This window comes from Vespa crabro, chromosome 2 (genome assembly GCF_910589235.1).
Source record: "Vespa crabro chromosome 2, iyVesCrab1.2, whole genome shotgun sequence".
In the NCBI taxonomy this organism is placed as follows: domain Eukaryota; kingdom Metazoa; phylum Arthropoda; class Insecta; order Hymenoptera; family Vespidae; genus Vespa; species Vespa crabro.
Window position 1 is genome coordinate 22,214,604 of NC_060956.1, and position 72,089 is coordinate 22,286,692.

The 72,089-nt window shown below is 41.1% G+C and overlaps 2 protein-coding genes and 1 long non-coding RNA gene across 11 annotated transcripts in view; 2 read left to right on the forward strand and 1 right to left on the reverse strand.

Moving 5' to 3' along the window:
• Positions 1-11,935: 11,935 nt before the first annotated feature.
• On the forward strand, positions 11,936-34,877 carry LOC124433011. The gene is made up of 2 exons (XR_006944413.1): positions 11,936-14,370; positions 30,554-34,877. It is a non-coding gene; the product is annotated as an uncharacterized LOC124433011 (long non-coding RNA).
• LOC124433005 (unconventional myosin-IXa-like) lies at positions 30,432-50,384 on the reverse strand. Of its 9 annotated transcripts, none has more exons than XM_046982475.1 (17): positions 50,067-50,384; positions 49,653-49,867; positions 47,492-48,466; positions 47,089-47,391; positions 46,370-46,987; positions 45,931-46,229; positions 45,604-45,863; positions 45,221-45,528; positions 44,766-45,103; positions 44,614-44,674; positions 44,256-44,303; positions 42,998-43,324; positions 40,953-41,879; positions 40,796-40,885; positions 38,438-40,674; positions 37,295-38,305; positions 30,432-37,103 (listed from the first exon to the last, which is right to left on the reverse strand). In XM_046982475.1, the coding sequence occupies exons 4-17, from the start codon at positions 47,379-47,381 to the stop codon at positions 37,006-37,008; spliced, it is 6,915 nt and encodes a 2,304-aa protein (XP_046838431.1). In that variant the 5' UTR covers positions 47,382-47,391; positions 47,492-48,466; positions 49,653-49,867; positions 50,067-50,384; the 3' UTR covers positions 30,432-37,005. The 9 variants fall into 9 exon arrangements, with proteins under 9 accessions (XP_046838431.1, XP_046838432.1, XP_046838433.1 ...); XM_046982476.1 differs by having other exon boundaries at positions 49,653-49,884; XM_046982477.1 differs by having other exon boundaries at positions 47,492-47,750; positions 48,462-48,466; positions 49,653-50,384.
• A 6,726-nt stretch (positions 50,385-57,110) lies between these two features.
• The window catches only part of LOC124433006 (probable serine/threonine-protein kinase kinX), a 95,505-nt gene continuing 80,526 nt past the window's right edge, over positions 57,111-72,089 (forward strand). The window contains exon 1 of the mRNA XM_046982484.1: positions 57,111-60,172. Within this exon, the coding sequence (XP_046838440.1) occupies positions 60,151-60,172 (22 nt within the window). The 5' untranslated portion in view covers positions 57,111-60,150. The remainder of the gene's footprint in view (positions 60,173-72,089) is intronic.

Consider the following 72,089-nt stretch of genomic DNA (forward strand, 5'->3'; position numbering starts at 1 on the left):
AAAAAAAGATAGTAGCACGATATCGCTTTTACACAAGGTCTCCTTTTATTTTCCGATAATAAGATACGATAAGAGAAAGCATACGCGTAAACGCGCACCGTTGCAGGAATTATTACGCGATATAATGTATCGTTCTCCGTGGAACATGCGTTTCTCCATGAGCGAGCTCGTATGTCTCTACTCTATATTTCTGCGTGTATGTATCGTTATTCCTATAAATGTAAGTTATACGTTTACACATTAGATATACAAGCGAGATACGTTTATTGCACTTGGAATATACTGTATATTGCGGTCGCGACGTGAGAAATAAAAGAAGAGGTGATAAGTCGTTCTTATTTCCTTTCTTTCAAAATCTCTTTTTCCCTCCAACAAAACTTTGCCTTCTGTAAAATAGTTTTTGCTATTCTTACGTTATTAGCTCTCGAATAGGTGATATGGCAAGAGGCTTTTCCCTTAGCGAAAGAGGAAGATAATAATAAGGAAGGGGAGAAAGATTAAAGAGTGCGAAAAAGAGAAAAAATCGTATACAATATCAGGAAGGATCCTTTTTCCATTATCGTTAATGGATCTGAAGAAAATAACGCGGAAAACGAGGTTTCTCAATGGACACGAGAAATTCTCGTCTCCATTCCAGCGAATTTAACGATTTCGGGACGGCGTCGTGCGTTCGCGTTTCGCTTTAAAAAATAATATCGAAGGATTTTGGTGCACATCTATGGGCAACGATGCGCAAGAAACGTATGTGCCTTCTCTCTCGTCGGCTTGGCTGCCTCGTTTTTTAAATGATCCGCGACTTCTACGTGGACCCGCCGTTGCTTCCTTCCCGTGGCCGCCATCGCGGTGCCTGCTTACGCGAGCGTGTGCATTGTAGTCATTTTTTCAGTCTGGAAATGTCGCTAGCATGTCTTTTCTGCAAACAATCGGGTCACTGTTACGGTGCGATTGTTGACGAGGAAAGAGAAGTAGAAAGGGCGAAACGAACGATGAGGAGGACTGAGGAAAATGACAGAGAGAAAGTGTGAGAGTTAAGAGAGGGACGAAAAAGAAGAGATGGATAGAGAGAGAGAGAGAGAGAGAGAGAGAGAGAGAGAACGAAGAGAGTGGCGGGAGAGTCAGCCGACAAGACCTTCGTAGAGCCATTCTAATTGGGGCAGATGTTAATTAAGGCGCGCTTAGGCAAAGACGACGAGGCGACTACGATGGTTACGACTACGTTGACGACGACGAAGACGACGATTTTATTCGCGAAAATAATGATCTTCCCATTATCCGACACTGCCGTCCGTCCTTACTCCTTAACCATTGTACTCTTCATCGTTCGCGTTATCATCTTTATTGTTCTATTCGATGCGGATTACTTTCCTTTTTTCTTTTTTCCTACGAGTTGACGCTCACCGATAAGCAAAAGGATTAGCGTAGCGATAATTGAGATTGCCAAGGCACGATATAGGAAATTTCATTTTTAATCGAAACTACTGTCTCCAGCTATTAACTTTCATTTCTATCTTCTATTAGTTTTGTAATCTTCTTATGGATACATGATAATTAAGCGAGAAGAAAAACTAAAAACTTTCATGAGTGGATCGAAGAATGAATACGAATAGTATAAAGCTTTTTCTCTTGATTTGTATCGTATTTTTTAAGCGTTGCTCGCGACGCAACAATAGCAGCACAGTTAACTACGAGTGAAAAGTCGAGAGAAATTCTATAGAAAATCCCATAGAGCGGAGAAGTTGGAGCAAGCTTGATAGTAACGCTCGTCGAGAGGTTGCGTCTGACAGCATCGGTACATGGGTATAATAATCTCATGGAAAAAATGTGAGAGACCTCTTTATACCTTTGTCCCTATAGGACGATTTAATGCAATACACAACGAACCACCATCCTTTCTCTTCCTCTCTCCTCCCCCCCCCCTCTCTCTCTCTTTTTCTTTCTCTGCCACCCCTTTTTCTCTCATTTACACTACCTGTCTAGAATCGTCGTCATCATTATTATGATTCGCTCGTCCATAATTCAGCCGTGTAGCAACGCACGCACGCAAGCACGCACACTTGTGTAAAGACAGCGCGACGGTAGACGTCGCTAGAGTAACGTATGCCGTGTAATCAACGCGCGAGTTCGTGAGTTTACCACGTTAGCCGTCGGTCGCCCCTCGCGTCGTACTACCGTACTCCTTGACGTTTCCGTCACCTTTGGCCTTTTTACAAAATTATTTCTCTCTTTTCCTTTCGCGCGTATGCACGGATGCGTGCGTAAGCTTTTTTATCGCTTTCGAAAGAAAGGGAGAAAAAAAGACGAGGAAGGGTTGATAAATTCTATAGCACCGTCTACATTGTGATTAATCGCAAGATATTCAGATGTAAGCGTCGATAAGAGCATATTTTAAACTCGTACGACGTAGGAGATCATCTTCGGACGTACCTTGTGTGCGTTGACGTACTTTGTGCTCTACTCTTAAGTATTTTCTTACGCCTAATTTTATTTCTCCTTCGCTCGCGATAATAATTTACCTCGATGAGATCGATTCGCCGCTGCTTCCCCTTACCTCGAGGACTGCTGGCACCGTCGTTGATCGAGCTCTATGATAATACCTGCGATACTCGTAACTCCGAGAACACACTTATCCTCGAGGCTGAAGAAGCAAAGACGGGCAGCGACGGAACAACGTTGGAACGTTCTTGGATCTCTTGAATAATGTAAAACGGGTCTCGCGTTGTTAACGCTGCAATGAAACTAGTCCCGAGTGTGCTAGAATTACGATTATTATTCTTCAAGCTATTCGCCCTTCCTCCTAATGTAACTCGCTAGGACAGCTACCGTTTATATAAATCCCATCGTCGTTCTTTGAGCTATATAAGAAAATATCTAAGTAAATAAACTGAGTTCACGACATTGCGACTTCCGTTATATCGCTTCCACTAGAACCACTGATCCAAAATACAACTTGATTACCCGACGACACGCGAGTCTCTCGTATATTCATTCTCTCTCCCTTTTTTTCACACACATATACATACCTGACAGCAATTTCTCGAAGCGAATTCGCGACTTACGATTCTGCGACGACGAACTACCCTCCCTATAGTCGAATATGCATTGGAATCCGTTAGCACGGAATTAGCTTTACGATGAAATTGCTTGGTGAATATTTGAATCGATCGAAAGCGCTCATCGAAATAGTTTCGTCCATCTCGAATTACGGTGGTTAGCGATCGCGAAAAGCAGACCGATTCTCAATCGTTCGAGATCTATATTTGCACATTCCCATGACAATGCGTTAAATTCATCCCTATACCTTACCCATCGTTACGATTTTCAAAATTTTGTCATACTTGGTATTGGTGGAAAAATGCTGCCGTCGCGTAACGCTATCGTAGACAACGAAAAACAAGAAAAAGAAAAAGAAAAAACCACCAACAAAAACACTTTGGCCTTTTCAGAATCGTAGATGTTTTTTGTTGGCGGAATCTGCGCCAACAAAATTGGAAAGCATTTGGTTACGCTACGCTATAGTTTTTCTCTTGAGGGCAGAAATCCGATACTCGTTGAACATCATGATCCTGAAGGATACGCGAGTGGAAAGCATGCCTCACGATCTCTCGACCGCGTGTATAAAAGAAATCGATCACGGTAAAACGTTAGAATTCTCTTTCTTTCGAAATCTTCGTATCATCGTGATAAGTACGTTACCGGTTATTCGATTCTTCCGTATACTTTTGACGATTTAATCGCCTTACGGCATAGAAAAACTTGTCAATTTTATTTCCTCTCTTTGTCCGGATCAAATCTAAAAATGGATTAAGATACATCGTCGGAATCAATCGGAACGAATCGAATTGATTATCAAATTTACAAAAGGACAAAAGTTTTGTTCGCGATAGAAGCAAAGATTAGCGCTCGATCGAGCTTCGTAAATCAATAGAATTGATACCGCATAGTATCTCTCTTTACTGGATATATGTCGCATGTATACGTTGTTACTGTATACGCGCTTCTGTTTATGCGCGCGTGTCAACAGATCAGAGTACACGAGAGAGTATACGAGAGCTTACGTAGATAAGTACACATAGATACGCGTTACGTTTCTACTCGCACGATGCTTTACACTTACGAGCGTAAACCGAGCTTCATTTAGGATGCATCGGTATCGAAGTGCTACGGGAGATTTTGATTCTACGTTTTCGTCACAGATTATCGACGATATGTATCGAATAATAACGATCGCAAGATATTCTACCGTCATAGCGACATCTCTTAAGCCTTGGTCGCAATTTTGTTAAATAATTAGATAACGAAGCGTTTAGATTTAGATTCGATATTCCTTGAATTCGACATTTGCCGGACGTAGCGCAAACGATAAGTGGAATTTGCGATGGGACGTGATATTAGATAGTTCGATAAGAAATACGAAGGATTAGATTATTTCGAGCGTAAGCCGAGTCGTTTCGGGGCCAGCTGTTCGATTCGCACGGCCCAACCGTTAATCGCTCTTGCGGTAATAGCGGAAGGTACTTCGACCCTCGACTGTTCCCTTCCATCGCTCGCCATTGAAAGGAATCTAAAAGGGGCTTTCAAAGTGTACTTTCAGTATGTTTATAGAATACCGCTGATTGTGAGACTTTAGCAAATTACGTTGCTCCACTTACCGATCTTAATGGAATGATAAATCATCGAATCCGTTCGAATCTCTGGTTAGCGCTATATCCATATAATTCCGCTTTATATATGCTTAACGAACCGATTATTACGCTTCATTAAGAATTTCCATCGTCCACCGGAAGGAGAAAGGAAAAGAACAAACAAATTTGATCTCTACGAGATATCTATAATTCGCGCTGAATTAATAAGCGAGAAAAATAAATTTTGATGACGATAACGCGATGCTGATCGTACGATAATGCGCGCGAGATTCCCATGTGATGTCGCTGATGCATGATGCTACGCTACGTTAACAGGAAGCGTATAACCGCGTTTAAACCGCATTATAATTTACCGTCTCGTAATTTATGCGAATACCTTCTCGTCGTCCTTTAAAACCAACCGTATCATTAATTATCGTTTCATGGGAAAAGCTTTGGAAGTTCGGAGCAACGCTTTTAATCAAGGCGCAAACTTTCGCTTAACTTTCTTTCGAAGACTTCGTTCTCGAGGCAAAGAAAACAAAAAAATAAAGAAACGAAAAGAAAATAGGAAAAGCTAGCAAAACTGTCGTCCCGATCTTTTTTCAATCTATAAGGAATCATCGTTGCATCTCTCGGACAATGCTCGAGAGATCCAGAGGCACTTGCCTCATCATTCAGATCTTTATTCGAGCGACGTATGGTCACTCATTTTCTATCTATCGTACGTACACACGTAGACGAGAGTCACGCACTCGATAAGGACTTTGCAACAACGTTCATCCCGTCTTCGATAGTTCCGCGAATGATCGCTTGATAGAATTTATCCGGGATTGGAAATAGCTTTGAAACTTCCCTTTATACGTTTTTTCCTCGAAACAAGGCCAAAATCAATTCTCGAATCCACCCACTCTCGTCTTAGGGATCGTCCACGTGGACAACGGTCAAGAAATTTTGAGAGAGGACTTGTCGAACCACCACTTGCCCATTCGCATTCGTATTATAACTTTTCAAGAGCGCTACTCGATCGATCGTTCTTCCATCTTTCTACGAGAGCGCTCGAATTTCTTCCTCAAAATGATTACGATTGAACGATCGAGAGGATAATCGATGAGCTCTCGATTCGATTAATTTCGAGAAGGAAACAAAATGGTGTCGTCATGGTGTTGGGATACGCGGGTCAGCGTTTATTTCGAATCGTCGCGATTCCGTGCACGAACGATTCGTATATATATTCTTGGGCAAACGGTAAAGCCCGTATAAACGATTATCTCGCTAAAATCGTTCCTTATCGTTTCGCTAATAGACGCGTTATCGAATTTAGTCCGAGATTGAACTCAAAGGGGGACTTTCGGTAATCCATTTCCCCTTAAACCGAGATCTCTCCCTTGAGGCAGGATAAACGTTTAGCGATGAGGAAGCAGAGCTCCGGCTAAATTCTCCGAGGTACTCCGCGGATTAACTTTTTACAAAGATCGCTTCCTTCCCGTTCGCTTCGGTGATTATGCTTTTTCTTCGAGTCGAGTCACATCGTCGGGTTACATCGCCGGGTTACATCGTCCTGTCCCACGATCTATGGAGCTCTATTATTGCATGCTTATTCCATGATAATCTTGTAAATTCTCCTTTACAAGAACGGAGTTTATTTCCGTTCGATCGATACTACACCGTTTCCACTCGAATATTTTTAGTTAACGTTAATCATTCGTCTCGAAATTCGAATGAAAAGTCAACGTCGACGTCCATTAAATAACTCCAGGTATAGATGAGAACGTATGAAATTTTCAAGCGCGAAAATTTCAAGCTTTTCTATAATAAATGTTTTTTCTTTTTTTTTTTCTCTCTCTTTCTTTTTTCTTATCCTATTTCTCTTACTCGAATTTATTCTAAAACAACCGAAAGCGCTTTAGCAAGAAAAATGAATAAGTCGTACGTTCCTATTAAATACACGTTTAATGTGCTTACATTTAATGTGCTTACGTGTACTGCAAAACGATGCACGCGATTTCTAACTTAATACTCCGGATGAATCGTTTTGGGACAAAGAAAAACAGTCACCGCTATGCTCGTCTCGTTTTTACGTTTTACGTACGCTCTTTCATATTTTCTTTCGAAAAGAGGACGACAACTCGACTCGTGCAAAAGCGACAATACCTCCTACGATTCTAATCTATTGCACGTCGCCTTTAACTTCATCGATATTTTCTTATGAAATTATTACGCTGAAATATCGATCTTATTTAGCAAAGTAATCGAAAACGAGTCGCGAAGAAGTTTGTCCGGGCAATTAATCGTTCGTAGAACCGTCTGCTCGATTCTTTATGAAAATCTCTAAAAAGCGATCGCATCGATCCTCCAACGTTTCGGCTTTCCGTTTAGATAAAACGATGCGATTAAGATGCAAAGACGAGCGCGATGAAAATAAAAGATGGTTTGTTCCGTGTAAAACCTTTATCCTCCCTCGCTTCCGTGCTTAAGAGAAACCTATGGAAATATAAATCTCGTTTATATTCGAGCACCGTTCAACGACGAACGTTCTTCCTTAATGGTATACGATTCGATATTCGTCAGAAAAAATCGTACGTGTACGATGCAAAGCTTCCGATAAACGTGCCTTTTCTTTTTTCTTTTTTGTTGCGCTTTAAAGATGCACCAACCAACCAGTCTCTTCTCGATCCGAGAGTTTACGCGAATTTCGGTATATCTAAGCGTCGCAGACGTACAACTTAAAAATTATCCCATTACTTTTTTCCCCGCTTACTCCTTGCGCTCACGTGTTTAGCATTTAATTATTTTCCTCTCTCGGTTTGTTCGTCTGTCTCGTTGGATCGCTTGTCGCTGTGTACGCGACAAATGCAATAACGACGTCATAAGGCACGAAGGAACGATTTTTCGCCTCGTTAAAACAACACGTGTTCGTATTCGTTGAATTTCAATTCGTCCGTATCGTACGATCGTGTAATTCGAGCGTTCGTCCTTCGACATTTATCAATTCGTTCGTTCGTTCGTTCGTTCGTTCGTTCGTTCGTTCGTTCGCTTTTTCTAAAACGACGAGGAACGTATGAGCGAGACACTTTCATTTATCACTCGCCACGTTCCTTTGAGGCAGGTTGTAAAGAGATAAACCATTTCTAAAATAATTAACGTTATTGAGAGTTATCCGCTAGCGTAAATGATCGATGACTGATATTTCTATGCATTTGCTTGATTGGGATTTGCAAAATCCCAAAGCGAAAAGAAAAGGGAATAAAATCAATCGTAAATGGAGGACATCTACTTCGTACAGAAATCGTAGGAGAACGGTGAGAAATACGAGATGACACGTCGAATCTTACACTCGCTCGTTGCTAACTATCATTTTCCAGCCGACATAGCTATTTTATCTCGCTTGTTTACTGCTCGACTATCAAAACCGTATGTCGTCTGGCGATAATATGTCCGATGCACCGATCTGAGATATACATATCTCGTTAAATATTTGCCGCTTTACTCAAAGGAAGCAGCCTAATCGCGTATATGCAAGCCACGCGACGATAGTACTCTCTATCTACTGTATTCTTGTTTACGTCGTCGTTTCAATGAAGTTTCCTTTGAAATGTTGTCAAACGCAAGGCGCTCTCTTCGTTAATCGATCAAAAATATTGGCGAATATTCCATATTGTGCTACGTATAAGATAAAATAAATAAACCAAAGAGCTTTACTAAAACTCGAGAAAAATCTAGTAGCACTCCTTTATTCCATTTCAATCTAAAACTTGTCGGACGAGTCGCTTATGTGTATACGTTAGTTGGATCTCAATCTTATTTACGATCGGTAACGTGTGCGGCAGAAAGCCGGACAACATTGGCGAGTATGGTTTGAAACGAGCGTAGCTAGCTAAATGTAACATTAAATTGACAAATCGACGAAGGAGCGTCCATCGAAAGAACTATCGAGAATCCAAGCGACAATAAACATTAAATAATAGGTAAGATTGTGTGGGACTCGTCGGGATCGTTAGCGAGCGATAAAGAGATCTCCTTAAGCTTTCCTTACCGCGAGTAAATAATGCGGAGAGACGTACGACTCGCGAGAACTCGTTAAAACGTTGACATTTTTTACTCCATTCTCGATCTCTACAATTCGGACATCGCTTCGTGGACCATTTCCTTCTTATCTTCTTCTCGTGAGGCGAGGAATTACATCGGATGTAAATAAAGAGAAATAAAAGAGACGGACGATCGTCTGTATGATTTTCTTTTCACCTGGATGATACGTACATATAGCTTATCCGGGAAACTTTATAGAACGGATAAATATATTTTTATATTTCAGTATGCATCTCCAGCGACGTAATACAACCATCGATGTATTGATGATTGATTTATAATAATAAATGATGTAAAGGGATACTATTTATAAAGGTGTCTGCGGATCAAAAATGTAACATTTATCGGTCGAACGGAAATACATCGAGTATATAAAATACGTTTTCGTGGTAAAATACTGGAACGCGCATACTACTCCATCGTTACGTATGGAAGAAACGCGGAAGGTGAACGAGGCCATGTAGTCGTCTAAGGTAAATACTACGGTCCTGAAATTACTACTACGTGTGCATTCCGGGAAAGCGCATGCAAAAATTGTATTGTACGAAAGAATCGGCCGACCAAAGGTCCCAACTCGGTGGTACCTACCGAGAGGAAAAAAGAGAAGCGAACGTTCCGGAAAAGTACACAGGAAAGTCATAAAGTAGGACGCACGAACTAAACATAGAAAAGTACAATCATCGTACCAACAGACGTTGATGGCCGAGTGAAAAACTCGCGTTAAAAGCTCGAACAACGATTTGCCGGCAAACTGGCAAGAACCCGTCGCGCAAGAATCGTTTCAGATTAATCACAATAGTTTCGTATGATATATTTCAAGTATCTACGAATATTTCTATCTCCTTTAATATTTTCGCAGAAGATCGTTTACGATCAGGAATAGAATCGTTATACTTCTACAAGTGAGCAAGTTATTGTGAATAATTTAAACGTCCTGCCGTTAAAAGGGTAAAAAGAAAAAAGAAAAAAAGATAGAATAAAACGTACAATTGCGAGCCGCTAGATCGTATTTGGAAAGTCTCGCGATATAAACGAGCGATTAAGTTAATCCTCTTTTGCATCTCGTCGAACGACCATTATGCCAGTGTAAAGGCAGCTAATTTTCGAAAGAGAAGCGCGCGCAACATTCCCGACCGTAATCGTTTCGATTCCGGAGCTGAATAAGCCTCTCGACCGATTACGACGTCGCTCGTTTCGGAAGGGAAAACGCGAAAGGCCACGCCGCCAAGTGCCAGTATATTCAGCGATAGGGCGATTATAGAGAAAATCAGAAAAAATGTCTATTATGAAATGTCGATTATTATTATATCGCCGAAAAGAAGCCGAGAAGATTCAATCTTCTCTTTTTCGTATCACCTCGTTAAACTTCCTTTCGAAATCATTATCAGAACGAAGCAGGAAATATCATTTCATACGCGTTAACGTTAATAGCCCTATTTATTGTCGCAATAATTACGTACGAGAATCCTTGTTGCACGTCTACGGATACTCTTATCTACGAAGACCGTTTCAATTCACGATATCATCCAACGTTCAACTAACTTCTCGCGATTCCGTTCTTCGCGCGCTATAAAAAAAAAAAAAAAAAAAAAAAACAAATTTTCCGCTAAATTCGCGTCCGCGTCTGGTACGAAATGTCATGTATGTGCTTAGCCAGCTATGTACGTGTATACGTTCCAGCATATACGTCTTTTCATTCGAAGCGCGCAAGAATCGGTTCAATGAACCAGAAAATCGATCGACAGTCATTACGAAAGAGTAGAAACAATGCCGGGATCGCGATGCGAACGCAATACCGGCCGCGGCAAACGTTTGCCTATCCGTTCTAAATTCGTCGAGAATCGTTCGTCGAACGTATGTGCGTTGATTCTTTTTCTCGGTCTCTCTCTCTCTCTCTCTATCTCTCCCTCTCTTTTTCTTTCTTTTTCAAATGGATATAATCGAGCGCGATCGTTTGAAATAAAAGCATCGCGTAAAAACCCTTGAGTCAAGTCAAAATGATGAAAATCGAGTCTCGCGTAAACGAGTATATCTTTAATGAATTAAATTCGAGGATCGTTGGGTGAACGATCAATTTCTTTTTTTTTTCTCGAATATATTTTCTTTCGCATCGGTGCATCGGTGCATCGGTGCAGCGGTTGCACGTAGAGAAAAAGGAAAAGAGAAACGGACATCAAAATGCCAAACAAATTGAGGTATAGCGTATCGAGTTATTCTCGATTTAATGAAATAAAGAGGCGCAGAGGGCGGATTTTCCATGCGATAACGACAAAGGCGATGTGGGTGTTACGATCAAATTAATTATCAGGTTAGCAAAGTAATTACGCTTACGTTTAAATGTACGAGTGTCCACGAGATCACGCGAACCGTACGTTGTTTCGAGCTTATAGTTGCCGCGGCTATGTACTATTCTCTTTACCACATCCAGTCGTTCTCTCTCTTTCCGTCTTTCTTTCATTTTGCTCGCATCCATGCGCGCGAGTGAATCGCGGGACGGAATAAATTTCCGATGAATTCGTCCTTAACAATGGAAAGAGACAACGCATCTCTTTCTGATCGTCTCTCTGAAATATTTCCTAGGCGTTGCAAGATGGAAACTAGTCGATAAATAAATAAAGACGATAGTCGAGAGAATGGGAGAAAAATACGTATACACTCGAGAGGGAAGGAAAATGTAATAAAGGTCATTGGAATATTTAGAGATCTAGAAGCGGAGAGAGAATTATGAGATGAATACGATATTGTTATAAAGAATTTGAAAAATCGAATAAAAGATTTTCTTTCTCTCGTCCGTTAAACAATCGTACTTCTCTCGGAAACGATGGTACTCGGGCCGGCGCGCATGAATTATTTTCTCGCTCGGACTTGCCGCTATCCAAGTTCCATGTATCGACGCGCGAATTTCGACGGCAAAATTCCAGGAATTTTGTAGCTTCCTCGAATACAGGGTCGATTTTTATCCTCCCCACGATGAGGTATTATCGCCATCATTTCTTTGCGCGCACGGCTCATAAGCTCGGTCTGCGATATCACGTGACGTTTATTAAACCGTTACGGCATGCTTTATTTCACCTTTGCCCTCTCTCGTCGATCCTATTTTCTTTCGTGACGGTCGAACGGTGCGTGTCTACCAAGTGTACTGTAAAAGAAAAAAAGGAAAAAGGAAAAAGTAATATCTTACACATATTGAAATTAAAAATTTTCACTCCGCGAGTAATCGTCGATATTTTATTAATCGCTTTTTATCGATCGGCTGTAAACTTTACGATCATTATCCGCTAAACTACTATTAAAACTTTTTTATTTAGGACACATTTCATTATTCCTTTTTTATCCCCCGATATAATCGAATGAATCGATCAAAGGCAGTGCGACGTAACAACGATCGAAACGAATCCTTTTGTTACTTCCTTAACGTTTCCTTAACCACAATAAAATAACTTCTTCGTCGCGTTGTACAATATATTCTCGGTCATTTAAGTGGAATTCTTTCCGAAACGAAAGGAAATTCAAGTCCTATGGTACTACGACAAAGACTAGAAAAGTATAACGGAGAGTCTCGAAATCGAGCGAAATCTCGAAGGATCGAGGTAAAAGTACAATTTCATAAACCTACGTTCCAAACGACATTTCCACGAGCTCTCTTTCTCTTTATCCTTTCTTCTTACCTTTCCTAGCGAGGTAAAAGTTTCCGAGGAACGATTGTAAAATCGTAACTTCCTTCTCTCGTCATTAAGCTTCGTAGATTCTACCAAAGACGACGGTGACCTTCCGAGTAGCCCCTCGGAAAATCTCTCTCTCTCGCTGCCCACTCATCGATCCTTTGGAGAAATTAGGCCAACAACCGGTGACGTAATCCCATAGCTCTACGTTATTTCTCGCTTTGGACTAATTATTCGTTCGAAAAGACTTTTCGTCTTTTCAAGTCTCTCGAATCCTCACCCGCTTCCATCACCTTTCGTCCGTCACCTTTCTCTCCTTCGATTATGAACTTTCCGAATTATAAACGTTCCTTCGTCTCCTCCGTCATTCCGTGTTCCGACACGTCACGTGCGTGAAATTGTTAGTCCTGCCAATCTGCTTTGGATATTTTCATCGTCGACAAAGGACTAAAAAGAGTAAAGAAAGAAGTAGAGAGAGAGAGAGAGAGAGAGAGAGAGAGAGAGAGAGAGAGAGAGAGAGAGGATGGTCCTAGCTCCTGAGAGACGGACCTGAATTCCCGTCACGGAAACGAGGTCGACGTATTCCCGACACGGAAGCCAAAGGTAACGATGTCTTTGCGGAGAATGGGTATCGACGTGATATCACACGTGATTCCACGTATATTCCGTGCGCTAGGGTTCTTCGCATCTCCTACCATTTCTTCTTCATAACCGTAAAAAGTTGGAAAGTATCGATCGTTGCGATGTATTGACCATTGAGCGATCGAAGATGCCAGTTCTACTCTCGTTCTTAATAAAAAGGACACGTTTCACTTTGCTCGCGTGAACGAGCAAATTATTCTCCGTCCGTATCGGGCCAACACTCCGAATTATGCAAATAATAATCGGGAAGGTAGATAGGTAGGTAGGTAGGAAGGAAGGTGGGTAAGTAGTTAGGTAGGCTACGGGTTGGAATGAAGGAGTACGCGGTAATGGCTCGTAAGTAGCGAAATAACGGCTTCCTCTATCTGGATTGTCAAAAGTTACAGGCCGCCTACGTTCGCGAAGGCGCGCTTTCACGAGACACGACTTACATCGGTAATGAGCGCCGACTTAACGCGAAGAAACGGTCAAATTGTTCGATACTTCCCATTTCTGCTTCTTTTCCAGATCACATTCTCCCTGGATAATGATCGTATTTTTCATACGAAACGTTAACCGTTTCGATTTCAAACTATGTGAATCTTTCAAATCGTTTCATCGTGACCGATTTCTTTACTCTAGTGAAGAAATCATCTCCTATCTGTTTCCCGAATTATTTTCATTCGATAAAATCGCAAAAAGAACGTTCGATATACTCGTTTCCATGGAAACCTTCGCGAACATCTTTTTTACAGAATTTTTCAGCGGATTCGCATTTCAACGACAACCCCCTTTAAAAATTGATCACATTTATTGCCACTTTTTCCGCGCATGTTTTTCAAAGATGGCCATGCGAAGTTAGACGATGGAAGACGCCTTGTAAAAAAAACAACGTATCAATCCGTAGGATAACAATAGGTCAAAGGTCGAAATTATTTTCGTAAAGGAAAGGAGAGAGCAGCCCTCGCGAGGGTTGTGCTCACGGCGCAGTGCGTCAAAGGTACGGCAAAGATGATTGCGAGTTTGCGTTGACGTTCTTCTATCACCTCCCTATTTGCTATATATTTTTTCTTACAGTCTATAGTCGTTAAAAAGCCTCCTTCGTATAGGAATCATCTTAAGGGCTTTCCAAACTCTTTCACCCTTGTGATCTTTCTACCCTCGAAACATAAATTCCAAAGTGATCGAGAGATTTCGAGGAACGTTCGAGGAATCGTCGAACGTTGTAAGCCCTCGAAAGTCGTTTCGGTGCCGGAGTGATACATCGTGCGAAAAAGTTGGAACACAGAGGAAAGAAAGGGGAGAGAGAGAGAGTGAGTCGATCGAAGGGTTCATCATCGGGCTGGAATCATGGTCCGTTCGTGGACAGGAACAAGGTAACGTACTTATTGCAAAAGTGTTGCGATAATCCTTCGGCGATGTTCGACCCGGTCTGCATTTACCCTCGACCGCCGACCTCTTAATCCCTCGAAAAGCCATTTTTCTCTTTCCACTGTTCTCTCGCCCTTCGTATAAATGTACAAGGATATACCGACGTCTTTACGTTTCTGAGCTTAAGGCCAAGATTGCGAACATTACGCAACGTTTCTTTCATTCCCCAATGATTTCGCTAATGATGATCGCATATTTTTAATTTTTTCTTTTTCAATATTAAATTCAGGAAAATATTAGATTCGAAGAAAGGGGATACACGGAGAGAAAGTTGTAATTCTCTCGCATAATCGCAAAGATAGCGTTGTAACATATCTTTCGAATGAGATTTCCTTTTGTAGAAAACTCATTTGAATATTTTTCAAGTGAAATCGTAGCGTATCTTACGCGGTCGATAAGTAAGCTGGCCGGATTCATAAGAAAAAGTCCGCTTTGATCGAACGATACACATTTCTCTTCGGAAATAAATGCTTTCATCGTTTTCTCCAAAGAGATATCGCCTTCTCGATAACGTCGCACACGTTAAACGCGTTTTCTTGTGTTCTCAATACTCGAGAAAGCATTCTCTATACGTCGGGATCGATTAAACGCTTTTACGGACCCTCTATGAGAATAGCAGGACATTTTCTGCGAATGAATTGTGTCGCACATGTCGCTGATCATAGAATTATGTCAAAGACGTTACCTTCTTAAAACAGATTATCGAATAGAACGACCAAGAGAGTTTCCGAGAGACTGAGAAAGCTTTGGGTGTTTTAAATCTACATAATTGATCGTTTCTTATGTGAGCTTCGCGCCAAGAAATGCCGAATCTCTTATATCGTCGAACAAACCAATTAACCTTCTTGTTATTTATCTTGAAATAAGTTTGTCCTTTTTTTCTTCTTTCAATATTTTTCGTAATTTCTCTCTCTCTCTCTCTCTCTCTCTGTCTCTTTGACTAGTCGTTTGGCAGCATATCAAAGCATATACTCTCGTTTACATATTCTAAATCGTCTTAGCAATTACGTCATTAGATCTATACAGTTCAATTAAGCCGACCACCCTATCCTTCCCTTCATCCGCTCCTATTCCCTTCTCTTTCTCATCCACATTCTCTTGCTGCCACCGCCAACGCCAACGACGATAACGAGGAAAACGAGGAGGAGGCTCGAATTAGGAGCTCGAGGATTTAATTGCGTCGGCGCACACCAACTCGAACTCAGATAGCATCGGTACGATGAAGGCATTTTGCCGCGAATTACGGTGCATCGTCTCGCGCTATTCTCGTCTTTCGAGCGTACACTCGAGCATACGCTGGACGTACTCGAGCGACTCAACGATGCTTTTCAATAAAAACGGAAAAGTATAATTCACGCGGCATAAGGCTTTGAAAATATCTGAAAATGATGAAATCATTTTTCTCTTCCATAAATTATTCGGTAAAATTTATGATTTCGAAGATCGGTAGGTACTTAGGTAGAGAACGTGCGAGAGAGAGAGAGAGAGAGAGACAGGGAAAACTTGATAACAATGCGTTATCGCGTTATTCCGAGCTACGCAAATAGTTTGCCCGCGTTTAATACGTGAAGACACAAAGCACGAGAACGCTTTCTGCGTTGCGTCGACTAGCTGGCTTTCAGGGACTAGCCACTTGACTCTCGACACGCTCTAAGCACATTTTAGTTTAGCGGTCGAATATTAGAACGCTGCAGTAGAGAACACCTCGCTGGCAATGGAGGCTGCATTGCTCCGAGTGAAACGATCAAATAATAATGTCGGTTAGTAGACGTTGAATGTCACGCAACTGAGTTATAATGTAAATCGACGGAAACGAATGGAATTTTAAATAATATTACAGAGGAAACGGTTAATCATTAATTATTCGAATGATATTAACGAGAATATTTCGAAGGGATTCTTCGTGTGCGTTTTTCAACGAAAAAGTTCCGTTTAAAGCGGTTAATTGATCTCGCTATAAGCTGATCGAAAAAAAAGAAAAATAATTTATAAAATTCGTCGAAAGGTGAACATTTGAAGCGATCGACGTCTAACCGATCGTATAACAGACCATGTAGAAACGAAGAGTCAGTAAGAGTAACTCGTAGAAGTATCGACGGTAGAGTATATGTACATAGAACAGTGCAGAGTCCATTCCCCCGGTTCGGTGCTAACGACAGTGGTATTCTCCGTCGACCCTTTCCTTTCTCCCCGACTCTTCCTCTGACCCACCGTCAGTGGTGTGCAACCCTAGCGTGCGCCATCGGCGCCTCTACTCTCGACGGCGCCCCGGGTCGTAATTAGTTTGTGGCTTCAGACCGGTCTCTGTCAACCTTCTACTCATTCACGATAAAAGGAGAGACGATGCTGTCGGCCTGGCTGGCAGCCTAGCTACCCCACGTTAGTCTAGTATATCCCAGAATAGGACTCGGAGTCGACGATGCTGCCAATGACGTAGAAAACAAGACTCGTCGATGTCGAATGACGACTACCAGCTGAGACGAGTCGGTTAAGAGATAATATTAAGGAATATCAAATGAAGATTAATTTGATTAAAAGAATAACAAAATAGAGAAGAAATTAATAAATGACGACTGATAAGAATGACATAAGAATGTCAACTAAATTATATATCCACTTTCCGGTTATAAATATCCGTGGCAAAAATGAATTTGCCACGGTTATTGACATCTTTTAGAAGTTTATCGCCCCGACGAAGCTCCAGACCTTATGAAAATCTGATCAAACCGCATTTATATACCGGGATCGAACGAATCTCGAGTTCAGGCCGTATCCACATAGTCGACGTATGACGGTAATTATCGAGGTACGTTCCTTCCAGAGTAAAAATATATTTACGTCTTTTTTTCTTTCTTTTTCTTCTTTTTCTTTTCTACCGATAACTCTTTTCTCTTTTATCTCGAGCACTAGCTCGTCACGAATAAGAAAGAAATAAGACAAAGAAGAATAAGGTAATGGAACGTTAAAGGAACGTAGATCGAAGAGAAGTATCGTCGAATATCGGCCAGTGTCCCATGAGAGAGCGAATAAATTGATTCCGAAATGCAGCGTCTGTTATCCGAGAGCTCTTCCTTTAGTTTTCTTCCATTTGCTCTGCCACGAAAGAAGTTGGCAGGAAGGGAGTTCGCAAACGATTACCCTCCGCCTCCTTGAACTCTCTCTCTCTCTCTCTCTCTTCTAGAGGCAACAGAAACGACATGGAACGTTCTGACTGAATAGACCATACGACGCGGTTGCCTTCTTCGAAAGGGACTACGGTAGCTGGGGCTCGTCAAGCTCCGTATTCTCTCCTTTTCTCTTACTTTCCATCTCTCCTTCTCTTCGTACCTCCCACTGACACCGAGCATAGTGGCGAAACTTTCTCGAGAGTGGCTACTCAGAGGAGGAAGAGAAGGAGATGGAAAGAAAGATGTGTATGTGTATGTGTGTAAGAGGTATACGAAGATGAAGAGAGTACGGAGGAAGAACGAGATGCTGGAGATGGAGCTAGTTCTAGTGCTACCGGTGCCAGTGGTACGAGCTTATATTCATGGAGACAGCGCCAGATGTGCAGTAACGGTGCTTGGACGTTGAACGTCCCTCTCTCTGCTTCCAAAACGATATTTCTCCTACCTCGGACACGTTTATCGTTCCTCGTGTCGCGCTGCACCAGTAAAGAAGAACCACGTTCCGGCACGTAGTTTTCTCTCTCTCTCTCTCTTGAGTGCTCTTTCTATCCTCCTGTCTCTCTCCTCCCGATTCGTAACCTCGCAGAAATTCTTCGAATTTGACCGCGACGAAAGAATTCTTCGCCTTTGCAGCACGACTACAGATTGGATTTTAATTAATCAATTTCGTCGTTCAATAAAAAGCTAATAAAAGAAACAATGAAAAACAGTGTATCCACGTTCACTTTTTTGATCTCGTTGTACACATCTACGAGTCGTACGTTTCTTATATGGCCCGTCGTAAGAAAGATCACCTTTGCAAATATTCCCTTCGTATCTCGAAACGTTGAAAAGATTTTTCTTCTCAATTATGACCGTTTCTATTCAACAGGTAGCTCTATCCGTAAACTTATAATCTTTTTTGAAATATGATTTCAAGTTAGATCGATGCTAACTGATTCGAAGAATACAAGTTTCATAAGTAAATTTAGAAAAGCAGATTACATCTCATGCGTTATTAATATTAATGCTTCCATCACCCGGATCGCGTTCGTACAGAGAAGTTGTAATCAAAATTCATTTAAATGCAGGAGAAACGGCTAAGCTGAAATTATTAGCGAGTTTTAGTATTAAAGGACTCTGGATAAATTGTGAATGCGATCTAATGCGATAGAGATTAATTCTAGTTGAAATTAATTTTGCAAAAATCCGTTCTCCGCTTACAAAGCGGATCACAAATTTTGAAAGTTCGATTTTCGTTCGAGCAAATTCGTTTCGGATGTTCTCACCTCTCATCAAATACTACGTGTGTATGTATATATATATATATATATATATATATATACACGTATAATAGAGAAAAGCTCCCACGTTATGTTTCGTTTCGTAAAAGAAACTCTATATATTTTCGCAAAGGAAAATCTACCGGGGAGATTTTCGTACGTTCGCTTTGAAATCGAGCAAAATATAAATTCTCTTAGGGTGAATCGAATGCAGTTCATTGAAATGATTCACTTTCGTCGAACTGTTACTACACTCTTTATAGAATGCGTTCCCTCGAGAATGCGAACATATGAAACGCGAAATCTTCCCGAATCTCATTTCATTTTGCTATATAGCTTCTCGTATTCCCACTGTATCTATGTACCTACGTACGTACGTATTAAACGTGTCTCTTCCGTTTTCCTTATCAAGATTCTTCCCCGTGGATTTATTTCCAAATACAAAGAAAGCAGTGGAATAGGTTAGGTGCTTTTTCAAGAAAGAAAACTTCAAATCTTTTCTCCGAGATAGGAGAAATACGAAAGAAGGAGAAAAAATTTTCCTCGAAGAGTAAGGGACGCCGTAAAATTCATCATCTCGGACGTTGTCATAGATCAAGCGTTCTCGTACCGCATTGAGAAACCTAATCGATTAAACGTTATTAACATTATTGTCTACCAAGACGCATTTTGAATTTTATCAACTCGATGGACGTTAAGCCTAATGATGGCCATCGTCTTTCCTCATTTCCCAACTTTTATAGAAACAAGGAAGAATTTATGTTTGTCGATATCCAATTCCATTTACCAAATAGAAACGCGTAAAATGCTGTTTGCGTTTATTATGTCAGACACGTATCGAATATTCCTTTCGAATGATCATTTCTATCACGTACGTCGTATCAGGGATATGAGAGAGGTAAGATCGAAGAACACGTCGAAAGTAAGAAACACGTGTAAAGTGTCCTGCAAATATAATTTGTTTCTTCCCTCGATTCGAGGGTAGCTTTTTTATCTTCTTCTTCGAAAGATCTCTTTGAGAGTGCGGTAGTTACCTACCAGTTGCATTTACCCACGCATTTAATCGACATTTGAAAATCTATCGAAATAAATTACAACATTCTGTCCCATCGATTCATTGAACATTTATATCGAAGTAAGTAAATAATAAAGTGCTTTCTGAAAAATTGTCAAACCTTAAACGATCAATCGTCCTATATCCTTTGATCGTCGATCAAATGTCTTTCTAGAAGCAAACTATTTATTGACCTTTCCTGTAAAATTCTCGATGTTGTCAGGGAGATCGAAGTGGTGAATCAACCGTGGAGCTTGCAAACGAGAAAGTTAGCTCCTTGAACGAACGCAACGCAGCCCCCGTGGCAGTACTCTACGCTCGCTTTCCTAGTGCTCCTCCTTTCTCTCCCTCTCTCACTATCTTTCTTACTTTCTCTTCTTGTATTTCTCTTTGTACTTGTCTTCCTTTCAGGGAAAACGTGCCAGTCGTAGTTGTACGGCTCGAGTTAGATCGAGTTTATCGCCCTTCGTTGCGTTTGGTCGTAAACAAGCCGACCAAATTTTCCAAGTATATATTAGAAAAGGAGGAAGAGAGAAACGAAAAATGAGGAACGTTAACGATCACGAAGAAAAGCAACCTTTTTTCCTTGTAAAAAGCACTCTCTCTTTCTTATCTCTTATAACGCTGCTTTTGTAGACAAAGATGGAAAATTCATATTTTTCCTTCGATACATCGACCGTCGTCAAACTTGATTTTAAGTATGATGACTTCCATTTCCATCGGCATACCTGGAAAATCGACTAGTACTGTTCCGTATTTTCTACGCCGCTATTATTCATGCTGTCTGTAAAGTAAGCAAGGAGGATGGCGTGTTTTCACGCTTTGTTTGTTCGTCGTATCTCGACGAGCAATCGGATGGAACGAACAAACGTGCTTCTCCCGAATGAAAACAACTTAAATTTCCCTGGGGTATCCCGTCGCGTTTAATAATTTTGCTGTATATCGATATATCGCGTTGTATCGTTCTTTACCGTTCGATTTCTTTACCATTTCGAAAGAAAATCGGCGAGTCTTTACGCGTTAGTTACTATCACATTGGATTTCTGCAAATGACGCTTCTTACCGAAGTGAAATACTTGAAGTAATAATTATATAAAACGTTTTCTCTTTCTCTGCCTATCTCCCCCCTCCTCTCTCTCTCCCCTCGTTGCAATTTCCCTTTGTGGAAGTCGTTTCATGAATTTTCTTTGTACATTTTTCTCTCGTCAAAAGAATGCGCTTTAAAAACGTCAGCGTCACCGAATATAACAATGATACTTTGACAATATTTTTATTTACTCACCGTGACAGCTTTTTTATATTCTATCGTAAAAATTTCCAGCGTGCCAATAAAAGAAAAGAAGAAAACGAATACCTAAAGTGCGTCTCTCTGAAAAAGCCCAGCTGCCACGACAACTGCGGCAATCGAGGATTAAAAACGTGCCATTTTTAAAGCGGAATTCTTGTTATTACATCGGGCAGGATGACTTATTGTATCGTGCTAACATCGCGCGTTCGGTCGTCGGGCAAGTTTTAACGAGAATCGCGATGTATTTTCCGAAGTGCTGGCCGTAAAGCGGTGGAAGTGCCTGTAGCCAGGTGGGGGAAATTGCAGTACTAGCAATTTGCGAATATTATCCAGGAGAAAGACAGAGAGGGGGGGAGAGAGAGAGAGAGAGAGCAAAGACGTTTGGCAACGAAAAAGAGAAAACATTCTTTCGAATTACAGGCGACGAGGACTACGTTTGCCGGCCGGACGAAATTGTATTATCAGAAAATTGCTCGTACCTCCTTTTTCTCCTTGGCGAGGCGCAATGACTTTCCCTGTGCTAATAATGAATTTACGTTGATAGATCAAACCGTGTAACAATTTAACATATAAAGTGACTCTATTATCTATCGAATGCTTTTTATTATTTTATCCTGTACCTAGGTGCATTTGAACTAGAGAGACATTTATAATGTTTCTTTTATTTGTGAAAAACTTGTCGACGTAGAAATGCGCCTCATTTTCGACGCGTTCATTCTTCGTCGATTATCCTTGGACGTTCTCTCGTCCGACTCGGAGCCTCTTTTATGGGCGTACTTTCACGATTTAAATTCGCTAGAGAATTCCACGAAAAAATATTTTCTAAAGAGAAAAGGGCAATAGAGACTATTGCGAAACTTTAAATTTCCTGAAACGTATTCGAGAGAAAGCATGGAGAGAAAGCGACAAAGAAGCTGCGAGTCAAATTTCTTTAAAATTTCTCGGATTTTCCAAGAAGAAGGCAACTGTCAAAGTATAAAAGGCGAACGCATCTAAAGTCGATCTGGCTATCAGTCGGAGAGACATTTCTCTCCTTTGCGAAAATAAAAGTATCTTACGTAACAGAATCTTTGTCGCTCTTTCTTCTATTCCCTTCGTCTCTCTCGCTTACATTTCATTCGCACTCTGTCCCTTTGGACAATAAAGATTCGATGAATGAAACGCTGACGCGACTTCTTGATTAGATTAAACGAACTTCAAGTAGAAGAGTTTAAATATAGTCAGACGTAAATTTTCAAGAAGTAGGATTTGTTGAAATAAATCATTTTTATTCGATACCGATTATTCGAGCTTATTGTTTGCGACGATGCGAGAATTTGGACAAGGAAACACGAGAAACATCGAAGCTCGATTGTAATAAAATTCACCGCTTCTTTGAATGAATTTTTTATTAACTATATATCTTTCGCGTTCGTGGAACTTTATAATAAAAAATAGGAAAGAATAGAAAGAAAAAAAATCAAAGATGTCTGTCGAGCTTTAGTAATCGTTAAAAGATTTCTCTCTCTTTTTCTCTAGAGTATCGTGAAGGTCGCGCTTCGTCGATGAAATACTTGAAAACAACTCTGAGAAACACGCTTACGTGTCCGTAACAGTGTTGTTTGTACGACTTTTAATTTTCCGTTTCTCTTTTTCAAGACATACGGCGGGTATTCTCATGCCGTAGAAAATAAACCTCGAAAAGTTTTCTAATTTTCACGAGCACTTCCTTTGATTCCACGATTCGTGCTCGAAGGAATGAACGACCGAAACTGAAACTAAATTGTGTGAAAAGGAAGGGAGTAAAAAAGGGTCGGTAATATTCATTCGACGCAACATGCATTCTTCGATCTGCAACGCGTATATGGAATCCGTATGTAAATGCACATGTAGGAGTTCCGCTCGCGTATCTATGAATATGCATTGTAAAACGTTTCAAAGGTGGCTTTCGAGCGCGCGTTTCAACGCTTCTTATTAATTTTTCCCTTTCTTCTTTGCGATCGTTTACCATAAAAAGAAAAAGAAAAAAAATGCGAATATAGGTACCTATGTGATATGTCACGTATAATACGAGCTTAAGATAAAGGAGAGAGACAAGTCACGAAACGAATATTCGAGGATGATGCGAGCATTGAAAAATAATTTTATCCAGGACCCATCCAAGGCCCTGTTGAATTTATTTAATAACGTTCGTCACGTCAATCGATCTATCGTGGAGCTTAAGGCAAAGCCTCGGCCGAAGTGGAGTCGGTGCTCTTTGGGATTTATAGCATTATCGAGCATAGGTTTCGCGGCTTTCGAACGCACGCTAGATAAACGAGAGACGGAGATAGAGAGAAAGAGGGAACATAGGCGGTCTCCTTGAGGGAACGGAGCCTTATCCCGATTCTTCTTATACTCCACTTAACGATGCTCGTCGACTCTATTGGTTCTCTTTGAATTTCGATAACGTTCGAGAAATATGTCTAATAAATTCTAAGATGGTTTGAGAAGAATGTAAAAATCCGGAGCTATGTAGTCATCGCCTTTAAAACTGACTCTACTCTAAATCATTATTGCAAATTCTTAATGATTTTCAAATTAATTTTAAGAGGCACAAGCTCTCTCTCTCTCTCTCGCGTGCGCGCGCGGGAATGTAAGCGCGTGAAAATTTCAACGCATCACATGTTCCTCGTACTCAAGTGAATTTCTTTGGTGAATAGACCGGAAACAAGAAACCAGTGAAACTTTTTCTATGGATAATATTCCATCTCTTTTAAAGAAGACATCTATGTCCGGACCCATGGCTCCTTTTTATTAAACGAATGCCAATTTTATCGGAATATCGAGCGTCCGATGGTATGTCCTCGAAGAATCTTTGTACCTTTTCTCCAAGGATACGTGCGTTCCGGCATGATGCACTCCTTCCAGTGAAATTTCGCTTCTCTTTCTTTCCGTGATTTTCTGTCTTCGAGATAGGAATAGAACGGAAAAGGGAGCACCGTAAAGATGCGCGTCTTTTCTTTTCGTTGACTCTCTTTGGTGCAGTATCTCGCGATCATTTTATCGGCAACGCGAACGATTTTCAGCGAAACGCGATTCGTCCTTGTAATCAGCTGACAGGTGGATTCGAGAGCTCGGCAAACCGCAAAGAAAGAAAGAGAAAGAGAGGGAAAACGGCCTTTGTCCTCTTTTCCGCGACCAATTTGTCTTCCAGCAGGACACGCCTTTTAATTTAACGAGTGCCACTTTCATCGGAATATCGATGCTGAATCGCGTTTTATTGCTTCAACCCGAACGACGCCCACGTTCATTCGTTTCTCCTTCTCTCTCTTCGTTTGGAGCCTTTCACTCTCCCTCTCTCTCTCTCTCTCTCTCTCTCTATATATATATATATATATATATATATATATATATATATGTATGTATATATGTATGTATATATATATAGATATAGATAAATACATATATATGTATATTGACCCTTTTCCTTTAACGAGATTGCATTCGATCAACGATCGACCAAAAAGCGACCTTTTCCACTCGATAACAGGAAAAAACTGTAAAAGCGCGATCTCGAGAGCACGATCGCGTGCGTTTTTACGCTCGATATTTTTATCAATTGAACTACTTTGTCCTTTGAGCCGCGTCGCTCGAGTACTTTCTCTCTCTCTCTCTCTCTCTCTCTCTGTTTCTCCCCCTCTTCGTCGTTTCGAGTTAATCTCATGAACGGACGGACGAAGATCAATTTTTCTCCGAGTAGATAGCGGAACCAGGAAATGATTTACATACGAATGAAAGGATTCGTGTTACGCGTCGGTGTGTATATGAATAAATTTCTCCATGCTCGCGTTTGTCCTATTCCCTTCCATTCTACCGTGAAGAATCAATATTTATCGATAGGCGGATAAGGATAAGGACTCGCTTTACGTAAATCGCTTTTAAAAGGATGCCCTTTATCGGGCGCGCGAGCGCTTTATCTTTCCGTACCACGTGTAGAATAGTGTTCGCTCATCGAGCGCAATCTTACGGACAAGTCGACCGAGTCGAACGTCCAAGTTAATCCATGAAATTTATTTCTCGGCTCTTTTAGCGACAAATTCCTTTATTCTCTCTTTGTCCTTGATGGCATAGCCCCAAAGATCTACGATCGAAGATTTACGAGTTTTTCGATATTTCTTTTTCATATATAATCGATTGTAAATAAATAACTTTGGGTATTATTTTGGAAAAAAAATCGTACGTATTCTTTGAACGTAAGACGATCGCTTGAGATTTATCCTACGACCTATCGATAGAGTATCGGCTTGTCCGAGAGAAAAGGGATTGGGAATTTGCCCTTTGCTCTTTTACCCGGCAAATCGACTCTCTCCATAAGCGGATGGTAGATACTTGTGTGAGAGAGAGGTTCCTCTGCGACCTGGTTTCGAGGACGAGGAAGGCGTTATAAAGGGGACCTAAGGATCGGCCGTAATTAATTCGTCGACGCAATGATGTCCGTCTTTCGTAGGTAAAGCCGAGAGAGAACCGATCCGTCCCCTTTCTCATCCCTCGCACCCTCTTTCTATCTCATCCCTTCCAACTCCGTCCCTCTCCCTCTCTTGGTCCAACTCCTTCTCATCCACCTTCTTTTTCTCTCTTTCCCTCACGGACCATCGGCAAAGTTCGTTCGTAGAGTTTAAGCAGGGCTCGCTATCGACCTGACGAGCAACCTCGGCGTCTGCGTCGACGTGTGCGTCGCGCAGACGCCCCAACACGGTCCGGGTTCTCCAATCGATTTCAGATTTTACAGCATAACGAGGCCGACTGCTGCCCAAAAATTCCTCTACACGCATCCTCCCTTTCACCGTTCTTCTCTCACTCTCGCACCTCATCCGAATTACCCGATCGACGATAATATTCTTTTCGAGATACGAAATCGCGGTCGTTAGATTCCCTTCCTCCATCCCCCTTTCTCAGTTCCTCCGATATAAATCTACTTCATGAGAAGCTATCGTCGTATTTGGATTTACGTGCGATCGATGTTCGATCACGATCGTCAAAACCGATAAAAATGGCAGATATTTGAAGTCGTAGGACGTCCTATCCGTCGAGGATGTACATCTTATCTCTACGGAAGTATTACTCGTTTCTTATCTTGAAATCGAAAAATTGCTACTTTTATATGGCTTATGCGAAAGAAGATTCTTATTAGCATCCGATCGATTTCTCGGTCATAGACCGAGAATTCTTTAGGTTAACGAAGCCAGGCGTCTTGACAAAGAGATCTCTTTCTCCTCTTATCGTTTCTTTACAAAGATGAAATCTAGAGCTAGTTTTTCTTCGATCGAAACTAAGGTCGTAGAAATGTGAAACGTTTATTAAAACAAATCCTATATCCTTTATTATTCAACGTTCCTTCACAACGAACAAATCTTTGTCGTTTTCGTCGATGAAAAAAAGAAGGGAAATAGAGCAGGCCGATTTTTTCAAATAAAACGTTAATTTTTATTGGCTTCCTGGCGTAGGTGGTCGATCCCAAAGGATCGAATGCTCTGCCGAACGAGGGCCGAATGAAAATTCAATTCGATTCGATTAGTGGAAGCAAAGAGAACACTCGTAGCCGTGCCAGGAATTCTCAAACGAGTGATTCTTTTCTCCAAATTTTTAGCAAATCGTTAAAAATCTTTTTCCTTTTTTTTTCTTTTCTCGAATAAAGCGCGTACGTATGCACAAACGTACATGGATGAACGTACATGAAACGGGATTATAACGTGGACAGCCAATTTGAGATAAACGAACGATTTGCTAAAGACTTTTCTCGTGTCCATTTTGTCTCGTGTATCCAATGGAAACGCATCGAGATGGATGAAACGAAAGAGGTTTGAGTAGCGCCGAGGGTGGTGTCGGCTCGTGAAAAAGGAAGACGAGGAATTTTCGTGATCCGTCGTCCTTTTATACGGGCGTCGTCGCGCGAAGAAACCGATGCCGACGGTAAATAAATGGTCTGCCGTGTCGGTGAATTATCGTCCGTAAGCGTCTAAAGAAGAAGGTAAATAAAAACGAATAAGCGAGACTACGATCCGATGACAAAGCGGCCGATTCTGTCGTCGTCCTTCTTATGCTCCTCCTCCTCCTCCTCTTTCTCGTTTCGAGGATCTATGTGAAAAAGAAAAGAGGAAAAGGAGGAAGCAAGAAAAAAAGACGAAAAGAAAAAGAACGAGTAAAGTTCTACGAAAGGAGTGGAATTAAAAGTGGACTTTTACATGGCACTTAAATGCTTTTAAAATTGCAACTGTAAATATATTTGTAAGTTTCTTTGAAAGACCACAAACGACCAAAGGCCATCGGTCGTTTGCTCTTTTTCTTATCAAAACTTTCTTCCTCCTCTTTGAATTCTCGAACACGGACCGGGTTCTCCCGTCAAATTAAATCGTACTATTTTGGATAGGAAAACACGTAAAGCTCGTCGTATTTATATTTGGATTCCATTAGAGAGGAACGACCGACCATCGGATTACTTGGCTAGAAGCAAAGAGTTCCTCTAATGTATTCCACGAATCGCGTAATTATCTACCAATGTTCGAAAGAATAGGAATATTGAAGGGATTCCGTTAGTGTCGGTCTATTATTACCGTGTCGGATCTATCTAGGATTATCCAGGTCGGATGGACGTAACTCTCTTTACGACGTCATTAAGGTCGATAAACCGATACGTAATACCGTACTTTTCATCTTTCCTTCTACCGTTTAATTTACTACCTATCAACTTTGCGAAGAAGCCTTAAATTCGAAACCTCCTTTCTCTCCTGTCTGACCGTTTAAACGATACTCGATACCAAACTTTCAAAGTGGTCGCGGATCAAATTCCTCGATCGAAAAGTTCGATCGGTCAGAGAGAAAAGAGGTACGAGTCGTCGGCGAGAGAATGCATACGTCGTTAAATCGAAAAGGACGAACCGCAAACCGTCGATGCTACCGCATTATGCACGGTTGGCAATAAGCGTTGAGCGTTTACATATCGGATCGACTATAATTTACAAAGCCCACGTTCGCTTTGATCTGCGAGCGACGTCGACACTTCATCGAACCATTCGTATTAGTGTACGAACGAAAGAGAAAGAGCTAAATGGATGGATGGATGGATGGATGGATGGATGGATGGATGGATGGATGGATAGATACATAGTTAGATAGATAGATAGAGAGTGAGAGAGAGGGAGGGAGGGAGGGAGAACGAAGAGCCAATCCGGCGTAGCGACTCGTATTGCAAATTGGGTTAAATCTGAAATCTTGGTAGTCCTGTTCATCCTCTCCCTGCCTTCCAACCCGAACAGCGAATCGGTAGAACGAGCGAGAGCCATCGATTATTCGTGCGTGTGCGGTTCGCTCTTTGAAGCGTAGAGAAGCTGAACCGAGGTCAGGGCTGATTTGAAAAAAATATCGTCTACTCTGATACGAACACGAGAATCGAATTCCGCTTATCGTTCATTCCAGGAGAAAAGATCGTTTGCTTTCTACGTTGTTTGATTTGGGTAATAGCGAACACGTACGAGAAAGTGCACCCTATACTAGATTATTTATTATGTTTTCCACAGACGTACCTTAGCCGCTGAGAAACAGTCTCGTCCCTTCTGTTTACGAGAATACCCTCGTCCACCGTTTACGGTTAGCGTACGCTCACAGATACTATACTTATCGGCGTGTAAAGCGGTCGAAAAGGTCACTCCTTCTCGACTAACGAGAGTAACTATTACACGGACGCGAGTAGGTAATCGTCTATGAAACATTTTCTACTTTTTGTTGTCCGTCGAATGGAGTATAAAAGAAAAAGAAAGAGGAAAATAAACCGATTCGAAAGAGAATATTTCTACTTATATTCTACGTAGAAACGATCGTGAAAAATATAAGAGAAAAAGTAGAAAAGATGGCGCGTGTACTCGATAAAAAGAGAAATTTTTTGGATGGGATTTATCTTCCCCCGATTGTCCGTGAATTCGAACGACTAAATCACGCGAATTTCATTTCTGTCCGGCTCGAGAACATTACCGTTCGTTTCTACGGTTCTGTGAGCGAGAAACGTTTCCCGGTCCCTTCGTCTCCGGTCATCGCCACTGATATCGGCCGTTTTTCTTCTCGGCAAACTGCCTTCTCTTCGTTCCAGTGGGACGATGGCGTAAACCTGGCGGACACCCTTAATTGCCTTTCCCCGAAAAGCTGCTGGTGCTTCCAACGAAAGCTAAAAAATTCTTCCCACGCGATCTCTTAAAGCACTGCGAGAAAATCCCTTGCCTTTCTCTTACGAGGACTTATATTCTCCTGTACCGTTGACACCCTCGGCTCTCGAGTTCTATTAAAGTATACGATCCTGCTGCTCGTGTGTCGAAATAAAAAGGTAAAGTCATATTTTTGTCTTTTTTTCTTTTTTTCTTTTTCTTTTACTTTCAATCGGCTCCAAATTAATGAATCTCTTTTTACTACGCTTGTCCATAACGTTGGTAATCATCGTTTTTCTTTTTTAAATTACAAACACAAGTATACAGGACGAACTTATTCTTACTTGTAAATTTTCTTGATACGAAACGAAACGTTAATTAGTACCAATACGTTTGGTCTTTAGTAAAAAAATTCTTGGAGAGTTCCTTTTGAAATAGTAGTTTTCTCTATCTCTCTTTATCGAGAAAAAGTCTTTGCTTGCTTACAACAGTCGTATGCTCTGTATCAGAAAATCTTGGTAATACGATTCCTAACGAAGTCGATTCAAAGGGATGAGCGTATGTTGTAGGACGTGCGATTGACAGGAAATTAGTTCTCGACTATCATCGTCAAATTACGGAAATCAATCCGCATCGCTTGTCATCGTACGTTCGATACTAGGCAAACGAGAATTGGAAATGATGATAGAACATAGACGCGAACGACACACGGATTTCAAACGACAAAGTTCCCAAAGCGAAGCGGATTCCTGTAAGTATCGAATTCTCGAATCGTCCGTCGTGACTTCCCAATTCAGCGTTTGATCGACTTGTGCCGTAAGGACGACAAACTCCGTATATACGTCGGTAAGGAAAGGTAAACTCGCCGGAGAGAATAACGATATATCTATGTATAAAAATAAAGGAAAACATAAATGGGTCATTGTGATTATCGTTATCGTTACTACTTTGAGACTCGTGTAAGTAACGAAAGAAACTAACGTAGGAAGAGGATGGAAAAATCGTAGGGGAACGAGTTATTAGATCCCGCTTCATTCTTGGATAGCGCTAACGATCGAACGAGGTAAGTGGAACACGCAGCATAATGGCATGCCTGTGTAATTTGATCCTTCTTTACAGATATAAGGTAGATACTTATTATTTACTGTCAGGTATGCTGTACATAATATTTCATTTGCCTTACAAATATTATATAAAATTACAGTCGATCACGGAGGATAGCCCCTCGTACACACACCGTCTCGGAGGACGCACACGTATAATCCACACGGGCGCGCGCGAGGGAACACGCAAAATATACTTTTAAGCGGCCACACGCATATTGTACAAGTGAAAGAACGTTGTACCTGGCTCACGGATTAAGTCGGTAAACCTTCTGATTAAAGTAACATACATACATATACGACGATGCCTATGGGTATCTTTCTCTTCGTCTCTTCGTTTGTGTGTGAAAATACGTGTATGTTTGTGTATTGTTAACGAGCGTGCTCGAACACGGCCGTTCCTCTTGGTTACCCTTCTAATCTCCCTCGTTCTTTAACGGTCTTCCTCTCTCAAACCCAAGATTCCAAGTAGATTGATCTTTCTCGACGCCTAGTGCCTTCGATCGCGAGTCAGGAAGCAAGTGACAAGGAAGGAAGGAAGGAAGGAATAAGAAAATGAAAATAAAGTAGGAAGAATCTCTCTTCAAGCGACGTCTACTTGGACTTCTTTCCTTATCGCTTATTTATTTTCTCTCTCGCTTTCTCTTTCTCCCTCTTTAGAAATGGTCAAATCTAGAAATACAACTCGTAACTCGAAAAAATAAGAAAAAGTGTGCGATAAGCTTTCTCTTCTCTTATTTTCTAGAGCTATGATACTTATTGTTAGTTGAACGTCGAGCTAACGTGTAACCACTACCAATGCCGGCGTTAACGGGGAGTAGCAAGATGAGGTGGTAAAAAAGAAAAAAGAAAAAAAAAAGAAAAGAAGAGAAAAAAGGAAAAGACAGGAAAAAAACGAATGTTCTACGTCGTCACGCTTCGATCGTCCATGACGTCCTTCCCGCTATGTCCCTCCGCAAACTCCGGTAAACCCTGTCGGCCCATTTCACGGTTCTTTGCTCGCGAGATTCACGGTGATTAGGGTGCGAACGTGCGGTCAAATGTAAAAAAAATAAAAAAAAAAAAAAAAGAACATGCTGCCTCCTCATTGAAAAGACGTACGAAAAGTGACGTGGAATGGAGAAAGAAAAAAAAGAGATCCGAGATCCTCGACGACTTTACGATTGTTTCACGACTGGAGAAGAAATAATTGAAATTGTTGAATGAAAAATTGCACTTTTATGAAAAAATAAAAATATAATATTATTCTTTCTAGATAGCACTAGTTTATTAAAAAATGAGAGAGAGAGAGAGAAAGAGAGAGTACAAAAACGGACGAGAAAGGATCGGATTCGTCGAGGAGGAAAAAAAAAAGAAAGTCGGTATATACATAGCATACATATACATAAAGGTTAAGGCTAATTCTAAGGCGATCGTGAAGAGGCTTTTTCCTCTAGGTCCTTTTTCTCGCATCTCAGCCTCGCTTCCCGATTAAAAGTCTATAATCTCTTTCGTCTAACTCCTCCCACGTCTCGAGCCTCTCCACACAAGAGCGCACTCGAGTCTAACGAAAAATCCCTCGGAGCACACGCTCGGATAAACAGCCGATACGCGCACGCGCCCTATTCCTCTCTCTGGGTGTCTTGAGTGCGTGTGTGTTTACATGTGTACCATTTGTATGGACGATATATTATATATATATATGTGTGTATATATATATATATATGTATATATATATATATATATATATACATGCTTGGACTTGTCGGAAGTATGTATATATATAAATATATAAATTCTTTTATCACCTATTTATTTACTCTTGCAATACACAATTCTCGCGAAAAACTTACACAATTGCCATTCATTATCCTTTCTCTCCACTCTCGTACAGCAAGACACAAGCATTTCTTTCTCTCCAAAAAAATAACAGATAAATATACATATATATATATATATATATATATATATATACACACCATATAAATATATATATATATATGTATATATATACATATCGTATAAATATATATATATATATATATATGTATATATACTATATACTATATTTATATATTCATATATGCATATATAAATATAATTTTGTACACGATGTTCCCGAGGATCGCGACGAACTTGCGAACGACAGTCAAAAATTCCTTCAATCGAGGACAAACGACGACAAGATTCTTGGACGAAATTCCTTATTTGTACGTATGCAGTTTTGTTCTAATCAATTCTTTTATTCTACGATCATTATACCGACGTTTAAAAAGCATAGAGTTCGATCGCGAAGATCGGGAACAGTCTGTCCATAATCAGTGCTTATATTTATGCCAAGACACGAACGGGAAGAGCATTAATATCGCGATGTTTTAATGTTATTAATAAATTCCGCTAACTTACTCGTTCATCCCATCACGATCGATCTCTCTTTTCTTTTTTTATTTTCTTCAGGAACCTTCATTGGCCTTAATCACTTTGTTCTATTCCTTAACGATACGATTTCTCATTTTTGACGATCGCGAGTACAGAAAAGAAAATTTTTCGCGAATAGTCAAGATCATCGAAGTATATTGATTCTTTTTTTCTTTTATTTTTCATTCGAAAGAAAGAAAAAAGAAAGAAAGAGAAAGAGAGAGAGAGAGAGAGAGAGAGAGAGAGAGAGAGAGAGAGAGAGAGAGAGAGAGAGAGAGAGAGAGAGAGAGAGAGAGTGAAAGAGAGCGATAGAGAGAGACGTTTGGGAGCGGCAGCAGCAAACATCATATCGTTTCCTATATTTGTAATAAGCGTATTTCGAAAATTCGGCCACGTAGAGCATTACATAGTTTTTTATTCGTTCGATAACGATGCTTGCTGCAATTTTGATTCTCGTCATAAGTAGACGATAAGGACAACGCAGACCGCCACACCGTCTCATAATTTTACGTTTCCGATAACGAACGCAAACCGTGGCCCGATGGTACGCGTCGTGAACGGATACGCTCGGAAGAAAGGATATATATATATATATATATATATATATACACGTATATATATATATGTGTATATATATATATACCGTGATCGTGATATATCGGATGATATTGTCATGAAAGTGTTTCATATTCTTTACACATATGTACGTAGGTACAACAATAATTGAAACCCCGACTTTTGTTGGAGCACGAAACGTAGAGCCGTGTGTATTAGCGATTTGTTTTTTTACTACTGCTACTATGTAAAAATGCGATAAAATGCATTGCTCGTTTTCTTTTTTAATAGGCTTCCTCTATCTAATATTGAAAAATATCGCTGCAAAGAAAAAAAAAGACAAGAAAGTTGAAATGTAATAAACGCGTGTAGGCTCGATATTCCTTCGCTCTGATCGTCGGGGTATTAAGAAATCTTGCCGTCAAACTTTAATATCGTCGTCCATTCGATTCTCGTTCATGTTTTCCTCATTGACAGGCTATCAAAACAGACAGGTTCTTGACGATCGTGTATAGCATTTTACACGGTAGAAGCGTATGCATACACGTATCGATATCTCTTACCAATTAATTTATACTTATTTCTTATCGTTCGATAATAGAATACGACTAAACAACAGTTCGGTCACAAATCTAGGCGATAAAGATTTTATGAAATTACGAAGAATAAATTTCTATCGATCTCGAGGGAGGAAGGATATTGTTACGATAGCTATAGGCGTTTGCGAAACTTTAAGTATAACAACCTGATCTTTCGAAATGCAATGGGAAGACTAGCCGAAACGAAACAAAACAACCTGTAAGTGTTCACCTTTTGTCAGAAATATACGATGTGAACGATAAAGATTTTTGTCTGTCTTTGTCTTCGCGTGCGTGTATGTGTGTGTGTGTGTACGTTTTATGTAAATTCTTTCCAAGAGATACAATACTATGTACATTGAAAAATCAACAATAACATTGCAACTATTCGCACAAAAGACGGTTTATATTATATTCCTTCGACCGAATCGAGATCCACTATACGATTGCAACGAATTATGACTTCGGTTTCGCTCGAAACATAACGAATTGCATTTTGCCGAGTGCTATAGCACGATGTCATGGCTTGTAGAATAAAACACAACGTAAAACGTTTAAACACAACTCAACATTCCATAATCTTTAACATTACATCGCGATAACTCGACTATATCTCCTCCTCTCTTTTATATTTCTAAAACTCACCGTGCGTGAAAAGTAAGGGATTAGAAGAAGCGCGTATTAAAAAAGAAAAGAAAGGAAGGTAAAGAAAAAGAAAGATAAGAAAAGGAAAATAAAAAAAATAGGAAAAGGAAGAAAGGATAAAACGATCGGTCGTATAAAACTCTCGGTTCGATAACCAGATGTTAAAAAAAGAAAAAAGAAAGAAAAAAGATAATAATAATAAAATAAAAATAAAAAGAAAAAAAAAAAAAAGAAAAAAAAATGAAGAGAACGAACGTAATATAAATGATATTTTGACGAGTCGGAAGAAAAGTAGACTTTGAAAGAACGAAAACGGCATATTTTCTAAATCTTCCACTTAATTCTATATTACTGGGATAAAAGCCGCGTACGTTTTAGTCACTAATCGAGCCGACCGAATTACGCGAAATAAATGTCATTTTCTGTTTGATTTGATCTTTGTCACTGATCGAAACATAAAAAGTACGTCCTTATGGTGGTACGACCGCAGACGTTGGAAGACATGAGAAAAGATCGAGGAACGTGCAAACGTTTCAATTTCTATTCGACAAATAATAGATCTAAAGTAGGAATATGTATTTTTGTTAAACGCAGAAGAAAATAGTATTAATTCGAAAACAGATTTAATTTATTTTCGATAACGAGGCCTGGCATGTGCTAAAATAGAATTGAGATCATCGCTGGCTTTATCTACATATTCGACGAGAAAAAAAAATAGGAAATCTTTATATTAACGTTATAGTACGTCTTTTCATTCGTTTCCTCGATCTTTCTAATTAGCAAGAAACTTGGACAAACTGGCACGAGGAACGTACGAGAGCGTAAAAGGAATAGGACTTTGACTCCGAATGCGATTAAAAAGGAATACGAGCAAAATGAGGCGAGAAAATGAATAAAAAGCGCGCTTGGGCCAACGAAGAAACTAGGCGATAAAAACGAAACTAAAATGACATGCTATAAATCTCGAGTAAAAAAAAGCCTACTTAGTTCTGCCCGCACGAAATTTTTCTATTTTATATACACATATATATATATATATATACATATATATATATATATATATATATATATATATATATATATGTATATATGTGTATGTGTGTGTGTTTGTGCGCGCGCGCACGTGTGTGTATGTATGTATATACATAAGTACTCATACGTAAGATAATTCGAGATGCGCGGTACAGATATATACGTCTATGTCGGATGCGTCTGTGTATGAAATCGTCGCACGGAAAAGAACATAACTAAAAAAAAGAAAAAAGAAAAAAAAAAAAACTAATCGCAACGAATTAAAAAATCGGCAAGCCCGATATATTATTTATATATCGACGTTTTACCAGCTACGATGAATATCGACAGTAGAAATATAACCTTGGTAACGTCTCTCGTAACTTTAACAATAATAACAGACTAATATGAGATAGTCATATGATATAATATATACAAGTTATATTTTGGTTTTCCATGTTCTTTCGTATCTTCTCTGCTTTAAAGTCTTTCCGCTTAGATCTAGCAATTTGATAACTCGTTGTTCTCAGCCGAGCAGAAGATATCGCCGAAACAACGAGAGCTCTTTTTCGAGGAAAGAAACGAGCAGTCCTCTCTCCTCCTCTTTGTCATTCGATCATGGAGCCTAGGCTAATGTCGTCGCTCTGTTCGATCGATCGACTTTTAATCGATTCTCTTTGAATTTCTCCGATTGTCAAAGAATGTATAACAAAATTCCTGATTATGGTCATGACGATAATCAGGACAGGGAGAGTCTCATTTAATTCTTATCGAGCGGAACTCCTTACCAAGGTATAAAATCGAAAAGTATTCGAATGCCCGTGAGAGATAAAGAGTACGAATGATTTCCAACTAACGATGCGTTCGTTACATCGATATAATGAAATAAAAATGAAGAAAAAAAAAAAGGAAGTATTTGTGGTGTGGTTGAAGATGAGCTCTCGAAAGAGAGGCGATTTACCAGAGGCTAACAGTCTTCGGTGAAAGGAATGTATCCCAGGAAAGGAGTATAGTTTTTACAGCGCGATATTAGGTCGACGTCGCGATATATAAAATCGCCACGCCGAAGCGAGCTACTAAATAAAATTTGACGAAACGTTTTATCACGAAACGATGGAAGTAAGCGACGACCCAAATTACCGGCTTGAGATCCTAAAGGGTTGACAAATTACTAGACCTATTTAAAAGTCGTTTTAACTAGCGAATAAAATAACTCGGCGTCTTTCGTATGAGACCAGAATTGGCGGCCGTCGAGCGGCTGTCGAGCGACCGTAGCTAGCGACGGAACCATGCGAAGCTTGCCATGCTGCTACACTTTTTTATCGTCCGAGTTTCACGGACAACATGTTGCCTGTGGACGACTGTGGTCATACCATCACCATGTCCTCGTCGACGCTTATAATAGTGGGAAAAGCGTTGTCCGCTGAGCTTTGCCTCTGTATGGGTTTCTTTCGTACCAGACCGTCTACGAGAAATAGAAAATAACGTTCTTAGAAGTAATGTTAAAGATTTGTAGGCAATTTCAAAGGAATTTATACGTTTTACGGTATGACTGTCGTCATATCGTATCGTAGGTCGTTTATATTCGCGATTGCGTAGGATAGAAACACGGCTAAAATCCTAAGTAGTGATACTTTAAAGTAGAGACAAACGTACCGGCGGAAGGTGGAAGCAAATCGTCGAGAGATCCGTCGTCCAAATCCGTTGCTGAGAGAAGGAGATCGTCGTCCGAAGAAGCACGGGTTAAGCTCGGCAACGTGGACGTCAATAAAGCCTTCTCCTTTTGGATCTCCTGTATGTGATCAACGAGCAACGCTTCCTCCTCGTCTCCTCGATCTCTCTCCCTATCGACACCCCCGCTTCGTGCCGTGATATTCGGCGTCGCTACGTTCAATTCCTCCGGGCTAAATATCTTGGAGGACCTTAAGCTCGAGAGTCGATGGGTCGCCGTGTGGCATGCGGATTCCAAAGTATTTATGTCGGCTAAAGTTGCTCTTACGACTCGCAATTTCTCTTGGACGATCGTTTCGACGCAGCGGGTCTGTCTGCCCACATCTTGAAGCGAATCTTGTGCCGGTAGGGTTCGACTCGTTCTCAATATACACGGGGCGAAAACGATCGCCAAGGCGGACGGTGACATTCGATTGTCCACTTCGTGCAAGGCCACTCTCGCCAGATGTACGATCAATCGTTCCATCAGATCGAAATTCGGCTTCGGCAATTTCTTCAGAATTGCAAAGAGCGTGCTGATTCTATCGTGTGGGTCCGTCAAATTTGCGGCGTGAAGGAAATCGTCGTAATATTCGAAAGTCAATAGAGGCTCCGGCATATCTCGAAAGAAGCTCTTCAAAACGGCTGCTAGAACGTGCACCTGATAATTCTCAAAGTCCACCTTCTCCAAATCGCCCTCGTCCATTTTAACTTTGAGCTCTCGTACTTTCGAACTTACTCCGCTCTTTCTGTATATACCCTCAGTGTATAATCCGTGCATCTCTATAGTCGTGATCAATCGATCGACTACCAGCGGTACTTTGCCGTCGCCGCAGTCCAATTTGTACAACGGAACGCCGAAAACTCTACGCGAATTAGCTTCGAGCATGGACGCTTCCTTTCCGCACTCGGGCGTTGCTTTCGTGTAACACTTCTTGTGACACGTCAGCTTGCAATCTGTTTGATGAGAAAAAGAAAAAAAGAAGAAGTGGTAGGTAAATACGATTGACAAAATGTATTCTCCGAGGAACGAACGAACGAACGAACGAACGAACGAACGAACGAACGAACAAAGAAAGACGTACTTACTTTGGCAAACGAGTCCTCGTTCGATCGGCCACATAAAGAACGAAGTACAAACTTCGCAAGCGGTGGGAATATTAATGATGGTTAATTGGAACATGTGATTACCATGTCGTATGGGCTCTTCTTGTTTCCGTTTCTTTTCCTTTTTCCGTTTACTCTTACTTTGCTTTTCCGGCGCTTCTGTCTTAACCAATGTCATGAATTCGTTCATAAATCCTCTGAAGGCATTAACGCCCATTGTCACGGGAAAATCTTCGCTGGTATTTTCTTGCTTACAGACGGTCTCCATAACGTGAAGAAAATTCGCTATCAGATCGGTGTACTTTATGTTTCCTTCTACGCCCTGTTGAATAGCAACGCTGTAAGTAATAACCAGCTCGTCTTTGAATTTACGCAACGCCTGTTTAAAAACGCGATCCACCTCACTCGGTTTTCTACCTTCTTCCTGAGCCTCCATTATGTATATCTTTTTAGTAATGAAGTCCTGCATAAGCGCCAATTCTTTGGCATCGGATATGATCTTATCCGTGCTGTCGGAAAAAGCGGAGGTACCGGTAAGACTGAATTTTGAAGCCACCGTTTGTTTGGTAGCGTCATAAGGTGTACGCGGTGGCTTTCTGTTTTTCCGTCTGTTTGGTGTATTCGCTAAAAGACATGGCATTTTGAGTACTCCTCCATTCTGAATGCACTTTACGTGATACAATTGTTTGCAATCGACGCATTTGTATCCTTGGGTAACAAAGGCGTCCATTTTCTCGTGACAACAAACGCATACGTCGTCCTTCGCGAAGCGCGCTACTTTTCTAAAACGATGACCGGCCAAGGTAAAGAGATTGTTGCCCTTCCATTCCAACAGATTCATACCGGGAGCGAGTTTCAATTCGTTAGGACTGGTGTCCGCGCCGGACTTGTCGTCGTTCAACGCTGACGTCTTAGTAGCCGGATCGGAATTTCTTCTTCGAAGTTCCGAGGTCGTTATGGCGTTCGATCTCATTCGTTTTCCCGGCTGTTGGCCCTTATAAACCGTTTCGTTCTTATTAACTGGCCAATCGGTGACGGATCTAGAGGTGACTTCGCTCGGATTATCCTTTCTCGTCCATACGTTAATATTTTCCATGCGTTTCATGTCAGCCTCCTTAATGGTACCAAGGAAGAGATTCCTCGTCTCACCGACGCTGGTATCAGAGGCGCTCTCGCCCATGGATCTGCATTGGACCTCCCTCGATGGTCGATTTCTTCTGGCACTTCTTACCGGCACATCCGGCTCGAATTTGTCCTTTGGCCTAGAATTTTTATCTTTAAGATCCGTTCTTCTCGCGAGTACGTTCTTCGCGGCGTTCTCGTCGTTCGTGGGCTCCGCCTTGGCCGAAGTGCTGTCGCCTTCGGAATTTATCCTTCTCGAATATTTCTCTTTGACGTCCTTACACAATCCATAATTTTGTTGTTCCCGTCGTGACGGCGAAATTGGTAGATTTTCCAAGCGATCTCCCGACAGTCGCGACTCGCGAGAATTTTCCATACGAATGAAACGTTCGCTCGCATCCAATTTGACGTTGTAATTTGCAGCCTCGTTCGGTTGTTCCAATCGAGAGTGTTCCAAAACATTATCGGCAATGTTCTTATATTGAGAAACGTTCGGCGATCGAGCCACGGTCGCTTTCTGCGGCACTGACATTATGTAGTCGTTATAATTTATGGAGGAATACTCGGCCCTCCTTCGCCAAATATCCGCATTTGGACTGCGGTTCAAATTCGCATTGGAATAATATTTAATTTCTCTAGGATTCGTAAAGGACGGGGCGACATTGAAAATGGGCGGAGCGCTTTGCACGGCGTTCGGCATATCGCCATCCGTTTCGCCATCGCTACAACCCGTCGACGAGCTATCGGTTCTTTTACTTATCGAAGACAATCTGTTGGAGCTCACTAAATTCGTATTCGTAATAACTATGGCCGAGTGATCGCCACGTTTCGTTCTTGTACTTGGAATGGGCTTGCAGCTCGAATTCTCTTGCGATTCAGAACTATTAACGCTACCTTGAGATTCGTAACTTTTTAAGCTAGTAAGACTTTCGATGCTGCTCTTACGCTCACCAATTTCTTCGGAATAAAACGTTTCGGAATTTTTCGGGGCGACGCTCGTCGACTCGTGCAATACCCTTTTATTCGGTGTAATTTTCCGTTTGGAATAGGGTACGCTCGTGTCGCCGGTCGCCGCTTCTCTACGTAAGTTCTCTTGCCTGCAAGACGAGATCACGAAAATTTCACGAGACATCGATATAAAAGGGGAGGAAAAAAAAAAAAAAAAAAAGAAGCAGATAATTACATGAGGACGATATAGTAGTTATACGATCGACTTACTTGACCGGCGTTAAGCGCTTTTGCGCTTCCAACTTTCGAGGGGATACAGTGTACTCCGGTAAGGAACGTTCTTCGCAGATTGACAATGATCTGTAAAGGAAAATACGAAAACTATTAGCTATGGAAGAAATGGAAAAAATATTACCAAAATACTTACTCTTCCGCGTCTGCGTGAGTCGCAGGCGAGTAGGTGATTTTTTGCTGAACCGTATGTTCCTCGGAATCCCGATTTTCCTGGGGTTCTTCGATCTTCTTCATATCATTCTTTCGCCTTTTAAGTTCCATGAAAGCTTTCCTAGAGTTCCTACCTCTAACGTAAGCCTGAAATATTGTTACGCAGGATCTTAATTTTTTAAACCAAGTACGTTGTTTGTACCCTCTCCATATGGCTTGAATATGAATAGCAGCTTCCGTTCTCGCGCGTAACGCCTGTGCAAATCGTTGGGCACATACCATTCTCCAAAATGATTGTATTTGCACTGCCGCATTCTTTAACCTTAAGAACCTTCTCCTTTCCAAGCAAGCACGAAACCAGTTCTGTATCGTCGTGATACTCGTAATGATTTGTTGATGCAATTCTATATCGAGCTTTATCTTCTCGGACTCTCGAAGAAATACCTTTGTCGTTCCAAGCTGATAATTGTCTCTATTCAGATTCAACGTTAACAAAAAATCACGTACATCCGATTGCGAACTCAAAAGTCCTTTGGGCAATAACATTCGATACAATTGAATAAATTCGTCGTATGTTAATCTGACGTTAAAGCCTGCTTGTCTAATTCGAACGGTCTCTAACATCCCGGTATATCTTAGCTGCCGCTGTACGGTTTCTTCGTCGAATTCGTTTGGAACTTTATTGGCGTTGCTTTTTATGCATCTAATGAAAAAAGGATTTGCTTGATTTAAGGTATCCATAAGGCTGTGTAAACTTTGTTGAAATTGTGCCGATACGGTCATGGGCTGCTTCCTTGCTTTTCCCGGACCAGTCCCATAGCTTTGCGTTCTTCCGGCGAGAGTTTTCACAGTCTGAAGATTCTTTAGACCCTTTTTACCTCGTTCCCTTGGACGAAACGATTTGTTTTTCCTGTAAACATTTTCAATTGAGGATCATTGATAAACATATATATATATATATATATATATATATATATATATATATATATATATATATATACGTTATAAAGCGCTCGACTATTCCTTTTCCTGTTCTTTTGTTTATTCCATCGTCTATTCCTCGTGCTTTCTTTTATTTCCTCGCGTAAAAGTACATCATAGAGACATGGAATATTATTTATTATAATATAAATTAAAAGGTAAAAGAAGAAAAAAAAGAAACAGGACAAGGAAAAAGCATTACAATGTCTACTTTGGCGAACGGTGCATTGCGATTTTGTTTTTATTACTTTTTTTCTCTTTCTCTTTTTTTTCTTTTTTTTTTTTTATTTGTTCTTTTCTTGAAAATTTTTTCTTCCCACATACTTAATACGAAATGCAAGATATACGACAGCAGACAATACAATTGGCAGAGTATATAGAATATAATATAAAGGTAAAAAAAGCATAGAAAAATAATTGTAACGATATAGATGGTTAATTGTTGTCAAAATTGTTGTCGGTGACAACTTCATTCGTTGGCACGTGGGAAAGTGGAACAATCTATATATTGATACTGTTGTTTTAGAACTGCGAGTATAGTTTGTAAAAAAAGATTCGTTGATAGATTTCGATATACGCTAAATGCATATCCATACGAAAAGATCTATAGATGGAAAAAGTGGAGATAGGTCGAGTAGTGGGTTGCTTTTTGTGAGAAACGTGTCCATCTATTGTTATTGATAAACGAGTAACATGCACCAATCACCATAACGTATTGAAAAATTGCGCATATTGAACTACACGTTAGATCGAAAGAAATTTCTGTGATGACGGATGATATAATAGGATTATGTGTTTACAGTTCGAAGAGAGGATTGTGCGTAGGGGCTGGGGATATATTGATGACTAGATAAAATGACAACGTGTAAAGCCATGTATGTATTGCATGGGAAGACCATTAATATCGTACTAAGACGTGATACGAAAGAAACCAACTTCACCCATAAAACCTAAGAGAGCACGCAACTACCTTTACAAGTGAGCCAGTGATTTTTTATAGCTTAAATTAAATTCTTATCCAAGATCCAGGAAAATACGTTTACATACATGACGATTTGATTAGCGCGTTCCATAACGTTAGCTTCGTCTTTCGGAAGCACCCTCTCTAGTGGTGTATGAGTATCCCGTCTGAATTTATTATTATTACTATGAGGCTGGTCTTCCCTCCCCCTTATTATGTAATTCTTCGTTGTTGTTATATTCGACGGGTGTTGAGTCTGATTAATGTTTCTAAACTGCGGCCACGATAATCGATTGTTGTTTACACTGTCGTTTTCAATTTGTACGCAGGATAATGTGGCGGTGGGAGTGGTCGATGGTAAACAGACATTTCGTTGCTTCTGATAGCTGGACGGACGAGTATGTTTGTGAGAACTGAAAAATCCTTTCATGCTTAGTCGATTTCTCGACGCGATCGTGTGATTTAAATGCCTTATGATTATTTCTTTTGCTTATGTAATTAAGTACGTTAAGATTCATAAATGACGAGTTTATTGAATCACAATATTTATCGTTAATAATTTTTTGCTGATTGTAAGTCGGCTTAAAGTTTAGTAAGAGACGACAATTGGAAATCGAAATGACCGATCACGAATGGCAATAATAATAATAATAATAATAATAATAATAATAGTAATAATAATAATAATAATAATAATAGTAATAATAATAATAATAATAGTAATAATAATAATAATAATAATAATGATAATAATAATGATGATAATAATAATAATAATAACAACAACAACAATAATAATAATAATAGTAATGAATTATATGAAGTAAAACATTATCGCGTTCTCGCTCGCGATCATGCTCAAAAGAGAAAATGCTCAGAAAGAATAATGCACTCGAGAGTGATAAGATATTTTCATGTGGCGAAGGTCATCAGGTTGCACTCTAATCACATCTAATACAGAAGTGCGAACATAGAACTCTAAATAAAGTCTGTAAACATACAGAATCAAAGTGGTGTGTAATAGCTGTATGGATTTACAATTGAAATTCTATGATACTTGTTAGGGGATAGGATAGCCCCTGATTGATACGTAAAATGGAAAGGACCTTTTCGAAATCAATTCAATTGTTTCTTTTTTCTCATTAAACGTCCTAGTATTATTTGTCGCGCATAGAAAGATAATTTTGATTTTTGATTTTTCAACAAGAGAAAATAATTTACTCGGATATATTTCGGCACTACTGTCAATATTTCGTACAATGTTGTAAATCCATAACATATCTTAGCCTAAGAAAACGTAACATTTCGTAAAGTGACACATACAGTGGATCAAATACCACTTACGCAATTCGGTTAATAGTTAGATTGACGGCCGATAACGTCACAAGATGGCTACAGGGACAAAAGACAATGTGGCCAATATAAATATACTCAACGTTCCAATTAGATATGAACACACAAAAACCTTTTTAGCTAGATGCAAATTTATACTCCGTAGGGTGAGACAATATGCAGATCAAACATATTCATAGTCAAGCGTAAAAACATTGGTACTTGCTCTTTATGATTATTAATATAAAATCAATAAATGCGCTGCTCTATTGAAGATGTAAAAGCATTTGACATATTTTTTTTTTTAAAGAATCACCCTTCGTGAGAACGGATATAGCATTATAATTAATGCGTAGAAATTAATGCATACCTTATTAAATTCTCGTTTGGCGTCCTATACCTGTTTTGTGCAGACGTTTTACTACCATCGGCTAAAATAAGATACGAGGTAGGTATTAGAAGGTAAATTCGAAAAACATTGGATATAAAAGTAATCGCAATTTCAATATAAAATATAATTACCTCTACCATGTCTATGCGCACGTCCTGCTTCCTGAAAAGCGAAGTGAGCTCGAAAAAAAGCTCTGAGAATAGCCCATCTAAATACAGCGACTGGATCGGCACCAACAAGTTCTCGTACAAAAGCCAGGGATGAATTTTTGAGTACACCGACTACTCCATCTGGTCTCATCAAGTCCAAGTTCTTCTCTCTCATATTAGCAGCTTGGTATTTGACAGAACCTGCGTAATGCCGTACGACAAAGGCCGCTTCCCGTCTCTGCGGCGCTTCATAGAAAGGATTTTCTTTGTGCACCGTATTAAATTTTTGCAACAGTGTCTCATTCGTTGCACCTGGAAAGCTAGAAAGATATGCATTGACAAAGTGTTATTTTTGCTTATAATTAATTATTCCCGTGGGAAGGGGGTGGGGGCGAGGGAGGGGAAGGGAGGGAGAGAAAGAAAAAAGAAGTGCTAACTTGCATTGATCATCTAAAAGGCAAAGGAGTCCATTTGGTTTTCCCTCAATGAGATTTAAACAGCCAGAATTGTCGCTGTATCCTATATCTGTCCATCTGATTCCCTGCTTCCTGTACTCTCTTTGTTCATATTGAAAAACATGTTGATTGAAGTAATGTTGCAATTGTTCGTTTGCATAATTAATGCACAACTGTTCGAAGCTATTGCACGTCTTGAAATCTTCAAAACCAAAGATATCCAATACCCCTATACTATTTCCTTGATGATCCCTCAAAGTATCCTTCTTAGAGAGTAAAGCATGATTGACCTATGATTGTTAACGACGATTAAGTTACGAACGGTACGGTAAAATATTTAAGATAAATTTGCCTGAATCTTATACCTGAAGTACGATCCAATCAAACAAAGCCCCGTATAAACACTTGGCCATTGCATCTCTTGCCGCTATTGCTTCTGGAAGTCTATAATTAATGACCAACGTTTCGCCAGAAGCTCGCGCGCGTTTAGCAGTTAATGCCGCCAAAAGAGTTTCCTGTTTCACCCTAAGCAATTCGGATATTAATGCGACGACTTCAGGATTCTTAACCCCTACTGCCTCGTCGTGATGATGATAGGATTTTCTTGGTTGAAATTCCACGTTGCCTGGAAAATGGGATGATATCGTTAGTCACTTTTATTAAAAACAATTAATAATATTGTCAGTAATCACCGAGTAGAAGAACGGCCGATAAAACTGCAAAAAGTCGTTTTTGCTTTTCAGGCGTGAATCCCACCATCTCCATAGACTGCTTCAACCGCGAAAATTCATGTCTTTCATCGATATTTTCAAGACCGTAACAGCCACTTTTGTTTAAATAATTATAACGTTCGCAACTTTCTAAATGTAAAAGTTGCCTTTCCTGTTCATTTGCGCCAGCTAATAAATAATAAAAAACGTGGTAATTCCTTTCGTTTCTTCCTTGAGAAACTATCCTTGACTTTTCCAAGAGATACTTCTGGACTACTGCCCTGTTGTTCAAATAATAATTATCAATAGTTGTTAGGCAATTTAAAGTATAATATGCCTGATAGGAGAGAGAGAGAGAGAGAGAGAGAGAGAGAGAGAGAGAGAGAGAGAGAGAGAGAGAGAGAGAGAGAGAGAAACTTACCCATGTACCATTCCATTTTCTTTATAATTCACTTGTATGAATTTTCCAAAACGGCTACTATTATTATTATGTGCAGTCTTTGCATTGCCAAACGCCTCAAGTACAGGACCGGCGCTAAGTATCGTCTGTTCAACGCCACTACCATGAGAACCCTTTTGACTTAAGGCAGTTAGATGATGTAATAAAAAGTTCGTTGATTCCGTTTTACCCGAACCACTTTCACCACTAATCACAATACACTGATTCCTTTTTTCTTTTAACATGCAATGATACGCCGCGTCGGCTATCGCAAATATGTGCGGAGGTATGTCCGGGCCCAATCGTCTGTTTTGATAAAGTTTCACGTACTTTGGATTATAAATGGGATAAAACTTAAATGGATTTAAAGCAATCAATATGCTGCCAACATAGGTGTATATATTTCCAGCTAAAAATCTAGCACGAAGATTGTCTAAAAGGGTCTGCTCGTTAAGATCAGGAAGCTGACATAAATCTGGATATTCTTTGTCTCGCGGTTGATACAGGAATCTATTGAAATAATCCTTTAATAGTTGCGGATCCATAGGAAATCTACTGTCGCACCATAAATAATCCGTTTGCTTTTTCCTCAAGTAAAACCTAACGGAGATATTACCAAAAACGAGAACGTATATAATTATACTTTTTTATATATATTTTCGTAATTAATTAATGATGATATTAGAAAGATATTATGTTACCTGTAATACTCTTGCTGAGCAGCACTTTTTGGCCAGAGTAACATAAGCGCTACGGGACATTCGGAAGGACCAAGTCTTCTTTCTTTACACTCCTGCCCAACAGAATTTCCTACCACTTCTGCTAACTCGTAACCATTGGAGACAGTGGCATCTACCAAACCCAATCTTTCGATAATACATTCGACTATTTCTGCCGAAGAAGTCTGTTTCGTAGCTTTAATGGATAACGCTTCATATTCGGGGCTCCATTCGCCCACGAATACCTGTACCACTCCAGAGCCGCAGTTATCCATATTTATAACCCTGAAAAATCAGTCTCATCGATAAAAATATATTCCAAATGACATTGATATCCACGTCCTAATAATAGAGGCCATATCGAAGTAAATGACGTTTAAATTACCTTCCTTCAATTAGGGTTAGCAAATACGTCCTCTGCCATCCATAGGATACTTCAAGCGTTTCATTATCCCTTCATTCTTCTTCGTTGTTACATACACCCACTCATACAATGGTTTAAAATAACTTTTACACATTCTGTTTAAAAAATGTTACCTACTATGCTCTCACAGTTTATCATCAATGGTCTATGTACACGCATCAACTATATCATATCTTGAACGGTCATGTAACTTTATTTCACCGCACGACTTATGCACTAGCTGGAATTAACCAGACTGTATTTAAGTAAAATACTTAATTTAATAATAATCGTCGTCGTCGTCGTCGTCGTCGTCGTCGTCGTCGTCGTCGTCGTCGAAATTATGCAGAAACAATCGTTCGACTAAATAAAATATCATAAGACTTCTTTCTTTCTCTAAATAGCAATATAAAACTGCTTAGGAATATCAGCGCTTTAATAATCTTCTGCTTATCATCGAGTTTTATTTTCATTCTATTATTCAATAATTTGATCGATAGGAAAGAATAGAGTATTATAATTTTGCTCTATATTATTTCAATATAATAAAATAGATTTACTAAAATTATAATTTTCTCTTTTAGTTTATATAAATTCAGTCAAATAGCAGATCCATATTATTGATCTTGTTCTCAAAGAATAAGAGTATTTTTCATTGATACGATTACTTTTAACCTTAATGTTAAGCTTTTAACATTAAATGCCTATAGAATTTTCCTGACAGCCATCAAATTATTATCATGAAATTTCTTGTACGCTTGCAAATTGCGTGGGTATTCTATTGTTGGCAGGCAGTAGAATAGTCTTCTCGCTATGACAAAAGTATATAGGTCTCAATGTATCGGCATATCCGTATGCTTTTCAACTGTTTTAACGTGTTCATCGCGTCAGGGATCTTTCTCTCATGGATATAATATTTCTTGCAGAAAGTTTTTCTTAATCAGAAAAATACTTTATCTGAAAAAAAAAAAAAAGAAGCCAATTAGCGAAATGTCAATTTCTTCGTTGCTAATGACAATTTATTAAACAATTGCATGCACAATCATCTCAGCAAGGTATCTCAAGGTGTTTGCAAATAACGACTTAGTAAATGAAGGATTTATTGGTAGTAATAAGAATACGTTTGGATACGTTATTAATTTAAGATTTACATGAAGTGGCATAATTATTCATGCAATATCTATCATACGTAGGAACGTTTCGAAGGAAACGAATTATCATCGCAAAATGAAATGACAGCTAGAGATAGGGGGGGGGGGGGGATGGCTTGACGCTTCGATGCAAAAGAAAAATCGCTGGTATAACCTTAAAGCAAAGAGACGATATAAATTACATATGCTTTCGTCGCGTTAAACGACTTGTGTACAATTACGAGGACGACGATAACGACAGAGCCGATCTTAGGTCTTGCGAGGAAAAAGATAACCCACACCTATCGACGACCTTTTTCGATCCTATTACGCACATCCACGCGTACAGTGGTTGATCGTTGGAAAAAGTGGTGCACATCGCAATAAGGAGAACAACACTTCGAAACAATATTCAAGCGAGCATTAAGCTAGATCGAATCCTATATACGACACCTTTCTCTTTTTTTCGCCATTTCTGCGTTTTACCATGCATTCGCTTTAATGAAAAGTAAAAAAATTAAAGATATATCTCGCGAGAAAGGACAACGCACGAACTGTTGAGGCAACGTTTATTGCTGCCAAGATCGTTCCTGCATCCGTGTCTACGGCTTGACATTCGCAAGGAAAAACTTCCCGTCCCGACGATTGGCGGTGGGTCACGGATCGTGCTACCAATCGAGCGCCGATACGCGATCGCGAACGTCAACAGAGTAAACTGGGCTTAAAGCGGCAAAAGGAATTTCTCGCTCGAAGGTAGACCGATCACCGGACACCACCACCACTACCACCACCACCACCACCGTCGGCAATAGTAATAGAAATAGCAACACCATCTACTACCACAATTAATGCTCGTGAGCGATCAGAGAGGGCAGGGGGGGGGGGGGAGAGAAAGACTGAGAGGAGAGAGAGAGAGAGAGAGAGACGGAGAGAAAGAGAAAGAATACGCGCGTCTTAAAGGGCATGCACTAGAAACGTTCAAGAAACACGCATGAATTTCTTTTTCGTTTTACCTCCTTTGTCGATTCCAAGGCGTTTGCAATGACACATCCTTTTGATGCATGAAAGGAGAGCCTGTTATACACTGGTAAGTACATACTAATCGCAGCCTCCCTTCCTCTTCAGCACTGCCACTAAACCGTCACCGTATCTCGATACGTCCAAAAGAGACTCCTTCTCCTTCTTCGTTCGTACGCCGCAAAAATAACCTTCTTTTTTGGCGAACACCCTTCGAAGAACCAACACCTTTAACGAGGAGAGAGAAACGAGACAAACACCCACGATCGCTGTGTGCACACGGCTATGCTTTCTCTCTCTCTCTCTCTCTCTCTCTCTCTCTCTCTCTCTACATCCAACCTCTTTCTCACAACACATACACACACACACGCGCGCGCACACACTGGATCTCTTGCTTCAGAGGCACTTACAATACGGGCGAACTGACGTTCGAACGAATAGGACCTTTTCTTGCTAAACTTCTTATTTCCTAACGGTCGAACTTGATCAGGGATCTTAATGATCGACGACGATCGAATTCATTCCGATCCTCTGGAATTTTCTTACTTCTCGATAATACCAACACGCGATACGACAAGCCCTTGCCCAGTTTATCGCCCTTCGTCTTCTCTCGGGATCCTTCGTCCCGATACGTCCACCATTTCGATTTTCCTAATCACGTGACTTTTCTGGTAATACGATTGGCTTGTTCTTTCGGTCACGTGGTACATCGTGAACCATTGGGAAACGATAAAGAGAAGGGAGAATAGTGAATAGTTTCTACAGATCTTGTTATCATATTAGGAATTTCCTTATTACGAAAATCCTTGATTAATCGAAATAATATTTTATATTTCTTTTGTTTTTTTTTCTTCTTACGACGAAGAAGACAACCGATGAACAAAGAGAAAACGGTACTTTTCTAATTTCGAATATAAACTACGAGTCATTGAAAAGGTATGTGTATTCAGTAGCGCTCTCGATGCGATTTAAATATATAATACAAATGTTGCACTTTTAAAAGTAAAATATTTGAGATATTAATTAAAACTTATCGCATCAAAGTTTTTCGTATACAACATATATTTATAGATATATCTATGAAGTAACGAACATAATCTTTTACCTCTCAAAGTTAGTTCGAGCATTTCTTCGGCAGATGACTCTCGAATCGTGAGCGAATCGATCGATTACATCGAGCGTTCGAGAAGTTCTCATGAAGGATACTTCGATTGTTTTCGATAAATGTTTCAAGTAAAATCTAAGAGCTAATATCTATCTATTAATTACATTTTCTTAATGTAATTTAATATAAATAATAATTTAATATAATTTGATATAAAAGCGAAGTCGTAAAATTTCTACTAAAGTCTCTTCTCGTTTAAGTATATCTCTGTCGTGGATATTTACGTTCTCGTTGATCGCTATAAGTAAGGATTTAAAAGGTAATAGGAACATTTTGAAAGAGAAAAATTCGAGTCCAGATATAGAACATCTCCTTTAGGTACTCTTATTGATGTTCACTGATGTTCTACGCTGTATTTTGATGTACCACAGTCGTTGCATCCATTTGATGGGTCGGTAAAAGAATTTCCTCGATGCCGGGAGATCTATTTTATCGATGGCGTTTACCACTCAAGAATGATTATCATTCGAGAGATAGACATTGATTAGTACCTTATTGTACTACTGTCGCTTCGTAAGAAAACGAACTTTGCGAAGTTGCAAGAAGATATTTTTAAATGTACCCTTTAGTCTCAATATCGAATGATTTAGTTAAAGTTATACGCGACAAATGTCAAAGTATCAAGCAGAAATCTCATTTGAAAGTTTTGATTGATTATAACAGGGGATTGGTTTGGCTTTCAAACGTAAATACAAAGACGCTACATTGCCAATCAAGAACCAGGTCATCAGGTAAGCAGATTTAATCCAACAAAATCTAGGAATATCTTTTAAACCATACACGTATCGTTGCTCATTTGGGAAAAGTTCAATTTAATAATATGGAAAAAAAAAGTATATGTACGAATGGATTTGCAGTTCGACATAAAATATTCCGATTTGAATCGATCGATCGAAAGTAAATTGATCTTGATAGACGAAAATATACGTCAGTTGAGATATACGTCATAAAGCGATTCTATGCTTGACGCGATTTCGCTTTGGCGGTGCATCGACTTGTTCGATGCATTTTTTAAAGAGGAATTTCTAGCCGCGTTTTATCGATTAAACCGAGACTGAGAGAGAGAGAGAGAGAGAGAGAGAGAGAGAGAGAGAGAGAGAGAGAGAGAGAGATAAGGTATATAAGGGATTAGAACGTTCGATATTTCTACGAGCTCGAAGTATCTCGCGTAGTACTATTTACGAGAGATTACGTTCGGATCGTTAGACTTACGATCGTTGATCCTCCCTCGTGACGTAACGATGCATCGCGCAGTTGGCGCGACGTCGACCTCGCCGATCTCTCTACCGTCTGGAATAGAGGATAGAGAATAGAGAGAGGGATCACGTATTCAGAACGTTCGTCACAGTTTCTGACGGATTGAAAGCAAATCGTACGCGACGTACGCCTACTAACGATCGATGGGATAACGTGAAAATTTTCGACTCGTAAAAGAAGGACCTTCGTCCCGTGTTCATCGTACATACGCGTTTCTAACTTTTCCTGTTATTAGATAAAAGATAGAAAACACGATGATTCTTCAGAAGCCGCGCATACGTATCTATCCGCTTTACGGAACGTTTGTTTACTCTTTTGCGTAATTGTTTATTTAGAGGAGAAAAAGGAAAAAAAAATTACGTTCCACTTACTACTACGTAGTAAACAAGTTCACGTTAACGAAGCATACGACCTTCTTACTGTTTAACCATTATTTTTATATCCGTGGACCTTTGCTATTTTCTATAGTGTTTATTTATTTCTTTTCTTTTTTTTTTTTTTTTTCTCTCTCGTCTCCGCGCACGTTTATGTACGTTGTAATGTATTATCGCGTATCGCTAATGTCACGAACTAGTTTTCCAACTTTGGTCCTTCGTGTTACCGATGCGTACACGATGTAGCGCTTATACGATCGCACGTGAGCTACAAGTGAATTTCTATGTGCCAGCGATATCGTAGAAAGACCGCATAATTAGAACACGCGATATCTCTTTCTAAACTTGCTGACACACGTATAGCGAGTACGTGTACGCGTGTACAACGTGCCGTTATATCGACGTATACACACCTATTATATCTATATATAGAGCCGATTGGCAAAGCGTAGAAGATTTGCCTATTCGTAAACTCGAAACACGGATAATGTTTTTTCTCGGGGAGAGAAAGCTGGAGAAAATTCGTAAACTCGTGTTTTGCGATGGACGCGATCGTAAGAGGAATGCTGCCCCAATGTTCGTTTTCCACGAACCTCGTGCATTTTCCTTCCTTCCTGCTTTCTTTTTTTCCTTTATCAAGAAAATACGTCGCGCGAATAACAAGAATGACGAGTAAATATTCCTGCATCGTGAATAAGGAACTGTAATATCTAAGAATATATATTTTTTACAATTTGTCATAGATTTTGCATGCAAGAATGTACGTACATATATTATATACTTGTGCGTATACATGGTATATAATACTATCGGAATGCCATCGGTCTAGCTTAATGGACAATGTGTGACAGGGAATTCAGCGAAGCGAGTACTCCTCCCGCGTCTACGTCAGTGGAACTTGGAATTTCGCTGATCAATACGCCAGCAAGTATACTAGCATATTTTGCGTCTCTTGCGGCAGTCTGTTTAAATAGAATAATTCATAAAAAGTTGGTTATGCCGACGAGCCGTGATTCTCGATAAACCGAACTTAAAATTCCTTCGATGGCCACTCGAGTGGCTTGCTACTAATATTTTACCGACGAAAGTTTCTCACGATAGATGGCTATTTATCGGGAAATCCGCGTGAGGAAATTTAATAACGAAAAAACGACGATGCTTTCGCCAAATAAAAATAAGAATCCAGGGAGGTTGCCGGTTCATCCGAAACAAATTCCTTCTAAAGATAATCCATTAGGATTCGCGAATATATGAGACAAACGAGATCGTTCCTTTCAAAAGTCTATGATATCGATGAAGGCACACGATCTATTACTTTATTAGACGTATATGACACGTATGAACGTGACCTGATAAATGCTTCGTTTAAACGCGCCAAGTTGTCCGCATACACATCAGAAATATCACACGTACATACGTTTACTTTTATACATTTCACTCGTTCTCCTCGTTTCTCTCGAGTTTTTCCCGTCAACACTGGACGTTGCTTTGCCGATTTGGCAATTTGCGAATCGAGACGCATTTCCTCTACGATGGTAGATCTCCTATTCGTTAGATATACAACGATGATAATTGAAAGTAAAAGCGGTGTTTCGAGTCGTTATTAGGACAAGTGGGCGTGAGTAAGACGATGATTCGCTCGTGGGAGTAGATATTCAAAGAGATTAATTCGATCCGCGTAACACCGCCGGGAATCTCTAAACTCTGATGTCGAACGTACACGACGACATTCGTAGTATGTCCAATGCATTCCGAGCGAACGTTTCCATTTCTAGAATACGATAAATATTACTTTTCTGACTGACAGATATTACTTTCGAATATCTCATCGTCAGTCTTCGTCTCCGAATCGTAAAGCGAATTAGCGAGTATCGCACCAACATCGTTTTGTCCATTGAAGGGAAAAGGGAGCGCGGAAGGGAGACCCACAATGGATCCCAGGGAAATCAGTGGAGGAAACTTGCTGGCGATGGAGTTTCGCCAAGTTCCGAATGAAGAGGAAAGCAGCAACGAGCACAGATTTCTATCGCGAGTTGCATTCTCGTGGAAGACGGCGAATGCGCGCATCGAATATTAATATATTTTCTTTCGAAGGACTCGAATATATGCACTCTATATAGGTGCATACGCGTAACTTTAGACGCGCGACACAATGTAGACATCGACACATATTATGACCGTCGATCGTCAAATATGAATTTAGCTGTGCGATAAATCGTTCAATTCAATCGGTAAGAACGAGGATCAGGCGAGCGAATACAAGGTGAGATTATTCGTCGGCCGTCGACGTCAACGATCCTTGGTATTACGTCATTTCGTACCAAGGAGACAACATCGTGGGCGAAATGCCGCTTCGTCGCTAAAATGTCGCGTAAGAGAGTACTAGGTAGAAAGAGTCAAACGAGATGCATTCGAATCGAGCTGGCTAAAAGATTCCACCCACCTCTCAGGCTATGTCTTATTAAAAGCATACGTGCATCAAGCTTTTCTATCTTCCTGATTTTTAACAACGATCTACGACAGTTTTCTATCTGGCTTTTAGGCTGGCATTAGAAGCGTCGTACTCGTATTACTTGTCATCGTTCGATCAACGAGGTCGGTATTTGTGCTTATTTCAACAATGGAAAGGACAGAAAAAGCTCATAACTTTTTTAGATGTCTCCGGTACATATCGACGGAATATCCCCATTGCACAGTGCAAGCATCTTTTATTGATGACTCGAAAACACGAAAGTCTATTTACGAAGCCTATCGCCAATGAAATTGCTACACGTCGAAAGCCGAATCGTTTATATCGAGTATTTTCTCGGACGATAATGACACGACAACGTCCCATTTACTCGTACCATAGTCAAAGATACTTCGAGCAAAACCCATTCGCGTTTCATTGGCAACGAGATATATACACATATACATACATACATACACACACACACACATATATATGTATACATGTACATATATATGTGTGTGTGTGTGTGTGTGTGTGTGTGTGTGTGTGTACGGGTTGTAGCGCTCGCATTAGAATCTCGGAGTAGTAGGAGGCGATGGTACGAGACGATGGTACGAGTCGAATATGATCGGTGCATCGAAGCTAGTAGAGCGCCTCTATAGAGGACGCGGCCAAGTAGTGTAAGCACCCAATATACGCAGCCGGTTTCTCATCGATAGGAATCGCTTGCTAGTCGAGCAAAACGCTAGTCGAAAGTACGATAGAGAACGCTTATCAATAAAGTTTCACCGCTTTGATTCAACGTATCGAGCGCTTCTTCGCGGACATTTATAATTACGGGAACCACCTTAAAAGTTGGCTCATACGATACGATAGGATAACGAGCCATGGAAATAATTACGGCGACCGAGTCGAAAATTTTGGGCGACTCCTCGCGATTATCCGAATATGCGATCGTCGTTAGACAACGAAACGACGCTAGATCGCTACTATTGCTCTATTCTAGCTTCTTAACGTTCCACGTAGTGGAACGGAAGAACTTTGAATTCCAGACGTTGCGTGTACTCGGGCTCGTTCAACCCTGCATTACGACTTTTCCTCACGCAAACGCTAGGACGACCGTCTTAACCGGTCAATTTTCTCTCTTGTATTTTCACGCTTGTCTCTTACGTCGTTATCAAGTATATTTTAGATCGCATCCGATAATGAAAATCGCATTGTTACACGGCTCACTACCCCATCTCTTCCTTCTTCTAAAACCTTCTGTAAATTTCAGAGAAGCGAGAAACTTCGTTAGGAATGGGAATGAAAATTAGCGGTTGCGTTGGAGCGTATTTTTTGAGTGCTAAAGTTGGAAAGTAGTAACGCGACTCCACCCATTCCTCGTATTTCTTCGTCGGCAATGTTAAAGCAGGAAGGATTCGTAAACGGTGGATGGCAGTGAATGGTAAAATTCGTTCTCTGGAGGTACCAGTGCACGATCCCAAAGGTTAAAACTTAAATGATTTCCTCTGCATGGGAATTAATCGTTTGATGGAAGACAGGGCGTTACGGAGAACTTCATGAAACGAAAGAAAAAAGAGATCGAAGAGACCAGCATATATTCATGGCGAGTACTCAACGTTAAGTTACAACCTTCATATAGAGGATCGAATATACGCGAATTAATGCTGTGCGTTCGAGTTCGAAACAAATCATTTTAAAGGATCCGGAACACGGAAATAGAATTCCAACGAGATTAAATTTACAGGAAATAGCGGAGGTAGCATTACGAGCAGAGGTTAGCGACCTCTTGACCTCGTGGCTCGTTATTTCGACACTTTATGATTCTCGCAAGCGGTGTTTCGATCGAACGAGACACGGCCTGACACGGGCCGAACGTTTCCAAAATAATACAGGGTAACTCCCGGTAGTTGAGCTATTAATCATTTTACGAAGATTCATTAGATTCTGTTAATCGTGATTTTTTCGAATCGAAGTCTCGAAGAAAGATCCTTTGCCAAGGGGGTCGCCAAGGAGTCTCAAGAAGAGAGAAATCTCGGTCACGTTTTCCCGAAAGAAATCGATAGTTCCTTTTCGATCGTCCGGCATAGCGGTGTGCGAGAAGGAAGGGGTTGCGAGCGAGCGAGACGGATAGGGAGGGTGAGGGGGCCGGGCGGGGAGAGAAAGAGCGAGCGCATAGGGCGGCAGTCGCATCGACGGAATCCGCGAGGAAGGAAGGAACCCCGCGGCGGGGGGTGAGCTTGGCAAAGGGTCGACTCGTTCGACGGTCGGTCTTGTTCGGTGACGCTCGGCTGGCCGGCGCCTACGTCGGCGTCGGCGCCAGCGTCGACGCCGGCGTTCTCCCCGAGCCCTGACGTAGCAAGATGGCGGCGGCGTGTCGGAGGCGTCTCCGTCCGTACAGTGCTCGCCGTCGGCCAGTCCGCGTACGTCCGTAACAACGTTCCATCGGCGTATCATCGGCGCATCAGCGGCGCGTCGTCGGCGCATCGTCGGCGCATCGTCGGCGTAATCTCGATGTTGTTGTTCGCGGGTACCCATCGTTCCCGCGTCGCACGGTGCCTTTCGTGTCTCTCGACGCCGGGGAGTAGCTGCCAGCAGCGTCACCATCTTCGACGACGACGACGGCGGCGGCGACGACGACGCCGACGAAGAGTTTCCGAAGGCTCCGCCGACTCCTCGCAACACCACGGCAACCCAGAGAAGCCGTGATAATTACGAGGACCAAGACTCGCTGCTTTAACGCGCTACGACCAACGAAAAGCAAGAACACAGAGAGAGAGAGAGAGAGAGAGAGAGAGAGAGAGAGAGAGAGCGTGAGTGTGAGTGTGAGTGTGAGTGTGAGTGTGAGTGTGAGTGTGAGTGTGCGCGCGTGTGTGTGTGTGTGTGTGTGTGTGTGAGTGTGAGAGAGAGAGAGAGAGAAACGGTGTGACTCCTACGCTCGCCCACCACCAACGTTTCTCCTCGTTCTACAGAGCGCGTTTCTGCTTTCGTTCTTCCCCTACCTCTCCTCGTCCCTACCTCCCTACCTCTCCGTCCAATTCACTTCCCCTAACCCAGCCCCTCAGCCCCCATCCCCCTACGTCGCTATCCTTTTCTTTCTCTCGCACGCGCACACACACGTATCCACGGACGTACCGAGCGCCTACGATCGGACGAACGAGCGGATGCGCGCTTTCTCGCACGTAGGTGTTTCGCGGAAATCCCGTACGTTCCCGTGATATATCTGGTCTCATCTATCCTTTGGCTCCCTCGGTCTCTCTCCGTGTTCGTTTTCCCTAAGCATTTTTTCAGGAAAGTGCGCGGGGCGGAAATGCGCGTAAGCGTACGAGGCGCCTCGGAACGACGACGCGAGAGAGGACGGTGGGACAGCCGGCGGTGGTTCGAGCTAGCTTGACGAGCGCACGAGATCACCACGGTGCCACGAGAGCCGGCGTGTACTAAGGCCGTCTTTTGCTACTATGATAGTAACGAGAAGCTTCTTACGGTGGGCGCTCCTCCCGAAGCGAGCGGCGCTCGGCCGAGTCTCTTCTTCTTCCCTCTCCTCCTCCTCCTCCTCCTCCTCCTCCTCCTCCTCCTCCTCTTGCTGCTGCTGCTGCTGCTCCTCCGCCTCCTCCTTCAGCTCGGAGGACGACGTTGGACGACGACCAAGAGGACGCGATAATCGACAAGAGGAAAACGTGCACCGACGGCGAGCGAGCACCACCGATACTGCCGCTGCTAAGGCGATGTTGCGTTTCTGCCCTCGGAAATACGTGCAAGACGACGAGAGAAATTACGAAGACGAGCGGCTGCCGGCGAGCGACGCCGACTATCCGAGCGCCGGTCCCGGCATTCTGGCCATCGACCTTCCATCGAGCACTACTATTCGCGATTATCGTTCTCATTACTACAACAATTATTGTCGCTGCTATAGCCGTGATCGAGCTTTCATCGTTGACCGAGCGAAACGCACGCAGGAATCGGCTACGCACTCGCTAACGGCCAAAGAGGATTCGTCGGGAGCCAGGAAGAAGCACGAGGATAAAAGCAATTATTTTCGAGTCGGTGCGCCGGCTTGCGCGTGACCAAGAGCCGGCCCTCGTTACTACTTTTACCAGCACGCTACGCGCCTATCAGTCGAAGCGCGATCATTCCAACGACCGCCGTGTCTTTTCTCCTCCGTTCTCGTTACTACTTGTGCGCGCGCGACCTCATCGAATACCGAAGAAAATTAGCGATTTTTCTTCCTCAATTTTCGCCACCCTTCCTTTCTTCTTTCTCTCTCTCTCTCTTTCTCTCTCTATCTCTCTTTTCACGGCACAAGCCACGAACGCGATATCTTTGCGAGTGCTGCTGCTGCTGCTGCTGCTGCTGCTCCTCCTGCAAGTGCCGGCTTTTCTCAATGGTACAGATCGGTGCACCAAACTCTTGAAAAGCGTCGCGAGTGCTGCGAAGACACAGAAAGAGAGAGAAATAAAGAGGGAGAAGGAGAGACAGACAGGGATAGACAGAGACAGAGAGAGAAAGAGAGACTGAAAACGATAGAAATTCTATCGCAATTTCTTAAAACACGGACGCATCGTCTTCTTATTGTGTAAGAGTGTGTGTGAGAGAGAGAGAGAGAGAGAGAGAGAGAGAGAGAGAGTGTATAGTAGAGAGAAACGAGAGGAGCGCCTTTGGGAGTATCTTTCTTTCTCTTTCTATTCGCGTTATACTCTCCTCGAACCTCCTCACCCCTTTCGCCGGACTTCCTCTTAATCCCTCTTCATCGCCACATGTCACCGAATTTCGAGCCATAGCGTATATATGTTTATCGTATTTCCCTTCTTTATCTATGCCTGTATATGTATGCCTATGTATATAAGTGCACGTATACCAATATATTGTATATACATATATACATACATATATCACACGAACTCGTTATAAAATATAAGGACGTGCGCGCGTTTGACGTGAGATTAAAAGGCGTACAAAGTGCGAAAGCAGTCCGTTAACGAGAGAAAGAAGGAAGAAAAGTATACTGCTTCTTCGTTTTCTTCGTCCAAAAAAGAAGAGAAAGGGGGAAAGAGAAAGAGAGAGGAGGGGGGCGGGGGCGGGGAAAATCGACGTTTCGTGCTCCGCTGGCGTCATCGCTGCACGCTAATCTGCCTTTTTTCCTACGTTATCTTCGTACGTCGCATCGAGTACGTCGCTGGACGAATTTTTCAATGCGACTCTCTCGATAGTAAAAGCCAAGCCGTACAGTTCGAGGACCTTCGATCATGTCTCTTCTCAACGTCAGAGGTGAGTCTTCTCGTTCATTCCTATCTATCCATTCGACGTCTTATTTATAATCCATCTAATATCTTTCTATTAGGCTTATATAGGAAATTTAAAAGAAAAGTTTTAACGTGCCTCTTCCCAAATATTTTTATCGAAATGACGAAACGTTTCCTTTTCATCGAGCGCATTCCATTGCTGTTAACTTTGTAGCAAATCCTTTCTAGCGCAGTGACGTAGAAAAGAAAGTGGGCGATAAAGCGAGGTTAAATTGTCTCGGATGCTGGCCGTTGTGCTCCCAACAGATTTACGATTCCGTCGTCATATATAGCCTTTTGGCCGTTTTGAGAAAAGGTGAAAGGGCTCATCCAAAATTTTCGTCCCTTCCGCTCGATGGGATCTGAACGAAAGCTGCTTCGCGCTCTACTCGCTAACGTCCAATAAAAAGTCTCGTGGAGCTTACGATATATCGAGAATATTTTACGATGGTTATAAAACTAATCTTGGCACGATCTCATAAAAATGTATGAATTTCGTAAAAGAGACTTTTCAAAATCGATCGACGAATTCGAGACTAGAGTTTCTTCTAAAGAAAAAACGATCCTTTTTTCTCTTCGTTTTTTTCACATTTATTTGTACTTTTCACTCTGCATAGGATAGGTTCGTGAGGTGGTCTTAAAAATCATCACGGCGTATACTTCGTCCTACATCGTCTGTTCAGTATTTCAGACATTTGAAAGAATGCCGTTACCTAAAGTAAAGCGTCGGAGTCGCGGAACAGAGTTAAACGAGTCACGATACATACGGATTAATTAGCGTTAATGAAGTCTCTAATTACGTTAATACGAATGCCCGACGTCGAAAACTAGGAGTAGGAGAAACGTGCCAGGGGTAGGAGAATGATCGCGTGCTAACGGTTGGTGCGAACCAACTGCTGTATGTATGCCGAGTCTAACCATTGCTTTTTCTTTTTTTCTTTTTTTTCTTTTTTTTTCTTTTTTCTCCTTTTTTTTCCTTTTTTTCGCTTTTTTCTTTTATTTGCGTTTCGAACGATCGCTATGACGTAGCCAATAATACGACTCTTTATTTAACGATAATCGCGATCAAATGATTGTACCATTCTCGATTATTTACTTTTTAAACGAGATTAAGATTTTATTTGACTTTCTCGTTCGAGATTTCCGTTCTGTTTTTTCCTTTTTTTTTTTCTTTTTTTTTTTTTTTTTTTTTTTTTTATCTATCTACCCTCGAGAGCGTGAGTAGTAAAAGCGGTGATCGAATCGGACCGAAAGGAGAGAGCGCCGTTCGCTCCGACACCGTTATCGGTCTTCGTTATAAAGCACGTCATTTTCTTATTTATTCGTGTCACTTTGAAACTTGCTTCCCCCATTCTCTCCCTCTAGGTACCCCACAAATTAGCTTAGTTTTCATCAGCTTACCGGTTTCTTCGGTTCTCGCGATACGGGAATTTGATAGGGGATATTTCAAAGCGATGCACCATTCTAAATAGGAAATCATTCCGAGCACGTTGACGAAGCGAAATGTCCGAGGCACGTCGTGTCTGTCGGAGACAGAGGGGTGCTCGATTAGCGATGGTAACAAAGCATTATTGAATTTTCTCCTACCCTTGATGGCCGGCGATGCTCCATTAAGCTGCATTCGAGTGGTTACGAGTGCGAACACGAATTTTTTTCGTTCATCCCAAAGAAAGAGTCTTTCGACGAACATTTGACGTTTTCGACGATTTTATGGAAACGAATTTGTTACCTGGTCACTGCATTTAACGAAGTATAAATTTACAATCAATTAGAATCGCATTAATCGTAAGGAATATTAATAAAACGATCGTATATAGATTCGGATTAGTTGAAACGAACGTCTCGGACGATTTCATCAGCTTTTACGCCGAAGGAGTTCTTTCCATTGGAAAACCATCCATGGAAGGAAGCGGTACGGTATTAAAACTCGGTGCGATAATTTCATCGGCATCGAACCGTTCGATTAGCCGGCCTTCTTTCAGGCCACATCTTCGTGCCGTCCCTCAAACTACCTTTTTCTCTCCCGCATAATATACTCTCTCCCTATGAGGCACGACCTTTGTCCTTATATTCGCCATATAGTCCGTCTTCCACGAACGCCCTATGATATATAATTAAAATTGATTGCGTGCTTCGATTTTTACATCGCACTCGTTCCCGTTACGATCTAACGATTTTATCATATAATACAATTAATTAAATCGAATTTTTCTTTTTTCTTTTTCTTTCTTTTTCTGTTTTTTTTTTTTTTTTTTTTTTTTTTTTTTTCATTCGAGACGCGACAATCGATGAACGAATTCAAATCGAAATACAATGAATTAATTACTCGAGCATCAGGTATCGTGTGATTTAAAGTTTAACGGCTGAGAGAATCTCGAAACATTTGATAGATATTTCTGGGTCGCACGAACTTTGGTGGCGTCGGTGAACCACATAGCGATATCCTTCGGGACGTACCACGAATTTTAACTCACGCATACGAACGTACACGTATTTTCTCTAGGATAATCCTAGTCGTGCTCGAGAACCGAAGACATTTCTATGCGAGCGCATTTTCTGCCATACGGCGAATCGAATGAACGTCGCGAAGTAGCACAGCGTCGTACACGTATTTAAAATACTTCGATCTCTCTTTGATCTCTCTTTTCTATTCCATGCGTTAACTCGTAAACGTTTACAAGAGCAATTTCTCGTAGCTACGATTATCTCAGTTGAATCGAACGTTTTGCCTCTTCGAAATATTTATTCTACCATCGTTGAGAGTTAACGATGAATTATCGAATTCCCGTGGTTATGTTCTTAGACGGAAGGAGGTATTACAAAATATTTATATCTCGATAAAATCTAAAAGATCGTTTGCATAAAATTCGTAAAGAATCGTATACGAGAGAGAACTTGGCATCGATCTTTTATATCGACCTAGCTATATATAATATTCGCCGGATAATTCTCGAGGGAAGATGATACCTTGGCGATTGTTACGTTCTAGCGATAAATAAATGGAGACTAAGCGAACGCGCCATCAGTAAAGTCTAATCTATCTTTCTCTCTATCTTTAATAGTCTTCGAATACCGCATTCGGATATCAAAGCGCAATAGAGTGCCCGCTTATAGCTACGAGAGGAAGATAGGTGGATGGGTGTAGCGGGCAACGCAGAGTCCAACAACGGTTGACCCCGCGTACCCGGGGTCATTCCCTTTCTCGACCAGCGCAAGCCCCCGGCACCCAACACTGCCGCCCCCTTTCCGTAGCTCCGCTGGACTTCGTTCCGCGCTCGCTTCGTGCCCAATCCTCCTCCATTCTCTTCTCCTCCGCTTCATCTCTGGAGCGCTCCTATCCTATTTCTAACGCTCCCTCGTTTACACCAATACCGATTATATAGACCGATATATGTAAGCTGGTACGACTACATAAATTCGCCTACGTAATCTATATACCTTGGCTGACATGAGCGGATTCGGTGCGCGGCAGACCGATCGGACCTGTATACACCGAGAATGCGCTTAGAACGAGTCATGCCTCGTCGTCAACAATTTCCTCTATATATATATATATATACATATATATATATATATACATACGTTTGTATATATATATATACATACGTTTCTGTATCTTATCGATGTATTCTATTGACATCCTTTCCCCGAAAGATCGTCCAACGATTCTCATATTGTGTCCGTTATAACACGGTACGATCTCGGATTTAAAACGTCTTGTTACCTTTTTTCACTTTTCAAATGTTAAGAGCACTCTCATTTCTCCGTACTCTTTTTTAGTATTTCCTTTCATTCGGTACAGATACTATTTTCAACGAAACGCGGACCGCCGTCATCGTCTCTATAGGCGTAGGCAACGAAGGACCTACTTTTTTTGTCGCTACCACTCGGAAAGGTCCAGCGCATTTACATGACGCATTTTTCACTGCAAGTTTGAAACGTCTCCTTGTTAATGGAGATGCATCGTCTACAATAACGACGACGATCCGTTTCGTTCTCGTTAACGAACGTTCTCTTAGTCTACTTTCGATGCAAGTCGCATTTTCGTAAAATCGTCTCGGGTTCTACTTTTCATCTCAATATTCATGTCTCTCGCGCGATCATTGACATAAGCAAAATCGCTGATCAATTTCCATTCTATGCCGCCTCTATGCGTCCGTACCGTAAAAATGAAACATCTAGTTATAGGCTATATACCGTCGGCTCTAATATCCCATTTTTGTTCATCGACTTATCATTTTCTCTCGATTGTCGATGCGTGCGTAAGATAGAACATGATCGAAAGCTATAGGCGAGCGTCGTAACATGGCCAACCTTTGACGATTTTTCTTCTTTAGACTTCTCCTGACTGACATCTCCTAAGCGCGTGAACTATCGCGCTATATTCTTTCTCTATTCGATCTAATAAAACCGTCTCGATAGAAAGCTCATATGTGATAACGATTTATTTGTTTCGCGAAAAGAGATTTGTACCCGATACTTGGACTTTATTCGTTCATATTCAATTGTATTTTCCGCCCATGTAATTCGTCGATATAATTATATGATTCTTTTATTTTCTATTCGGTGGGTGCTCTCGTCGAAAAGTTCGTTCGCTCGTTCATTCGCTCCAAGGACGAACGCGCGGTACCATCGGAAACTTTGCTCGTCGCAAATAATGCTTATCTATAGATAGATACGCATACGCCTTAGTAGACGCAACCTAGAATTGATCGTGGTTGTCGAGTATGAACGAGTTATCTCCGCGTAATGAAGATCACGTTCGTTAAACTTGCAACTCCTGACCTTTTCAAAAAATACTGTTCGCGAGTTACTCTTGCATCAATTTTTTAACGAACTCGTCCTTCTTTTGCTATAATCCAATATAAAGAGAAGTACGAAACAGCCGGTCCGAACTCGATACTTGTACGTAAACCGTTGGCTCTTCCTCCAACGAGCCGCACGTACTACACGTTTCGATCATTTTTCTAACTCTATAGAATTGCCTTTTTAAGCGTAAAAGAAACATTCCAAAAAAGTTAAAGGGGTAACGGCTGTTTCGCGAACGTGCCTTCTACCTAATAGCGACATGCCTTACTCTTTCGCTTGAGACAATATTTTCCAAAGCCATTTCCGTCAAGCATCATACTTTTCTCAAGTTTCCTTCGTTCGGGTCGTTGTTCACTGCGTTGTACACTTTTAGGTGTAACTTTGAACGATCGGTGTTTAGGTAAAAATAATAGCATACGCACACCATTTTCGAATCTATGTCTCTGACCTTTCGATCGATTTTCGATCAATCGTGAAAGGGCGAATGAGGTAGAGGCGGAGAATAGATAGGTAGATAGGTGTGTGTGTGTGTGTGTGTGTGTGTGTGTGTGTATATATATATATATATATATAGAGAGAGAGAGAGATCGATGATGAGGTAGCGTCGTAAACCCGTTGTAGACTCGTCCGGAATGAACTTTAGAAACGCTTTGATCAGCCGGCTTCGACTGCCGGCTTGTTGGCACTCTGTGTTCCTCCAGCCGTGTTCTCCGTGCGATATATCAGGATAGTTTGAAACGAGCCATGTATGGATCGATTCGAGCAAAGTACCTATGGTACCTAAGTACGACAGGTGGTCAGTACCGATATTTGACCCTCCGCTTTCTCATCTCATCGAATAAGCCTAGAAAGGATTTACTTTACAGCGACAAAGATTTCTTTCCCATCTCGTAATCTTTTGGTTACGTTTTAGAAAATATCCGACTACGCATAATTGAATTTTTAAAATTGTCGTCCTTTGATAAATTACAAGAATAAACGGATAGGTACCTCTCCGTATCGCGTTCCGAATGAAATTTCTTTTCCCGATAATTTACCGAGGACGTAGTTACCGGTCGTTTACTCGCAAACGATGCTATACAGTTCCGTTTTCCTTCTCGAGTTGAGCCGGGCCAAGCCGTGCATTTTCTCTTCGGAGCTTTTCAGGTAGCGGGGTGTGGACGTTGCGAAATCCAATATGGATATTCTAGCGGAGTCCGAAGCCGCAGGAAGAACCTCGCCTAGTTAAGGACACGGGCGTTGTCGTTACGACGAACGGAGTTCTTTGAACTCGAGCTCGACGGTTGCGAGGTCGACAATGTGGAGGGGAACAACTTTCCGTTCATCGACTTTCCGTCCTTCCGTTCCGTCTTCTTCAACGTCCATCTTTTATCCACCTTTTCTCTTTATTTTCGCGCTCTATTCTTCGAAAGAGCAAAGGGAATTCACGATAGACCGTGTCACTGGGACCATACCGGTGAGAGATATTTATCATTATTCCATGTCGAGAACTCTCGACATCGAGAATTCCGACAAGCTTCCACGGACTATCCACCTATTTTCTTAGAAGCGTATTTTTCTACCATCAAACGAGTTTGACCCCATTTAGTTCGTATTTTCATTAAATTAAAGCGCCGATCGCAGAGACTGAAAGAGCTTTCCGCAGCTTGGAAATGTAGTCTAGAGTAGCTCGTCTAGAAAGCTCCAACTTTCGATTACGAAGCTGTTTCTCTCGGCTCGAAGTTTAACCATGGTTTTCTATTGTTTCTTCGATCCTATTCCAACATCGCACTTTTCTTTTTCTTCTCTCATCTCGTGATCGCTGTTTGGTTGTAACGCGATAATTTCGTTTTCGATTATCGGCTTTATCAAGGAAAATGGAGAAATTTCACGATATAAGGGAATCGAGATCTTCGGCTCGCGCGCTGCCCGTTGACTTAATTACGCGCGAAAACGATATTATCAGGAAGGATTTATATAGGAGAATGCCGCGAACTTCGACTAATTAAATCGAATATTCCCTTAGGAGTAAACGTATGAGTAAAGAAAAAGAGATTTACGAAGACATTTGGATTCAGATTCGATTCTATTTATAGTCGTTCGAAAGTTCCTACGAAATAAGATTATCCGCAGGGAATTACGAAATTGCTCGAACCTCGAGGACTCCGACGGAGAGTACGGATTTACGACGGTTATACCCTACAATGGAGACACTTTAAGTGGTTTCTATCAATAGAAGAACTAAAACTGGATAAAAGACTGATATAAGGTACGACGGAGACCTGCTCGGGAGGAAGCGACTCTCCTTCGTTCCGCTGGAAACGGCTTTCCCTCTATGTCGAACACGTCCTTAATCGGGAATATCTCGATATATAAGGTCTGCAATTAAACCTCCAATCCTATTCGCCGAGATATATTTTTATCGGCCATCCTAGATGGATATATAATTAGAACGTTACGCAATAATATCGTTCCCCGTCACAATCGGCTCAACTAATTGACCGGATGAAATGGCGTTGACGATTCGCGACAGCCGTCCTCGCGTATCGTGTCAATTTTCCGTGTCGTAGTTAACGTACCTTTTTACCTTTAAATTTATCGTTTCATTCTTCGATCTACTCACGTACACGACACCATGTCGTGATTTATTTATTCGGAAACGCTCCTCCTCGTTTACGCCGGAGAGGACTGCCTATTCATTTCCTAGTTATATACCGTGAAACGCGATGCTTTTTACCAAGGCCCTATCCTGTAAAAGTATTTTACCAATTTTTATGTCTCATTAAATTCTCCTAAACGAGAATTTTGGCGTAGCGTATCAAGAGCGTATCAGCGAAAAAGAAACGGCAAAGTACTTTCAACTTTAGCCCAGTTCGAAATCCGGACTCGGTGGGTTAACGCGAGATCTCGCAATTACATCTCGCAATTACCGAACGGTAATTTGCAATAGTTTACGAAAGGAACATCTATCTTTTCTTTTTTTTTTTGTTTTAAATCGCAATACTTCTCGATTACGTTCGAGATCGTTGACCCTTTGTTTATTCACCCAATAGCAAGGTTCCCAAGGGAACTTCGTTCGGCCTTAGGCTGAGACATCTTATCCCTTAGATCTAAAGGATTCACCTCTGGGGAAATACGTGATTTCGAGCCAACTCTCGCACCGACGAACAGACTAGGCCGCGTTCCTTCATTTCCGTGGAAAGCGAATATTCGATCTCTTCGTTCATTAATATTCTATGTTATTAGCTCGTTTGACATTGTTGATTCCTCGCGACTTCCTCCATTTCTTTTTCTTAGCGACCCTTATTGATAATACCATATGTTCGTCGTGACGTAGTCGTAAAAAATAGCACGTTCGACGGTCTTATCTTATCTTTCTCCGGGCCACATGGTTACGTATATAGGTGCGAACGTGTTATTCTTTCTTCGTGACACGAAGAGTCTTCGCTGACATAATAAGTCTCCGCGAAAGCACGATAGAATTTCGTAAGTTTTTAATCCCTAAACCCTGTATCACAATCGTAATAATCATACGTTTTAATTTATCACTGCTAACGATGAACAGTTTCGTCGTCGAAGGTGTAGAAGCGTTCCGGAGTTTCTCCCATCGATTATCCATAACGGAGACCGAATTTACACCGGACTAATTAGCCCAAATTGCTTGTAACGTTGCAAGAAACCAGCTTGCGATGATCTAGCTCGCTTCTAATGGACAGGATACTTTGCGAATAACACCGAGGGAAATTGCAGCAAAATGTAAAAAAGGCGTCGAAATGATTCCGTCATAATTAATAATATTACTTGTAATCCTATTTGGATTTTTTCCTCAAATATAAACCGACGGTATATACTTTCTTTCTTTCTTTTTTCATGTACGTGCGCGCGCTTAGATCATAAAAGGTGGTTTCTTCGCAGATCCTGCGAGGAGAATCCTGCGAGGAGAATCCTGCGAGGAGCTACGATGCCTGGATAAGATATCGTGCTTACAGCTTGTCGCGTAAATATTACCTTTAATATAGCTTCGCTATAAATAACGTCGACCGTATATGGCAGTAGTGCCGGTTTCTCGATTCTCCTTCGCTCTCTCATATTCTCGACTCTTCCATAACGTCAATTTTCTCTCCTTCTCTCTTTCTCTCGTTTTCTCACCCTTGGCTAAAACGCTACCGGAGGAAAACTCGAGAGTGGAAAGTGAATCCCTTCCCTTCTCTCGCAGAAGCACGAAAGAGAGAGGGAGAGAGAGAGAGAGAGAGAGAGAGAGAGAGAGATTGTTCTCGGTTACATGCACATAAGCATACATTCGCGTAAAAACGTGGAGAAACATGGTACAATGCAGAAGCGTGTACGGTGGTATGGCACATGCAAGGACAAGAACTTCTCAGCTCGTATTCACACGTAGACGTCCATTGTCTCGACTTGTTCGAAAGTAAGGGAACGTAACTGAAGCGTTAAGGCTGACATCGTTGTTATGTTCCTTTTTTTTTTCTTTTTTTTGTTTTTCACCACCACCACCTCCTCTCTAGTCTAGATGACGCCCATTTATTTATGCAACGCGTTCTCGCGAATTTCAAAATGTATACTCTCGCAAAGTATTCTCGTTCTTCCATCGTATTATTTCTTTTCGAGTCCATCCACGTTTCTTCTCTATTCGGAGGCGCAAGTACCGTCGACGTCACCACTACCTTTTGGTTTTCAATCCCTATTCGCATGGCGGTCCCTTTTGTCTCGATATTCGACGACATCTCTCTCGTCGTTGTCTTTGTGTACTTGATATTTTCAAGAAACACTTTCCAAAGTCATTTATCGAGTTCGTTGATTTCTATTGGACGAAAGAACGACACGTTCGCCTAGCATAGCTGAATCGATCGTGGAACGACGCGTCTCTCTTTCGATTTCTTGACCGTCGGCTGCAAAACGATCGAGTGTTAAAACAGTGACGAAATTTTTTCTTAGCTCGTGATTCTCTTCTTGCATATTGAGTTTACATCGCGACTGGCCCATTGCCAAGGCCATAGGTATTGAACGGTTCCTCGTAAACACATAGCTGCTCCCGCGCAAATTCCAATTATTTTTAAGCGACTGAGCGTAATTAATTTGTAAAGAGCACGGATAATGAAGTCGCGTTCACCTGTTGGCTCTCTTTCTCTCTCTCTCTCTCTCTCTCTCTCTCTCGGTCGCTCTTTCTCCTTTGGTCCTTTGGTCCGTTCGAACAGAAGTGCAAAATACATATTTGCGTTGCCAGCAGGACCGAGTTACGCTTCTTTCGGGATGATTGTTACTTTAACTCGAGTCTGGGTCAGTGACGTCATCGTTTTTAGGCCGCCCACTTCAAGTTTGTACGTCGTCCTTTTAAATATTTACACGGCGCCTGTGACCGAGTAGCAACCATTTACAAGGAGATAGCTTTCGTCTTTGCGTCCGTTGAAACTGAAACGATCACCTTTATTTCCTGTTCCAACGAGAACGAATCTAGCTGAGAAAAATTGCTGCAATCTCAAATTTTTCATTCGCTCAAACTCGATTTTTATTCGATACGCACAGAACCAATGTATTTTACATTCGATGAATTATGTATTTTAACGTAAGGTCCGAAGACAAATTCTTTTGTCGGTTTTGCGATCACGCTACGCGGATCTTCCTCGGCTCGTACTTGTAAGATAATAGACGCGTACGCACGCACGCACGCAATAAAGTTAAGCTCGCGGCGAAGCCATTCTCGTGTCTCTTGCACTTAACCTTAGAACCGAGCTATTCCTTTTCACGTTGGGGGACTTTCTCATATATCGACTGGCATTTATTAGCACAGGTCATTGCTTCAGATCGCAGTCGGTCGTCGTTTAAAGAGATAGGCGCGCGCGCGCGCTCGCACGATTAAACTTCATCGTATCGGATTACGGCGTAACGGCGTGTACGCTTGCTCCCGTAACGTGTGACACGCTACCGTGACCTTTTCATTAATAAGAGGATATTAAAAAGGGAAAAATAAAGAAAAAGAAGGAAAAAGAAAATAACTAGCGCGTCGTTTCTTCCGTTTATTCGCGTCTTTTTCTAAAGTCTGCATTGGCTGACTTATTATCGATCGTCATAGTCTGCGGTTACGAAAGATCAATTTAGAAAGTCCTTTGGTGCCGGCGGATAAACAAACGAACAAAGGAGATACTTGCTCGACAAACATAAATCGTGTAAAGCGTGGATGTACGAGGAACTACGGCTTAACGTTCTCGACAAAGTCCATTGGTTCCGTGAACGAAGGTAAAACGCGTTCGGCCCTAAGGTACGGAAGGTTGTTTTGCGTCGGGCGTAAGCGTAATACGTACCGCATGTTATGTCGATCGATAAACTAAACTTGCAAATCCTTGCTCCGAGACGTCGCTGCTTTTTGACTCGAACTCCTTTTTTCTTTTTCTTTTCATCCGTTAGATCGATTGGGAGACGCCGAAGACGAGAACTTGCCAACGTAATAATTGTAATTATATTAAAGTCTACGGTGACACAGTAACATGGCACTTTGTTCGACTGCGTTACGTTATCGGACATTATCTAATTAATCGTCTCCGAAGCACGTAATGGTCGTATAATTTTCATTGTCGTCTGCCGTACAATTTCATTTGAATATTATCGATCTTAATCTTTTGACTGCGTTTATGCAGGTTACGCATTATCTTAATAATTCGACGTAAAACGCTAGTATAAATACCGATCTAGAAAAATGTAGATGCACGTGCACGAAAAAACGAGACCCTGTCGTCTCGATTCTAATAATCTGTAGGTTCTACCTATATAATAATTGATTAATAGTGAACGTGGCTCACGTATGAACGAATCTCATTGACTTTTAACACGTTTTACATTCGCGATCGGGCGAACGGGACGGTACCGTTTCTCGATAAAATCCGTTAATTCCATCAAATCAATCTCGTCTCGTGCAAACAGACGGTGCTAACGGCTTATCGACATCGTCGGTCCAATCTATTATCAGAACGGAACAGTTCTTTGACCGACACACCTTTTTGCCTGCTCAAAGAACGCGATAATAATACAATTAATATAAGATAAGAGATCTTTTACGAAGGAAGAGACGTTTCATTTTTTCCAACTTCGAACTAAGAAATGGA

Bases quoted from the DNA above. Each gene is read 5' to 3' on its own strand.
- LOC124433005 (XM_046982475.1), bottom strand. From the start codon at position 47,381: ATGGATAACTGCGGCTCTGGAGTGGTACAGGTATTCGTGGGCGAATGG. The intron at 46,988-47,088 runs GTAACATAATAT...TATCTCCGTTAG, and splicing joins GCTCAGCAAGAGTATTACAG to GTTTTACTTGAGGAAAAAGC. The intron at 44,675-44,765 runs GTAATTATATTT...ATCTTATTTTAG, and splicing joins TGCGCATAGACATGGTAGAG to CCGATGGTAGTAAAACGTCT.